Source organism: Numida meleagris, chromosome 1 (assembly GCF_002078875.1).
Source record: "Numida meleagris isolate 19003 breed g44 Domestic line chromosome 1, NumMel1.0, whole genome shotgun sequence".
In the NCBI taxonomy this organism is placed as follows: domain Eukaryota; kingdom Metazoa; phylum Chordata; class Aves; order Galliformes; family Numididae; genus Numida; species Numida meleagris.
In genome coordinates, this window is record NC_034409.1 from 171386486 (window position 1) to 171458574 (window position 72089).

A 72089-nucleotide genomic window follows, 5' to 3' on the forward strand; every position below is an offset into this window, starting at 1 on the left:
CCCGTCTATAATGCAAATCCTTAGAATGTCACAAGCTGATCCTCTGTAGGATGAATGGATATATGCCACTCTATGAAATTACTACCACTTTTTTTTTTTTCCAAAAATCTCAGATAACTTCAACCAAATTCTCAAAACTGTTTGCCTAAGCAAAGCATACTGCTTCTTATAACAGACTGAGATCGTTGATCAAAGGCTGAAATTCTGCATAAAGACACTTCTTACTTCATATTTTAAATTACATTAGAATGATGAACACAGTTGTAAATTTTGTAAATTACTAAAACCAAACCCTGTGTTCTCAGGCTGCTCTTCCCACTTGAAGAATCACATCATTAACAATTAACAGTTTAAGCCACGTGCCTTGGCACATCCCTGCTTGTTCATCAGCACAATAATGAAGTTGTTTACAGTGAAGAAGAAAAGAAAAATATCACGTGTGGGAAAATCAGTAACGCAAACATGGGAGGTCTACACATTGTCGTCTTTCTTTAGCAAATCTGAGCGAGAGAAGTTCCAGTGATGCTGCAAAGGGAGCAGATAAAAGCAAAATAAATATGTCCCTAAAAGCAAAATTTTAATTGTTTGTAGCATGCAATTACTGGGTACCTCAGAGAGCCGTACGTCTGCCTGTTCTTTTCAATTAAAGAATGCAGAGGAAAAAGAAACCATTGAAGAGACTTTCACCGGCTGACTTGCACCATGCTTTTTATCATCAGCAAAGTAGTGGAGGAATCTCTTCTCCCATAAGAGAGCCAATACTAAATGATTCAATTAGGGATTTCCAGGGTGGCATATGTGTTGGTAACTCACATGGGAGAAGTCAACCCTGACAGAAGCATGTTCAGTCTCATGATAGAATGTAAGCATTTTTCTGTGTGAAGGCAAAAGTCCATTTGACTGATGCTGAGGAGGCCAAAATTTTCAGACTGAAGCTGCATAGGGTCTGATCTATGTGTTCTGTTCCCTGACCTCATCTCTACTGTGAGCTGGAAGGATATCTCTTGTAAATCGTTCTCCTGGGCGTGGATCTGATTCTGTGCATGGAAGCATGATTGTGCAAAGTCAAGCAGTAGGGTATCCCTGCTTGTGAACTTCATTAAGGATTATTTGTACAAAGGGAGAAAAAAGCCAAATACCTATTCTGCAGTTAATAGCAGAGAAAGTTTGAACTGTGGAATAAAAACACATCTTGTACCCGCTTACTCTCTTTACATAGAGTTAAAGGCAGAGTTCATTGACAGGTCACTGAAGAAAAGTTATCTTAGTACTCAGGCTATCTCCATTCAGATGACGATGCAGATATAAATTAAGTATATTGTGGCAACAGTAGCACTTCCATTTCTTTATCCTTTATGACTACAGATCAGCATGGTTTTGGAAGAATGTGGGGAGTGCAAGTAATTACTATATACCAAGGCATAGACAAAACAAATACAAGTATTTGGATAATCCTTTTTAGACAAAGTCACAGTTTTGAATGCATTTACTCATACAGTTTCTGCCTATAAGGCTCTAACTAAATTACCTATAATTCCATAGGAAATAATTTGTATCTACATTTTGCATGCTGAGCTCAAGCACTGATATATCTATGAAAAAACATGACGTATGCAATGAATATAACACAGAAAATACATTCACAGACTCATAGTATTTTAGAATGGTTTGGGTTGCGCCCTTTAAGATCATCTAGTTCCAGCCTCTCTGCTATAGGCAGGGACACCTCCCTCTAGACCAGGTTCATCAAAGCCCCATCCAGCCTGGCCTTGAATGCCTCCAGGAATGGGGCATCCACAACCTCACTCGGCAACCTGTTCCAGTGTCTCACCACCCTCACGATAAAGAATTTCTCATATCTAGTCTAAATCTACCCTCTTCCAGTTAAAGTCCTTTCCCTTGTCCTGTCACTACATGCTTTTCTAAAAAGTCCCTCCTCAGCTTTCGTGTAGGCCCACTTATGGTACTGGAAGTCTGCTATAAGGTCCCCTTAGAGCCTTCTCTTCTCTAGGCTGAAGAGCCCCAGCTCTCAGCCTGTTCTCACAGGTGAGGTGCTCCAGCCCTCTGATCATCTTCATGGCCCTCCTCTGGACCCACTCCAACAGCTCCATGTCCTTCTTCTGTCGGAGGCCTCAGAATTGAATGCAGTACTCCAGGTAGGATCTCACAAGAGCAGAATAGAGAGGCAGAATCACCTCCCTTGACCGGCTGGTCACGCTTCCCTTGATGCAAACCAGGATACGGTTGGCCTTCTGGGCTACAAGTGCACATTGCTGGCTCATGTTGAGTCTTTCATCAGCCAACACCCCCAAATCCTTCTCCTCAGGGCTGGTCTCAAGCCATTCTCCACCCAAACTGTATCTGTGCTTGGGATTGCCCCAACCCAGGTGCAGAACCTTGCACTTTGCCTTGTTGAACTTCATGAGGTTGGCATGGGCCCACCTCTCAAGCCTGTCCAGGTCCCTCTGGATGGCATCTCTTCCCTCTAGTGTGTCAGCTGCACCACTCAGCTTGGTGCCATTTGCGAACTTGCTGAGGGTGTGCTTGATTTCATTGTTCATGTTGCCTACAAAGATGTTAAATAGCACTGGTCCCAGCACCGATTCCTGAGGAGCACCACTTGTCACTGGTCTCTCCCTGAACCCTGCCTTTGATTCAAGATGCAAACAACTGTGAGATGCTGGTCTGTTCTGTGTATTAATGCAAAACATTGTGCTCTTCCACTTTCATAGCAGTTCTTGTAATTTAATTGGAGAATAAATTAAAAGTATTTTTTCACAAGAAACAACAGAGATGAGTCACCCATAGATTATGCATCTAGAATTCAGATCTAAGCACTTTTATTATCAGCAGAGAGAGAAAAATAATTTTGTCTTGTGATCAGAGTTCAACAAGGGGTACATTAACCCCCTGATAGTGCATATTTTCTTCTCTGGATCATCAAGTATCCTACAGGCGTTAGGTCATTCTTGACATCTGTCAGATATTTTAATCCAATATGGCTCCCACTCAACAAGTCCTACCTTAAGTGTTTTGAGGAGTATGGCTGTTGGTAAGAAAACATGATTTAAAACCTTAGTAAAACTACTAGTCTTCTTTTGTATACCTGCCTGATTTTACACTTCTTGACAATTTTGATGCTTTTCCTTCCTTTATTTAGCTTTAAATTGAATTATAGATTCATATTTCAAACTGATTCAAGACCTTATAAACTACTTATTTACTACTTTACTGAAAAATCATTTGCATCCCTTCTTTATAAATATCAAAAACAAATCAATAAAATACTGAAAGCAACTCTATGTTAACACTTCAGTTACTGAAAAATCATCCATATTTTGTAACAATTTTATGTTATGAACACTTCCTTGAATTTCCCATTATCACTATTAATAATCTGAACGTGTCATCTTGGAAGTATTTATCTGGCTTCTGTGCTAGAGAAACATACCGTAATATTTTTCTGGTCAGTTATCAAATGTATCAAAGATAGTATCATTCCAATATTTTGCTTTCTATTCTGTACATCTATAAAAAACTACAGGCATACGTCAAGTTCTTAGTCACCTGTGTAGCTGTAGAAATAACACAGCATCAATCAATCTTGGAAATTGAGTTAAAGTTGGCAATTTTATTTTTCTGCACAGTCATTAAATATTTAATAATTCCTCTTGTCCTTCAGGGAATAAATTTAAGACAAATTACTTCCCCTCTAAATGGTCTCAATTCTACTGAATGCCCCGAGTAAGCCTTTCCTATGATAAATTATGCTTGGTTCCATACAGCTACTACCTGTTCTGCTTGGAGACCCGAATCAAGCTTGTCCAGATGTTTTTGTCTCTGTCCATTCTAGGTAAGAATTCTTTGTGAGGCATTTCCAAATAGACCAGTTGCATCCACGTGTGTATAGAAATGCTGAAAGAATGGTGTCTTTTTGAAATCAAATATTTAAACTGGAGTATGTGTGGTTATTTCCTTAAATTGTTTAAAGTCCCAAACTAAATACGGAATTGAAAATCACTGAGAAAAAAAAAACACATTTTAGAGTGTTTTTTATATATTAGTACACACTAGTAATTTACATTTCAGTATGTATTAATCTAGTGAACAGATAATGACTGTCCTTCTAAACTTTCTCATGATATACATTTTATAATGCATTTATATTCTGTTTTGAGTAAGAATAATATATTTTTGTTAAACACTAGTATTCTGAAACTGAGTGATTACTGAAAAAAATTCAGTAACATTTCAAATACTTCTGAATATAATTAAATTTTTGCTAATTGTCATCTATTTTAATTAGCTATTCTGTAACTAGGGAAGCAGGTTCAAGCTGTGCTCATGTGAAAGCCCATATAAAAAATTTGTTGTCAAGGTAAACTTAATTACAAAACTGAAAATGTTCTGAGACTATTGGATCTTCCAGTAACCTGAATGGAATTTTAGTGAGAAATATAAATCTACAATACTAAACAGTTAACAAATCTCAGAATTACATTCACAGTCTCATAAAATAGTTTTATTTTTGTGAGAATTACTACAGTTATAAATAGCAATGGCAATCCCTTTGGCCTGTGGATTCTAGGTGCCGTTTTAGCAAATGGTGGTGAGCTCTGAGTCAGGCACCTGTTCAAAGCATGGGAGAAAGAGGGGATTGGTGCCTGAGGATATGCTTAACACTGTTTATCGAAATGCAAACAACATAGAAAAAAGTAGGAAACTGCTCCTCTATGTATCTTTTTCAGTTCTTCCTGTAATGTGAGACCTAAGGCAACTTAGACACAGGGAATTTATGATCCATGGCGTTAGAAAGCAACTCAGGATATGTTCAAAGGGTTCAGGGGGAGCCACGAGTATCAGATCCACAGATAATGCAGCTTGTTGGATTACAATAAGGCAGGGTTGCTGCCTTTGCCAAAATTGCTATTCTCACACATTTATTCTACAGAGAGGACAGAAATCTTACCAGACAACCCCCGGACAACAGGATCAGAAGTACTGATGCACACACATAAGAAAAAAGAAAGAATAAGTAAAAGGTTTGGTGGTCGGTCTTTTTCAGAGCACTCACAGCCTTTGAAATTTTCTAAGTATGTTCTTTCTAAAAGGTGTTTTTATACCAAAATAGAACGCATTATCCAGTCAGTCTCCATGGTAACTTTGTTTCTTATTAAATGGAAGAGGAAAAAAGCCTAATTAACTCATCTGACCTTTTATTTGTTGAAGTGTTAAAGCTATACCTTTAGTGAGCATGTCTGCTGAATATTGAAAGGCTCCGTTTCCCTTTGGCTGTTTTTCTCTTTTAAGAATTACAGCGCCTTCACATTAAATTTAGATCATCATGTGCAAACAGCAAATGGTGTATCAAGGGGGAGAATGACGCCTCTCTGCCTCTTGAAGCTTCTCTTAAGTTTCAGATATAAAGCTACTTCACCTTGGCTCTGCAGGAATACTCATTATGATCCTCATTCCCTCCATAAGATCCGTAGTGACAGGCTTCCAACAACGTCTGAACTGAGTCAAGAGTGTTTCCTTAAACAATTAGTTTAACTCTTTAATTCAAGCCGTTCAAAAGCATACTAGAACAACAGCAATAAAAAGGAAAGATAAAATTGGGCATATAAGATAAAATAAAGGCATAGCTGAAAGAAAAAGGTCAAGAAAATCCACGAGTCTGGTTATAGTTTACACTGTGGCCTCTTTACGTTATCTCTGAGTGTAATAAGCACAACTCTATTTATATATTAAAACAACACTAGGAAATAATTCAGACAAAGAATACTGGAGTCAGCATTAAAAAAATAATTCAGAAATTCTTCAAAATGTTACTATTTCTGCAAAATTACATTTACAACAGAGAGAAAAAAATCACTAAAGAATTGAACTTTGAGTTTATTTTCTGAATTTTTCACAAGTAGTCTGGATTTGTGAGTCTGTACCCAAATCTCCCTGACATTCAAGGAAGAATTGCTCATAAGTTTGACACTGGCAAACAGCACCTGAGTTGGGGAATCCTGGCAGAGATAAAAAGTATTATACAAAGTTGCTATGTGACTCTTGGCTGTGCTTAGCCCAGTCTTGACTGGGGAAAACATCATTATGAGTGAGAAGAAGGAAGGGAAGGAAGACACCCAGGCTTACTAACTACGGACACTCCAAGGGAATTACTAAAACTATACACATATCTGTGGATGTCTCTTCTCCCCACAGCATCCAGAAGGGTACTTGCTATTTGCTAGACACATACCATTAATCAAGCAACAACGAACAGAAGGCAGCAGAATGATGTTGCTCATCCAGGGCATGGTGCTAAACTTGCTGGGCTGCAGGCCTGGTCAGTAGCTACAGAAAAGCTCTTGTGCATCTGTTGGAGTAGGGCTCCTGTGGCTCCCCTCTTGGGGTTCTGTCCTCATCACAGTCAAAGACACACCCGTTCTGTGCACCTGGGAGACCTCACATGCCCTCGTGGCCAAGAAGGCCAATGGGATCCTGGGGTGCATCACAAAGAGCATGGCCAGCAGGTTGAGGGAAGTGATCTTCCCCCTCTACTCTGCCCTGGTGAGGCCACATCTGGAGTACTTTGTCCAGTTCTGGGCTCGTCCTTTCAAAAAAGACAGGGAACTCCTAGAAAGAGTCCAGTGGAGGGTCACAAAGATGATAAAGGGCCTGGAGCATCTCCCTTATGAAGAAAGGCTGAGAGACCTGCGGCTGTTCAGCCTGGAGAAGGCTGAAAGGGGATCATGTCACTGTTTGTAAACATCTAAAGTATGGGAGTCAAGTCGATGGGGGCACACTCTTTTTAGTGGTGAGCAACAATAGAACAAGGGGCATTGGGCAGAACCTGGAACACAGGAACTTCCACACTAACGCAAGGAAGGACTTCTTTACTGTCAGAGTGACGGAGCACTCGAACAGGCTGCCCACAGAAGTTGTGGTGTCTCTTTCTCTGTAGATGTTCAAGACCTGTCCAGACAGCTACCTGTGTGACCTGTTGTAGGGAACCTGCTTTAGCAGAGGGTTGTACTCGATGACCTCCAGAGATCCCTTCCAATCCCTACAATTCTGTGATTACTACAGCACTGCCATGTAGCTGATTCCTGAACACCAGAAGAAACTCTGTTTCTCAGAGAATATTGTGTTCTTGTCCCTTTTCTTTCTTTAAAAAACCTGCTGTCACTGGTATTTAATTTGTATATGTATTCTAAAGGGGCAGTATGAGATTCCTGGTGACTCTAGTAAATAAAGATATTTGAAATGTCACTGCTCTGTGACAGCATTTGGCCTAATTGAAGCTGGCTCAAGTAAACAACTGGTCTAAGAAAAAAAACACAACAGTGTTTTAGAACCATGGATTCTAAGTAATGCACAGTGTTCTCAGTAGAAATTTGAGCCTCTCCTTATGTATTACAAGAGTCCCCTTTGCTTGTTATGCTGGCTCTGGAATGCACCTATTCTTCATATATATTCACTATGTGCACTCATGTATCCTTCTATGCAGTATAGTGCTCTTAGATGTGGGCTGGTTTTCAGGGTTGCCCCTTTCATTGCTCTGTTTATCTGTAGACTTAAGGTATTTTTGCAGTGAGTAGAAAAAAGAATTTTCATGCTTAGTATGTGTTGCTTCTGTTGACACAATGCCCTCTGCGATTAAGTGAGCCATACCCCACATACCTTGTTCTGTGGACCATCCTTGGAAGGGCGGGCCCATTACAAAGGCTAAGGCAGACTAGTGACTTCTCATAGAGAAGAGAGCGCTCCTAAGTCTTACATTTAAAATAAAATTAGAGTGAGAATATAGAGTATGGCACTGGGATCTGGCCACTTGACAGAAGATCCAAGGAATGGAAAATAGATGAAAAATAGCCTTGGGATTTGCAGGAGAAGCTTCCTGCTTCTCCTGTAGGTTATGGTCAAAGTCCAAGGCAGCAAATAATCATAGAATCATAGAATAAATATCTTTTCAAATAACAATCTTTAAACAGCAGAGAAAGAGCTGAGAAATTTACCATGCATGAGCTGCTTCAGTCAGTCTGTTAGAGTATTGTGATGCTATTATTATGGCAACAGTGCAATGATGGGGAAAAGAGTAGGAGAAAGTCCTCTGAAGCCTGTAGAGGAGTCTTGGAAAGAACAGAAGTGGCTTCTCAAGGCCTGGCAAAAGTTGGCTGGTTCAGGTATTTAAGGCTACTGTACTATGTAAATGCAATGATGTGTAGATGGGATAAGACTGCAGAGTGTGTGCACCAGTGTATAATGTTTAGTCCCCGATACAGAGTGACTGTTTTCACTCAAGACAATTTCCCTCTATGTCAAACATCTTGTAACCTGCATAGATTCTGCTCTTCTTGGTTGTTCAGCCATCAGTCATGATCTATGGTCATACAAAAGATTGATTGATTGATTGATTGATTGATTGATTGATTGATTGATTGATTGATGTGAAATTGCTTGGTTTCCAGAATCTGTAATTATTTGAGGGATGCATTTCAGGCTATCATAGTGTTACGGTTTAGCCTAGCAGGCAACTAAAAACCAAACAGCCATTTTCTCCCTCCCTCTCAGTGGGATGGATGGGAGAATCAAATAAATTAACAGTGTGAGAACTCATGGATTGAGACTTCCATTGAGACCTTTCTTGTGCTGTGGGCCCCAGGCCTGGACATGGTACTCCAGATGAGGCCTCATGAGGGCAGAGCAGAGGGGGATAAACCTCTCCCTCTCCCTGCTGGCCATCCCTCTGTTGATGCAGCCCAAGATACAGTAAGAAATTAATTTTATGCCAGTAGTGTCAACGGTTTACGGGCAGGTTCGGCCTGGTTCCTTGATGAATGGGGTGGGGGACCCATGGACGCACACCCTGGGAAACGGAAAAGGGAAAAAAAGGGTAGGGAGATGGGCCTGAGAAAAAAACAACGGCAACAATCTGAGGAGAAACAAACTAATGTACTAAGTAAGATAGCGGAATGCAAAATAACACAGTGTAATACAATGTAATTACAATTTAAGCTGATAAATCCAATACAATGAGAGTGTCCAAAGTTAAAGTAGGCCCTACTCTAATACCGATGGTGAGACGGCTGGGGAGCGAGATGCTGCTAGGACGAGAGGCAGAAAGAGGGGAAGGTCTTTTGATCTTCAAGTTTTTATCTTTCCCTCTGACTGGAAAATGGTAACGGGAACAGGGGAGCAAAGTACCGTGGGGAATGTAGTAGTCCTTCTCTTCTGAGAACCAGGTACATACACTACATGATGTTATGATGTGGAATACCAATAACTGAAAATCATAAAACCAGGACACAGTAGAAACCAAGGCAGATACATAACTGATGATTTATATCTTGAAAGTATATGTCTTATGTTGCATACCCTAGAGCATGACCTGTTGACAGGAATACAGATGTGAAGGTTTTGGAGGTACACAAAATAATAGGAGACAAATCTGTCGCATTTTTTTTTATTGTTGCTTTTTGATAGCTCTCTCAAATGATCTCTCAACAGGACCATTACAAGGTTTACCTTCAGAGGAAACTAGTCCTCCAGACAAGAGAGTGCAGGAATATACCACATCTGCAGCTGGAGGACCAGGACTGTGAGTGATCTGGTGACTTATCTACTCATGAGCTTTCCAGCCTCCCAGATATGAAAAAAAAATTTGTATTACTGGGAGAAGGGACAATACAGAGCAAAGTAGCACATGATACCAACTTCAGTTTGATGTAGGCTTTGCTCATAGCTTTGAATGCCTGAAAAAGCATCCGACAGACACATAAGAAGAAAGGAGGATGAGGCTGAATATTCCCAGTGTGCTTGGGACTATCACAAACTGCACTATCACAAACAGGGTAAGTATTGCTTCCAGAAACTTAGTTGGGTATCCTCATGCTATAGATTCAGCATGTCTGATAAGCAGAAGACATGCATTTTCTCATACAAGACAACTCTAGAGTTCTGAAAATGATGCTATCCTTCTACTGGATTCGGATGGAATCATGGAAGCATTTGTGCTGCTCTCCAGAACATAGTAAAGAGCTATAAGGCTGATTTATCATATTCTGAATTTAATTGTATGCTTTTGATCATTCCATTCTGAAGAATGACATAATCACACCTGGGTACAAAGTGATGCACTAGCACTGTGATGCTGCAGCAAATTTGCTCTCTCTGTTACTGTTTCTCAAAGTGGTGAGTCATAGATTGCATCAGTGTGCTGCAGAGCAGGATTGGTGTAGATCCTGAGTCACTGTGGAAAGCAGTTTCCTTGGGGAGGAAAGCATTAAAAATGCATACAAACTGAAGACAAGCTAGGATGTGATCTAAGATCTGGAATGGCCTTGACAAATATACCACAAGGTCCTACAGGGTATCTGTCATTCCCAGAGACTCCCCAGATAACCTTCAGTGTATGAATATGAATGGGAAAGTGGAAGGTTCTGCATGAGTTTGAAATTTAATCATAGAATCATAGAAGTGCTCAGGTTGGAAAAGACCTTCAAGATCATCAAGTCCAACCACAACCTAACCATACTACTCTAGCTCTAACAACCCACTGCTAAATCATATCCCTGAAACACGTTCAGGGATGTTGACTCAACCACCTCCCTGGGGAGCCTGTTCCAGTGCTTAACAACCCTTTCTGTAGAGAAGTTTTTCCCAGTATCCAACCCAAACCTCCCCTGGCACAACTTGAGGCCATTTCCCCTTGTCCTGTCACCTGTCACCAGTGAGAAGAGACCAACCCCGCTCTCACTGCAATCACCTTTCAGGTACTTAAAGAGAGCAATGTCTCTCCTCAGCCTCCTCTTCTCCAGACTCAACAGCCCCAGTTCCTTTAGTCTCTCCTCATAGGGCATATTCTCCAAGCCCTTCACCAGCCTTGTTGCCCTTCTTTGTACATGCTCCAGCACCTCAGTGTCCTTTGTGTACTGAGGTGCCCAAAACTGAACAGAGTACTCGAGGTGGGCCCTCACCAGTGCCGAGTACAGAGGCAGTATTACTTCCCTAGTCCTACTCACCACACCATTCCTGATACATGACAGGATGTCATTGGCCTTCTTGGCCACCTGGGCAAAGTGCTGGCTCATATTACATAATTTCCTACAGAAAACCTGAGGAGGGACTTTTTATAAGAGCAGGTAGTGACAGGGTGAGGGGAAATGACTTTAAACTGGAAAAGGGTAGATTTAGACTAGAGATTAGGACAAAATTTTTTACTGTGAGGGTGATGAGACACTGGAACAGGTTGCCCAGAGAGGTTGTGGATGGCCCCTCCCTGGTAGCATTCAAGACCAGGCTGGATGGGGCTTTGAGCAACCTGATCTAGAGGGAGGTGTCTCTGCCTATAGCAGGGGGGTTGGAACTAAATGATCTTAAAGGTCCTTTCCAACCCAAACCACTCTATGATTCTGTGATTCTATGAAATAAATGAGGAAGGTCAAGCTTTGCCTTCCTTGCTCACGTGTCCTTTGGGAGTAATAAAACTGAAGGTAGCAAAGACATAGGATGGGAAAGCATTTTCTGATGGGAATCTGTAGTCTGTTATTAGTTATCCACACAGGAGACACATCTGGCCCCAGACTGTTCAGGACCAAGGAATTAAAGTTGCTGGACTTGTAGTATGTGTGAAATGTTGTAGCCTTTTGCAAGACAGTAGAAGCTCAGGGAAATACATGGAGAATCATTTGCACAATACTTCAGATATGTGATGTGGTTACTGAATACCAAGGATGCTTAGACCAGAAGAATACTTCTATACCTTGCAGATGAGCTGGATGGGAAGTCACTCTCCCTAAACAACCATCCTCAGAAAGCTCACAACACTGATTTGAAAATTCTGTACCTGTAGCAAACTCCACCAACGCAAGAAACATTTTGAGTATTAGAACACTCATTTCCCTGCAGAGTGTAATGAATAGTTCTGGGATCATCTAGACAATTCCATTGCCTTTCTGCCATTATGCATTCTGTATCCATTTTAAACAGTAATTACAGAATATGATTCAGGTCAGGCGTGGCTCTGTGGAGGAGTGATGTTACAATGAATGCTCATGTAATAGCATTTTGTAATGTTACAATAGTTTTGTTACTGTTGTTTTTACAATAGAAATGTATGTATATAGTCTATGCACAACGATAAGTAATTCCACCAGCAGTAAATTTTCAAATATTTCACAGTAATATTTTGTAAACGTTAGGAAGACAATCATGGTGTGATGTCCAACAACCTCATCCTGGAATCTCTGCAGAGTTTTTGCTAGTCTTTGTTACCTCCTTTAAGCCAGAACTTGTTCCACGAGATTGTAAAGGAATCCCTGAGTCATCAGCTACAACAGATTCTTCTCCTGTTGTGCAGAAATTAATCTCTTTCTAGAACTGAAAAGCTGAGAAATCTTAAGGTGTTGTGCCTCCAAACAACCTGTTTAGCACTTCACAGGACTCTTAGAAGTAATCTAATCTTCAGTAAAAGCGTTCATGGACCATTCATGCATATGCCAAAACACGTAATTCATCCACAGTTTCTAACTATAACTAGCTATAACATCTATAACTATAACTAACTTCCAGATTAAATAAAATCTTGGAGCTGTCTCTGTCTACATGGTGCTACGCTTTGTACTATTAACCTGCTCATTGCTTACTCTCTATTCTTCCTGGCCATTATGTTTTTCTAGATCCTGTTAGATCTTGGTCTATACAGCTAAATCTGTGCTCCATCTTGCCAGCAAATTAGTATATCCTGTGGGGTTCTTTTTAACATCATTATCTTCCTTTTCATTTTGAAAGTGCTTCTGAGTGCTCAGAGTATTTTTCAGTCTCAACCTTTTATTTTTATTCAGCGATGTTAAGATTCTCTGTTACCTTTTCATAATGGTTGTCACTTTATTGTGTGATTATTCCTACTGATCACATCTAAGTAATTTGCAGTGAGACATCACTTACAAAGAATGCCTCTATATTTCACCTGAAACGCAAAAAGTACCATCTACTTCTGGTTTATAGGCTAAGTAAGAACTTACCAAGTACATGCATTTTGGATCAAGATCATTCTTTCAGTGATAAACTTTGTTTATAAAACAATCTTTGACCAGAAATTGTAGATTCTTCTCTATAAATGCACAGAAAGAATAAGGTGGCTGATTGTATTTCTTTATAAGCAAAGTTTAAATTAATCATAGAATCATAGAATGGCCTGGGTTGAAAAAGACCTCAGACGTCATCTAGTTTCAACCCCCCTGCTGAGTGCAGGGTCACCAATGGTTAGAGCAGGCTGTCCAGAGCCATGTCCAGCCTGACCTTGAATGCATCCAGGGAGATGGGGCATCCACAACCTCCTTGGGCAACCTGTTCCAGTGCATCACCACCCTCTGAGTGAAGAACTTCCTCCTAATATCTAACATACATCGCCCCTGTCTCAGTTTAAAACCATTCCCCCCTGTCCTATCGCTGTCCACCCTCGTGAACAATTGTTCCCCCTCCTGTTTATACGCTCCCTTCAAGTACTAGAAGGCCACAATGAGGTCTCCCCGGAGCCTTCTCTTCTCCAAGCTAAACAAGCCCATTTCCTTCAACTTTTCTTAATAGAAGAGGTGCTCCAGTCCTCTGATCATCTTGGTGGCCCTCCTCTGGACTCTGCATCTTTCCTGTGCTGGGGCCCCAGGCCTGGATGCAGAACTCCAGATGGGGCCTCACAAGAGCTGAGTAGAGGGGGACCACCACCTCCCTCTCCCTGCTGGCCACTCCTTTTAATGCAGCCCAGAATTAAATGTTACTGGAAGAAGGTTCAGTCACTTCTACATTTTTTTTATTTTTCAGTAGAGGATTAATGATGTGTATAATTGTTGGAAGTTGATCTAAATTAATTTAACCTAAGGCTTCTAACAATAATGTAGTTGAAATAATTTTTATTATTATCATTCTTATTGGAGACAGTCAAATATTTTTTTCATTAAAATCTGTGGCTTGTTAAATGAGCTAAGACATATTTTAAAACAAAATGGCATTAAGAGTGAACATGCCATCCATTACATGGAGAGGGAGCATAGATTATATTTACATTTTCTTGACATAGTGCTATAAATCAGGTTCAAATTCCGATTTAAGCCAGGATCATGTGCTTCATGATTGTCATAGTTTGCACACTGTAGTTTAAGAGGAAGGCATGTAGTATCTTAGGATACCCTTCAAAATAAAGAATTATCCATTATTCACAGTGCAGAAAGTCCTGTCTTTTGGTTACCTACATGGGTACATGTTAAGACACAGGCATGGCCATGACACCACTGTGATGTTGCTCTGGCAGCAACTCAAGGTGCAAACTTCAGCTTAAAACCAACTTTTTGATGAGGAGGTGGATTCGTCTCTGGGGCTTCCTATCAGACCTCAGGGGAGGCCCCATTGAGGCATTTAAGCAGAGCTTTAACCAACAGCTCTCCTGTACTCCAGACACTTGTCTCATTATCTCTTGGCCCTAAGCCTAGGTAGGCAAATCCCCAGGAGTGATGTGCCCAGAGGCCTGAAATTCCATATCACATTGGCTATGATGGAAGAAATGATATAGTTCAGTGTGAAAAAGTGCCCTCGGATGGCAAATAAACCAGTGGTACACTTACGCTATTCAATGAAATTAGCTGAATGAGATTGTTGTCTACTGCTGAGTCAAAGAAGATTAGCTGGTTCCTGACAGGATATTTTCCTCTTTGAAATAGGCCCAGAGAAGAAACAGTCAATAGAAATCATATAATCGTAGAATAACCAAGGTTGGAAAAGACCTCCAAGATCATCCAGTCCAACCGTCCACCTATCACCAATATTTCTGCACTAAACCAAGTCCCTTAGTACAACAACTAAATGTTTCTTGAACATCTAGAGGGACAGTGACTCCATCACCTCCCTGGGCAGCCCATTCCAGCGCCTGACCACTCTTTTGGAGAAGAAGCTTTTCATAACGTCCAACCTGAATCTCCCCTGGCACAGCTTGAGGCCATTCCCTCTCGTCCTGTCACTAGTTACAAGAGAGAAGAGGCCGACCCCCGGCTCACTACAACCTCCCTTCAGGTAGTTATAGAGAGCAATAAGGTCACTCCTGAGCCTCCGCTTCTTCAGACTGAACAATCCCAGCTCCCTCAGCTGCTCCTCATAAGGCCTATGCTCCAGACCCCTCATCAGCTTTGTTGCCCTTCTCTGGATACACTCCAGGGCCTCAGTGCTTTTCCTTGTAGTGAGGGGCCCAAAACTGGACACAGTACTTGAGGTGCGGCCTCACCAGGGCTGAGTACAGAGGGATGATCACTTCCTTGCTCCTGGTGGCAACCCTACTGCTGATACAAGCCAGGATGCTGTTGGCCTTCCTGGCCACCTGGGCACACTGCTGGCTCGTGTTCAGCTGAGCACTGACCAACACCCCCATGTCCATTTCTTCTACACAGTCTTCCAGCCATTCTGCCCCAAGCCTGTAGCACTGCCTGGGATTGTTGTGGCCAAAGCACAGGACCCGGCACTTGGTCTTGTTGAACTTCATCCCATTGGCCTCAGCCCAGCTATCCCACCTGTCCAGATCCCTCTGTACAGCCTTCCAACCCTCAGCAGACTGACACATCCTGCCAACTTGGTGTCATCTGCAAACTTACTGACGGTGAACTCAATGCCCTTATCTAGATCATCAATAAAGATAATGAACAGGACAGGCCCCAGTACTGACCTTTGGGGAACACCACTCATGACCGATTGCCAGCTGGATTTAATTCCATTCACCACCGCTTTCTAGGCCCATCCATCCAACCAGTTCTTTACTTAGCAAAGAGTATATCTGTTCAAGCCATGGGCTGCCAGCATCTCCTGAAGAATACTGTGGGAGACAATGTCCAGGTGATTCACTTGATCATAGAAGGAGATCGAGTTAATCAAGCAGGACCTGCCTTTCATGAACCCATGCTGGCTGGGCCTGATCCCCCAGTTGTCCCGCACATGCCGAGTGATCTCACTCAAAATGATCTGCTCCATAACCTTCCCTGGCGCCGTGGTCATGCTGACAGACCTGTAGTTCCCCGGATCCTCCTTATGACCCTTCTTGTAGATGGGAGTCACATTGGCAAGCCTCCAGTCCTCTGGGACCTCTCTGGTTTGCAATTGCAAATGCTGTAATTTAGCAAACTTTGGACATTTAATTTTAAATTTATTTATTTTAGTTATTAATTTGTTATGAAATCTTTTCCTAGGTTTACAATAACGTGAATATCTTAATGCTGACTTTATTCTTGTTGTTTCACATTTTCCCAAACATTGCAAAGCAGCAAAGGAGGTGAAGGGACCGATGTGATAAATTGATGAGAATTTCTAAAAACACCACAGTGCACCATAAAGAAAACAACAAGGAAGACAAGATACAAGTAGAGAAGTACTCTTACGTTTTCTCAGACTTGTTCTGTGAGAGAAAGCTCTTTATTAAAAAGTGGTGATCTGAGAAAGGTGTTGAAATTGCAAGCAAGAAAACTGCCTCTGGCTTTTCATTGTTGCTATGTTGAGAGAAAAATGACTTTGTCCTCACTTTTTGTAAATAAAAAGGACAGTATCAAAGGTACCTGGCTCCACCCACTCCTTCTCTTGACAGAAATAAGCCGCAGGACCCCAGACATTTTGTAAATGCAGGAATCAACAAGGGCAGCAATATTTATGCCTCCTCCCTTGGTATCTGTTTGCATTACTGATAACTTTTTCTACATTCTGTCCTTGAAAGAAATGTTAATGTCTTAAAACAAAGAATGTTAGATCATCCAGCTGCTGATATTTAAACTGGGATTATTTTGTATCATAAAAAGCCAGTTCCTTCACAACACTTCTCTTGTCTTGTGTTTGCATCTCCAAGAAGACGGAATGTCTTGGTAAGGACTCCTATGAAAAGCTCAAGTATGTTTTGCTTTTAAAATTTAAGACTCCTCCCAAATATTCAAGGGGAAGAAATATGGCTGCAGAAACACCTAAATGACAGAATTACAAATTAACAGAGTAATGTGGGGTTAGAACTGTTATAAAATACTGTCAATGTTTTCTCAACTACTAGTCAGATAAAGAGCAAAATATTTTGAAAAAGAAATAAAAGCATTCTGCTGCAAGCTTAAAAAGGAGAGGCACAACTTTAGTAAAAAAGTGTCAATTTCTATTATTATAGAATTGTATATGGAAAGATTTATAATTCCTAATAATGTCATTAAATCCTATTAATAGATTATTAACTGCAACAAATAATGTGTAGAATATACATCATTCCTATGAGAACACTCTTTTGTTAGAATATGTGTCACATTACTTTGAGACTACCTTGAAGGAGTTTCCAAATTTCCCTTAGTTTTCTGGAGATGAGTTGGCATCTTTACAAAGCATTTCTGGTCTCCATCATTGTTTTTTTACTCCTTGATCTAATTTGGTTGGGGTATTGATTTGTAGCTGGGTGGTAGCTATTCAGATTTTGAATTGCCAACCAGACATGATCCAAGCATATAAAGTATCATGTGTTATCCTGCCTCACACTGCATTATTCTGGTCTAATGAATGGCTTTGTTGAAATCTACTATAATGTGGATACTAGGACATATACTGCTGCCCATGTATTTGGTGAGATGTTCTTCACTTCCACTAGTATTAATCCAAAGCATGTGTATTAGGGAAGAATACACCTTTGCCTTATTCAAGCTTTAATTTGGAATTTGTAATTGAAAAGTACTTAGTCATTAAATACAAAATTCCTCAGTTTATGAAGCATTGTTATTCTTATTTAGAGGGGGAAAAAAAAGGAACGTAAGATGTACTTGTTCTATGATTGGACTCCTTTTCTAGTATTTATTTTTCTGAGACACTTTTGTTTTCCTTGACTTCTTGTTCTGTTATCAAAAGTGTATGATAATCTCACTTTGCTCTCCTACTGCTTCTGTTTTCAAGTGGCTGCTGTTGTAAGCAGCCTGCCTGCTGAGACATAGTTTATTTAACATCTGAAGCTATCTTAGGGACTCAACTTCTCTACTGAATACAAACAATTGTGGATAGGCCAATGGATATGGATGAATTAAACCCAATGCAAACCTTCAGATGAAAAAGAGTGTGCTTTTTTGTTTGTTTGCTTGCTTGCTTTTTAGAGTATGGAAAATAATAATCACCAAAAGTGTTTCTAGGCTTTGTGTAACCTTGGGAAATGTCTTAGGAGATTCTTCTGATTGCTCACACAATCAAAGTATGCATTCACTAATAAGGCATGTTTTACAGCACTTGATTTCTGTGAACTGTCTCATTGCACTACTGAAATCAGAATTGCCAGTGTTAACATTTCAAAACCTGTAAATGAAGCTCTAATTATCATCAGCTCAATTTAAAAGTAATGATGCTATAAAGATTTTCATTCCTTTATTTGTTGTCTGATTACTAAACTGTCTAGATAAATTTGAACGTGTATTCAAACTTTTCTCCATATTTACAAAGCATAGAAGTTTTCCATCTTTGAAATGAAAGCCTGAATTCTGGAATATTCAGATAAATTTGGGAGGCATGACTACATGACTACAAGGCATGACTACATTACAAAGAAATAGAGAATGATAGACATTGGTCCTCATCCATTCCACTTTCTGGGACACCACCTGACCTAGAGTTGTCACAAGCACAAAGAAAGCACAAGAATGGCTTTTGTTTCTTACTGGAAAATGGAGGCATACAGAGGAAAAATTCATTCACATATTTAGACACATTTAAATTCTGAATTTCAACTCAATTAAACAAAATTCATAGAAGTTTGATTTTTTACTTTGTTCTTATTACCCATTGCTTTCACTAATACTACACAAGAACCTGAATTTAAGCACATTGCAGCTTTTCTCTGAAGTGGAATACATCCCCCAAGATTCAGGGCACCTAAGTTTAGACAACTAAAGTCCTGCTATAGAAATTCTCTTTTGCTCTATGGTGAGAGAAAGCAGTGGTATGTGGGTCACACTGAAAGTAATACCTCCTATTTATTTCCATGGAAACTACAACAGATACAAAGAGCTGTTTGATAGAGCAAATTGTCAGCTACAAAAATATTTTTCAAAATAGCCACCACCACTAGCTATGCATTTTTGCCACTGATGAACAACAGCCTGCATGCCAGGCACCAGAGGAGGTAACCCACTGTTTCACAGCTGCTATGACAACATCACTGCTAGGAAAATGTTGCCCATGCAGCCCATCTTTCATCAGCCCAAGGCGTCAAATCCAGACTATACTGTGGGTGTAGTAGGACAGTCCACCCCAGATTGGCAATCTGCTCCATGGTCTTCAAACTGGCGTGGGGCTTGACATTATCATGTACCAAGAGAAAGGTTGCCTTCTTCTCTGATCTGACTCTGAAAGTTCAAGACTTCGATGTAGTCAGAGTTGTGACACAGCAGTCAGAGTTGATGGTTTGTCCAGAAAATTCAGAAGAAGCACCCCTTTCCTATCCCAAAAGAGAGAGCACATCACTTCAACAACTGAGGGCTGCATCTTGAACTTTTTCTTCAGTGGAGAATTCACATGTCGCTGCTCCATGGACTGCTGCTTGTCTTTAATGTCACTGTCATAACTGCTGAAACAACCGCCCATTGACTCACTGTGCTCACATCCACTGTTTAGTCTCCAAACATTGATGCCTTTTTTTTTTCTACATGGAGAAATTCAGTTGCACACCTTTGCTTCTTATGCATTTCCACGTCAGACGCCATTCTGTCAGACTGCCCTTCTGCGGCCATCTGTCACACAACAATAAATGCAATGGAATATTGGTGGGAATATTCCACCAACATCTGTCTCTGATGTTGTGGGCCAACACTGTAAAATAGGAGGCAGTATTTTTGGAAAGCCTTTGCAGATGTGTCTGAGTGTTATGTATGGTAAAATGTTGCAGTTTGTATGATAAATACAATCTGCCATCACATATGCATTATGGGACTGTTTGAAGATATCATTTCAGCAGCTTAATCACAGGATTGTCTTTTTCTGCTCTCTTTCTAGACATGACCAGTTCGCAGGACTGAGGAGGCAGCAGCTTTTCTTGGTGCAGGACATGAGAGGGGGACAATAGGGAAAGGAAATGTCAATATAGGGAACCCAAGGTATAAAGCCTCAGCTGGTGTAGCTGTAGGATCAAACTCTCCCAAGGAAGAGGCCCTAGAAAGTGTTCTAATACTTCTTCCAATGTAAAACATATTCTTTATTCAGATTTTCAGTTGTGAAAATCAATATGGAGTACTGCTATTGTATTGTGTTCCTGTAGGTGCAATAACAGTTGTAAAAGAGAAATGGTTTAGAAATACCCTGAAAATTTTTTGGTGTATCTGAAAATGCTGAGGGGTGCTTATCCTCCAAAATATTCCATTTAGATCTCTCAGGTCTGAGTAGCTATCAGACTCAGAATGACCATAAACCTTTGGTAGGCACTCAAATACCATATTATTTTATTTCACATGCTTTCTATACACCATATGTAATCAACTGTTTTTAATAAATATATTTTTAAATGTCAGTGAATGTTCAAGAAGAAACCACTGATTGTGTAAAAATAGCTGTGTTTCTAAGACTGACTGTACACACATACAACAGGGAAATAGATTTAAAGTGGAATAATCTAAAACCTGGTATAACTTCCAAAATAATATCTTGAATAATTCATGTATTTTCAGATTTACTTAAAAATGGACTGTGCACTGTTTGAGATTTTCAAGTTTAAAAGCCTTATGACTTAAGGTTGCTACCTATGGCTGTGACTACCCCTTTCAGATAGAAAAATGCACAAGGACAAGATGAGTCATCTTTATACCAGTATGGAAAGTGCTACTGAAAAAAAAATGGAAGAATTGTAAGATGTAAAGATGAGACAGGAATGCGATAGGGAGAGGGAATCACAGTAAAACAGCAAACATGGGTGGATTGTGTTTGTTAAAAGGTATATGTTCTGCAGGGAAAAAATATAAAAAAGAAAAATTAAGCTACTGGGTTAGCCCTAAAAATGATAATGAATTGAGAAATTATTGTACAGACTAAATAGAATCTGCTTAAGTCAGAAATTGTTTGCAGAAGAATTTTCAAAAACATTCCAAGGATTATAGGTCTTATGTGGTATCTGAGGATTTGATGTGAACTGAAACAGAAATACATGAAATATCACTAGAAAGAGATAACTGGGAATTGTGTAATGGTAGGAGATTTCAACTCCTCAAATAAAAGTGGACAACAGATAGAATGAAAATGAATGATAAGCTCAAGGTATTTCTAGAAATGTTGGCTCAAATATTTATTCACAGAAAAACTACATGAATAAGAAATGGTGTTAAGACTGGGTTCTTAAAATGTGAGAGAATGTTATTCTATAAGGCAGGTTTTAGAATATAATCTCAGGTTCAGCAACCAAATATTTGCATTTTTTTTTCATTCAAATTTACAGAGAAAAAACTTTTTTTTTTTTGTCTAAGATGATCAATTTCAAAAGAGTAAGCCTGAAAGATTTAAATTGTACTGGATAGTGTCTCCACTATGTTGTTGGTTTAGAATTTTCTTAAGCCAAAGGTGCAAAACATCTTCAGAATGTGCATCTCAAGTAAAGAAGAAACATTCAGGTGAGGGTTCTAGGTCTAATATCTCTGAAAATGCACCAGGAATATTTTTTTTCCAAATTGCTTAAATGAGAAGAGGATCTCAATGCTACGTCTTGAAATATTGAAGGTATGAGGGAAATATGATCAAAACTTACATGTTACTGCTTTTACCTTAGTGAATGCACAGCTTATTCTTGGAAGGATTATATTGAACAAGGAGGACTTCTGGTCTGGCCCAGTATATTTTCCCTATGTTTTTATGCAAGGAAATGAGAAGGGAATTTCTATACAGCAAGCATGATATTGAGGTTAAATAAGATTTAGTTTTTAATTCCTCCCATCTTCCACAGATGCTTCAGTTAAATAACTGCTGTGGTATTGACTGAGGAAGTGAAGGCAGAGCAAGGTGGGCAAAAAAACCCCAACTACCTCACACAGAATAGAAGCCTCACTCAGGAAGTACAATATGCTCTCATCAGACCATCGGCATCTAAGAATCTAGAAAGAGTTGTCATATGAAATCACAGGTCTTGACATCAGGTTTCAAAGATTAGTCTGTCAGTGGTGGGCAGTGCTTCATGGCTGGAGAGTTTCATATTTCAAAAAGGAAAAATGCGGAGCAACCTTATCCACAACAAATGAATCTCAGTAGTAAGAAAAGCTTTAAAATAAATTTGGAAGAAATACTATTTAACAGCATGGAAATAAATCAATCAATGTGTTTTTACCAAGGAGAGATACAGACTAACACAATACCTTTGTTTGATAAGTGAACTGATATTTCTAGACAGGGAACTAATGTGTCTGACGTTCACTAAAGTATATGTTATGATGCCATATGAGACAGCTGGTAAGACTGAAGGAGAAAGGTTCAAAAGTATAAGGAAGGTAAGGAGGAGAAGAAAACTGGTCGTATCGAAAAAGTAAGCATTAACTTAAGAAATGCTTGCTAACAATGTCCCTAAAACTGAGATCTGATAATCTACTAATGATGTAGGCAGAAATTCTATGGCTGTACCAGTTAAACTAAGAATAGCACAGTTTGGGCATAAAACAAAACAGATAAGCATACATTTGCCATCAGCATATTTAGTCTGGAAAGTAGAGAAAAGCTTGCAAAGATGGAGAGTATTGAGGTTTTGTACAGTCTTTTAGTAGGAACAAGAAAGACCACTGATAATTTTAAGACAGAGGTGATTTTTCAAAGACAGATTACATAAAGTGATTGTCTGCAATACCAGCCTATTGTTCTTGATGATTGCAGTGCCCTCTAAGCCTCATGTTTCTAGACTTAAAGCTAAAAATCAATACCAGTCTCAGGAGACCCTTGATAGTCAGACTCCCATTCAAGGAATCTCTTTCAAGCCAGTAGAATTTTCAGAATGGGGAAAAAAACAACAGAAATCCTCTCCAAGATTGTTAGTGCCTTACTAACTCTTGGTAATTAATTGCAAGAAGCTGCGGTCTCTTGTAGTGAAATTCGCCCATGAGACCCCAAATGCAGACAGCTGCTTTGCCTCCCACTCAGAGATCCAGAGATTAGCCAACGTAACTCACCACAAACTGTCCTAGGAGTTGGTCTAGTCACCAACTCATCAGTGGCTGCTCTACTGCAGAAGCCAGCAGTGTGGATGTAGATGTCTAAACTGAGGCTTATCAAACCTTCGTGAAAGTTGTGGTACTTAGAGACTGAAAAGTAAAACAGGCATAACACTGCAGAGAATCTGCTGTGTGAATTCTCAGAGGTAGCTGTTTTCCTTTTTACTTCTATGTTTTTTAGATTATTTTCATGCTTCCCACATTTCATAATTGAAATGTTCCAAGTAATTGTTTTACAAAACTATTTAAGCTCTGCTGTCATCAACTACACCTCATACAAGATGAGGTTTATCTCAAATCACTGAAATTTATTCTTTAGCTTAAGCTATCTCAGCTCCTGTGTACAGCAAAAGGAGGTGTGTGCCTTATCCTGAGACTAGTGTCTAAGATAGGTGGAATAAATTGCATTCAGTAGACACCTGTCTAACAGCCATTTAGAGAGTCCTGATGTTGAAGGTGCCTAACCCTCACATTGTAAACACTAGGAGAAATGGTAAGCACCATCTGACTGTTATTTACAAGGGTTTACTGGGGGTGAGGGAGGCTAAGATTTCTGTTGTTCTTAAAGCAACAATCCTAACTTTACCACCACTTAGCTGCTCATTTTTAGTGATGCACATCTCTGCCTACTTGATAGTCAGGACTGCATCCCACCCTACTCGCTGACAGTGGCAGCTAAAGTAGATCCATCAGCCTTTTTTTCTTTTCACAATGCATTTGCGCTGACATATTTAATTTGGAAAGTAATGTTAGGGGCAACAAGGGCAGACTGCTTTGTAGGAGAAGCTAGGCTGACAGCTAGAGAGGCAGGCAGAGCCTCACCAGCCAGGGCTGTTCCACCACCCACAACTGGGACCCAGACCATCAGGCACCTCCATAGGAATGAGGATGTCAAGCCTGTGTGTGGGACTCAGGTCCATAGGGTCTGTGGCCAAGCACAGGCACAGCTGTGACACAGTGATAAAAGTCCCTCTGTAAAGAAGCTCCTGGGGATGGATGTGGTGCTCTGGGTCTTCTTCCAGCTCTTTCTCCTAGAGCACCGACATAGATGGAGGTGTCTTGAAGATCTCTCATTATCGGTGAACTGGACTTGCTGGAAACTGAAATATGACCTCCAACTCTCTGCTCACAATGAAAAAAAGTCAAAATAAGTTCCCAAAATTTAAAAATAACGTTTCATAATCTGGTAAGTGTTGCAAGCTTCTTTTTCATTTAAAGAAGGGCAAGTGGGATACATTATGTGCCTGTTGGGTGGATTTCAGCAGCACTGGCTCAGTATGCTTTGACTCTCCCTTGCTATAAAAGAAAGGGAGCTATGTTTCTCCAAATGTAAATCTGGGATATCATTCATGGTCTGATAACTATGTTGACATTCAAGCTTTTACAAAATTATGAATGGTTATCATTATTTGCCATGGGGATAGTATTCCTCTACTGTTCCTCCTCTCAAAAATAATTAGATTACTTAAACTTTGAAAACAAACATTAAAAAAACAAATAAATTACTGTAGAACAGTAGAGATATCTGAAAAAATAATAGACGATATCTTCTGAAAGTTGTTAATGACTGGAATTAGGCAGGTTGGATAGAAACTTGCACAGCAGTAACTAGGGTTTTTAGTCCCACTTGTTCTACAATTGGAATATTATTCTCCAGATGATTCAGCACTGCACTTACATAAATCATGAGCATACACCTGTATTAGCATATTCTTTTTCTGCTTAATCAATTCATTGTTTTCCTGCTACTCACAATGCTTGTCTCCTATTGGAGGTGTCAGGAGACAGCTCCCTTTCGCAAAACATGCTAACCACATTGTGGGATGAAATAAAGACAAAGAAGCTGTCCTAGTTTTGAGTAGAACCCAAATATCTTGGTAAGCTGCTTTCCATACTACAGCCAAATGCTGGTCCAAGCATAATTAACCCCTCTAAAAACACCATCCTCTGCAACTTTTAATAAAAATAAATGTTACATTTCTTTTTGCATCTGTCAGAAGTAGCACATTCCCAACATTTTTCCTTACCAGATGTCCTTGGAGATCGCCAGTGCCTTCAAGCAGAACCTCATAATCTACGCTTTGCAATGCATATTATGGGTTCATAGATTAACTGTAGATGGGATTTACAGCATGCAGTGCTGAAAAAAAAACTATGTTTTGGCTACTCTGCAATAATTTGGGTTTTAGATTTCCCATGTTTGCATCAAGAGGCTGAGCTGTGGTTTAAATTTGCCTCAGGAGGGGGCATAATTGAGAATCAAACAGGCAGCAGTGTCGAGAGTGGAGCCATAAGGAGATTCAGCTGAAGTACCTGCTCCACAAGTGGTAATATAACTATAGCCATCCTGTAAAGCTACTTCATATTTTTAAACTTTATGGTAGCTTTTTAGTAGGTGGAGACTCATCAGTCTCAGTTTTCCAATCTTTTTATGATAAAAAGAGACATAATAGCTGTTAGAGATTTGATAAAGAAAGAGAGGTTTCAGGTAAAGTATATACTCAAAATATTCCAATTTTTTATGTGGTGTAAGCTGTAAAAGCAAGAGAATATTTTTATATCCTGTTTTGAGAGACAGAGGAAATTGAGCAGCTGATGAATAGAAATGCGTCAGGAAATGCATGTTTTTTCTTTCTTAAAATAGCTATTCAATTAGTATGTTCCTCAGTATAATTATTTTTTAACAACTGCTATTTTATATTTGTGTGAGCTACTACAGATTTTTTAACTGGTTCTATTAAAAAAAACATATCACTGTTGTCACACTGATCTGCACTCTTCTCATTTTCCTCATACAATTCTTTGGACTTGGATTTTTCTCTTTGACAAAGAAATGAGGTTTGGGGCTAAAGACACCTAGCAAGATTTCCTCACTGATTTAAAACACTGAATTAGATTTCTAGTTCTGGCTCATGTTGAGGCTGTGTTTTGCAGCTTGGCATCAATACAGGGAAAAGAAAAATGATGATAGTTCCAAAGAAGTAGCTGGATACTTGAGCTTGTCCCTAGCTCTGAGACCACCCAAAAAGTATCGGATAGAAAACAGGGGGACCAACACAGTTTTCCACATCTATGCCATGTTTCTCTCTTCTCTCTTTCATTTCCATTTGTTGAAATTTTGCTCTGAATCAGCTGTAATGTCATAAATCAATGAAGTTTTACTCTTGTTATCTTGTCAGGGGTTCCAGGCTACAGAAGGTGAATAAAATAATGAAGAGTTTTTACATAGCTGGGCAAAGAAAGCTGTGTTGAAGGGAGTTTAAAAACTATGAAATCACCGAATTTCAATGATTACAGTACCCCAAATGGCTAGTTAGTGAGATGCAGCTAATGAACATGTCAAGTACGTAGTCTATGGCATCGTGGAACTGAGAAAATAAATCCAGATTCCTGACCAGAAATTGTTTCAAGCCTTGCAGCTGTTCATTTCGACATGCAGCACTATACTGGAACTAATCCAATAAAAACTCTGAGAGTTCACCTTCATCCTCCTTTTCCCGCAAGGATTTCTCTTTTGGCAGAATCTACTGTGTTCACACTCTGTTTTGTCACAGTTGTTCCCTTCTTTCTGATCCTTTGCTAAATTGGAAAGTGTTTTTCCTTCAGAACTGCAAAAATATTTGTAGCTAAAATTCCATCCAGACCCTGCATTTGGGAAAAAAAAAAAAAAAAAAAAAGGTATTTCATTGGTGTTTACCATGTAGAACCAAACATTCAGGTTTTCACTTACATTAAGGGCTACCCTGTTTTTATTCCATCTTTTGATTGTACGCACTTTGGGGAGACCCACTTTGCAGAGGCCATATGTCTCAGTAGCACCTTCGACTGTCTTCCTGTATCACAGAAGTATCTTGTATTCCTCTGCATGCTTGGCATAGATATATCTCAGCATAATTAAAGGACTGAGGAACTTGCTCTTCTCCCTGGGATTATTCTGCCATCAAACTTTCATGGTCTAAGGCTATATTATCTTTTTTCTGTTTTTCTCTTGTTACATTACAGAAAACCACACTGAGAAAGTCTGCTGAGCAGGCTGTGAGGTGCAGAACTGGGTACTCCATGGAGGCAAAGAGTTTCTTCTGTTGTGTCTATCGACACACTGCTGAGCAGTCCCAACTCCAGCCTAGCAGCCCCCATCATGTGGAGGAAGGAGAAAGAGAAAGGGAAAGAAAGCCTCACTCTGTGACTTTCAAGTCTCAAACTGGAGACTCACGGAGGCTTTCAGATTCTTAAGGAATTGTGAAAATTTCTGGAAATGAAGATTTCTTTGAAGGATTTTTATCTTAAAGTGGAACAAGGCTGTTTTCACTTAAAGGTAAAAAAATATATGGGAAAATCTAAATTAGTGGTCTGGGGAAGGAGTGGGGATGGAAAGCCAGCAGATGCAGAAAGAGAATAGAGTTCAAGGTGATGAATTGTGTACCCTCAGGTAAAGAAGAGGGAAGTGTCAAAATGAAAATTGTAATTGATGAGAGACAATCTCTCTAAATAGATTTTCAGTTACTGCACTGAAAAGTAAAAAAATAAAAATTGTATAAAAATGCCAGAAGTCTAAGAAATAATAATAAGAAAATCAGTGTCTCTTGTTTGAAACTAGCATACTGATCTATAACATGCGAAAAAAAACAATGGGAGGAAGATAAATAGAGGAAAAGTAATAGGAAAGCAAAGACTACATGAGAACTATAGCATAGACGCATGCAATTACAGCGTAATGTAATTGGTAATATCCAACTAGGATAACAGTGTTTTCAATGACCTTCTCAGAGCAATCATCAAAGCAGAAGACCAAGAAACAGAAATAAAACAGAGAAGGTTTGGTCAAAAGAATACATATCATAACTGGGGATGATGTGATGCTGAAACTGAATTTTTAGACAAGAGCAGTTTCAGTTCTGTGGAACAAGTAGTCAGAGAACAGGTAAAAAGAAATGCAACTTGTGACTTACTTAGCAATACTCAAAAAATATTATTGAAATTATTTATAAAATACTTAAATATAGGGTTTTTGTAGTCCCATGTGTCATTCACCCCCCTCTCATCCTCCAACCCCCTAGATCCTGGATAATATACTATTTAATGTCAAAAAGAAGGCAGCATAATTATGAAGAAATGTTGTTTCTGTTAAAAAGAAGAAACTAGGGACAAACACAGAGTAAAATGTTTTCATTTGACATTTAAAATGCATTAAATAGTTAAAAAACACATAGAACTTTCAAAAAAATGCATATTATGAAGATGTTAGAAAGACTAAGAAAGCACTTAAGCCAGAAATAAGAAGGCATTTTCAAAGAGTTCTGTTAACAAAAGGAAACATAGACTACGTGGATTTCATTCGTAAGCCCTCACTAAACACTTTTAGAGAAATAGCTCACACTACTTAAGGGGGACAATTCTAGCATGTTTAGATATAGAAAACCAGGGCAATAATAAATGGCTAGTTTTCCAGTACGGTGATGTTCTCAGCTACTGCTCCCTGTTGGAACTGGAGGTTCCCACTGAGACTGTTCAACATTTTCACAGATGACCTGGAAACCAGAGGAGGTGGTTGAGGTGTCAGGGTTTACTGACATTGCTGCGTTTTAAGGGGATGTATGAATAGGAGAACTGGTTGAGGAAAAAAAACTGGAAATGGCTGTAGATAGTGAATCACAGTGTCATAAAATTATAAATAAAATCCAAAGGAATAAAATGTGGTTATTTATGAATAAAAACATTCCTAAATTAAGGTGTCAGGTGTTGATATCTTGACTAGCTACTTTTCAGGAAAGATAACTTGGAGTTATTTTAGTTGCATGAATGTGCCAGCTCAATGCTTAGCAGCATTTTAAAACATATACAAATTTTATTAGGAAAATACTAGGAATAATAAAAAAAACAAAACATCATGACTTAGTACGTTCAGTGTTTTCCATTCTGTTTGCAGCTCAGCTGCTTTCATTCAGAAACTCAGAAATTATTTGGTAGAGCTGGAAAAGATACAAGAATGATTAAAGGTGCTTGGTGATGAAGGAGTGGGAAGACTTGGACTTTCCACTCTGGAAAAGGATTGACTAAGATGAGCTTTCATGAAAGTCCACAAAGTCCTGGATGACATTGAAAAAGTCAGTAGAATCGCCACTTTTATTACAAGACCTGTGGAGCAGCAAATGAAAACAGCCAGCGGCAATTTAAAAAAAAAAATGAAAGGAGTTTCTTCTTGATACAACATATGTTTAGGAAGTAGACCACTTTGCTACAGAATATTGTGGTTGCTCTAACTTTATTTAGACTTTAAATGCAATTCAGCATATTGCACTGAAGACAAGTTATCTATACAAAGTACAAAGATTTCTTCAAGAAGTCTATCTATAGAGTTACATATCTGATGAGTCAAGGAGATTTCAGGAAGGTGTCACCTACTGAACCACTTTCATATTCTTCTATAAGTATCTGCTCCTCTCAGAGGTGGGGTATCAGACTAGATATTCTTTTGGTCTGATGTGGTAACACCTATGCTGGCAAATGAAGCATAGCCTGAGAGCGCAGACTTGCTCGGACAAGGCAGTAGTGATCTGTAGGTTACTGCCGTCTTTGTTTCCATGTACTATAATGTGATTTTGGTCTACGAGAACTAGTACATCCCAGACAATGCCCAGTTCAAAAGAGAGTGGTGGTCAAGAAGGAGGTGGGAAGAAGAAATTTGGGCATGAAAATGTAAACTCTTCTATGTCAACTGATGTTAGAGAGGGCTTTGGCCTATTTCGTTTTTTATTTTGTGGCCTAGACAGACTCTGGGAAAACTGAGCTGCCTGAACTCAATCTAGTTTGGTGTTAACGAAGACTTATAACAGCTGACCCTAATGAACATTTTTTAATTCAATTGCATGGTTGTTTCTGTTTTGACTTGCTTTTGTGTTTTTGTTTTTTGTGGAGAGGAATGCTGGGGGTGGGGGAAAGACTAAGACATTCTAAGACTTAAGACTGCTCTTCTTATGGAAAATTGGGAAATAAACTCTATGAAATAAAAACAAATTATTTGACATAAACACAGTATCATCATGCAGAAGAGAACAAAGTCAGCTTGGTTGCCAGCATGTCCTTGCTTGGCTAGGTTCCAGTCCTTGCAGCAGGAAATAGATTAAGTAAGAAACTCAAGATTTACCTATAAGTACTGGATATAATTGAATTCAAAAGTCGGTATGGGTTCATCCACTGTACTTAAGTTTTCAAGCTACATGCTCAAAATATTAAAGCAATTTTCCAAGTTTTTACAATGTTTGTTTCTGTGTCAGATTTTACATCTGAGACCAATAATTTTGTTTAATCTCTGTCCTGTCCAGGCTGGTCTCTTTTAAAATTCTACTACAAAATCTGACCTGATGATTATTTCTGAGATTTGGGCAGAGTATGGAGTATTTTTTTCCTGAAGCCATTGTCTAAATGCCCCATGAATTCACATTTTCTTTTTCATCTTCTACAGCTGCATCTTTAAAGTTTAGAAGTGACTCTAAGTGCATGCAAGCTCATTTGTTAGACTGGGTACAACGCCGTCCTTATGTTCATAAGATAAATAAAAAATATTCTTTATTTTGGAAAAGCAAATTCATAACATTACTTTAGTGTTATTTATAAATCTTGACATTCTTTAAGTTGTAAATATTCAGTAAATGAGCACTTATGTAGAAAATGGAAGCATAAAGACTGTTTGCAGAAAGAAATGGAGGAGTAATATATATCAGAGATTTTCCTAAAACCATTTAGGATATTTTTAATATATCTACACTGATTCAAATAGTTTGCTACAATTCTTAAATAATTAAAACTATTTGTAAGAACATTATAATGCAATCTACCACAGAAGGGCAGTCAGATGGTGTAAATACATAGGGGGAACTATTTGCAAAAAGCACAAATTTATTTCACCACAGAAACTGCTCCAGAAGCTATAAAACATACCATTTATACAGATGATTCAGAGACTTATCAATTATGTTCTACCTTAGTATCTTGCAAATTTGTCAGTATCTTGTTCTATAACTGAGCTAATATTTCACAGTAAATACACTTGATAATTTGTTGAGAAAAACACTTAATTAAGGATGCATAAGCTCCTAGATCTGTACCTAGCACTCTTTGCCTTTCTTCATTTGAGACCAGTATGAGAGGACAGTGATTTTGCTGGGAGACAGTAGCAGCTAAATTCTTCCTGTTGTTGATCTAAAACTATTCCACTGCTGCCCTGAAAAGGCTAAAATAAATAAAACCACACGATCCCATTCAAGAGCCTAAGCCGTTCACACAGACTGGCCAGACTTCAGTGGAGCTGTAGCTGTGCAACTGGCAATAGACACTGGCTTGTGGAGCTCTTGTTCTATCTGCCCTTTCAGTTGAGTGAACATGCACACATGTCAATAGAAATGAGGTCATTTCTAACAGTGATTATGTTGTGCCATAATCTTCACATTGCACAGCGTAAAGAACCTCTCATTATTTACCTTTCTTAGAAAAATCTTCTTTCTCATTTTAAATTTGCATTAAAAGAGTGCATGGCCCTTTTAAAGATTCTTCCACCCCCAGTGTCATGCCTGTCTAAAGTCTCTGTATACTAAACTTAATCCTGATTCCCACAACAAAAAAATGTGACAAGTAAAAGAGAAGGTAAATTCATATCCATGAGCCATACTCAGATAACAGCAATGATTTGTGCTCTCAGCCTCATGTGTCTGTGTCACCCTGCTGAGGCAGCCAAGGGGCTTAGCAGAACAAGCATTTAAATCCAGTCTGAAAATACCAAGCTGCAGTAATTGGTTAGAGGCTTACGTGCCTGCAGTATCTCTTTGGCCATCTCATATAGCACAAGTCCTTTTATAAAAAGTTAGTCAGCTTTTATTTTGTGGATGCCTCGTCACTGGAGGCATCCAAGGCCAGGTTGGATGGGGTCCTGGGCATCCATGAGAGGCAGCTATGCAGACTGTTGGAACTAGATAGGCTTTAAGGTCCCTTCCAACCTAAGCTATTCTGTGGTTCTATGGTTGTATTACTCTTTCATCATTATGGAGAAAGCTTCTTGCAAAGGTATAGTTTAGTGGTAACAACCCCAATCTCTGTTTAGGTTAGTGAACCTCCATTGTAGGTTCACCTGTCCCAAAAGTGTTCAACATTTCTGAACTTGGGAGACATTTCTCAGATTAGTTGCAAGAGGTGATATATTTCCTTAAGGAAAAACACAAATGAAACAGTAATATATACATATAGACTAAACTCCAGTTTGATTTAGTTAGATTGTCCATATCCTACAACAACAGAGATGATGATTCAAAGTATCATGTGATCAATGGATACTAAGTTTGTGTGTCTATGTTGATTATTTTAAAGTTGTTCCTTGTGTGATAAAATATTCAACTGGTTAATTTACGTCATACTGAATGGTGTACTGTTAGAAAATGTAATTAAGTGGTATTTATGTGAAAATGGCCACATCGTGGCTTCTTCTCAGAGAGCTCTATTAAACTTTGACACTCTGGATAGCCTGATAGACATACTATTTACTGTCACTGCTACTTAATGGGAGCTTCTGAGTAGTTTGTCTGGAACGGAGGTCACTGATTTATATTCTTTTTGCTTATGCCAATAACTGCTTTAATTTGTGCATCTACTAATGGATACAGTTACGGATCCAGTTTCCAATCAGACCAAAAATGAAGACCAGTAGTAATAGTTTACTAGTGGTAAATTTCTTTTCAGGGCAGGTGCCAGAGCACTGACACAAGTTGCCCAGAGAGTTTGTGGAGTGCTTTTCCCTGGAGATATTCAAGAGCTGTTTGGATTCAGCCCTGGGTAATATGCTCTCTGTGGCCCTGCTCAAGCATCTGGGGTTGGGCCAGATGATCTCCAGAGGTCCCTTTCAACCTCAGCCATTCTGTGATTCTGTGACTAGGGCAATATTTCATTCTTGAATTAATACTCTTTTCTTAGATGTGCTGTTATTGTGTTTCTTTACTTTCTATGCACTTCTGTTACAAGATTTAGGCTCTGATAAATAGTTTTATAGGTCTATTATTATGCAAACCATTCTGAGGTCATTTGAAGGTGTTTTATGGGAAAACTTTGAGATGTAGTTTAATCTTTTATTTTTCATTACATAAATGCTGATTTCTAAGACAGCTTCATTGTATCTTTATATTTCCTACAACATTCATAACTGTACATAAATTCCAAAAATTAGACTACAGCTATATGAAATAAGTGAGCTGCTACAATGCCTGCTATTAAAGATTGACTTTTAAAACTGAACACTTCTGTGTCTTTGAAATTTTTGAAATCTCATTCCTTTAAGTCATTTATTGTGGAATACATTAGATTGCTTCTTTTTCTTAGGACATTTGGCAGTGCTAAAATATTAGCTCATTTTTGCAGTGCAAAAGTCAACAAACTGTTTCTGTGTAAGTATGTAAGTCATCTGTGTTATTATCATGTGTTTCAGTTCTGTTATGATTGATGTCATTGCAATAAATACATGAACAATCCCTAGATCTTTGTTTTAATGAATTACTGGAATTTTTGTGAATTAGCATTTCCTAATCTTGGTTCTAAAATACAGTTTTCTGACCAGATCAATATCACATCCCTGTGGTAATTAATCATTTCCACAATGTTTCCCTTAAAGGAGAAATATAATCCTTTTACATCCACCATAAAATATACTCTCTGGGACAGGATTTGGAGCCCAGCCAAGCTGTGCACACAGTACGGAGGGAACTGTTTGTTATGGATGCTAAGGCACTCTTCTTAGAGCTTCACTATACATACATCTAGTGCACAGTTTAAGTTGCCTGGATTTCTTAATGCACATTTTTGTTTATTCAAATGTTCAAATTAAGAAAATAATTACCGTGAATTTGAATACTTTTTCTGAAGCAAGCCATAAAAAGATAACTAAAATTTTCTATTTTATTTGTTTTTACTTTGAAGTACATACATACATATACATATATTTAACCTTGAGTTTAACATGCAGGTTTAAAAAGTTTATTTTTCTGCCAGCAACATACTGAGTTTTAAAATGTCCACAGGGTAATAGGAAATGTATAGTGGTGATAAGGAGTAATTTCACAGTTAACTGATCGTGATGTTACAAGATGCAGTGCATCCTCCTAATCTTTCCTAACCCTTTCTCTCTCTTTCTTTCTTTTTTTTTTTTTAAGGTCTAATTAGAATTGCCTGGTGGTTTTATACAAACTAATGAACTGAAGAAATAAAAAATGTGGCAGTGAAAATGCCTGGCCCGTCTGTGGTCAGCTACTCTCTATAATCGCAAGGATCAGAGGACATACCCTTCTGAACTGAATCTTACTCATCTCCAACACCTTGCATGTCAGGAACAGCACCTGTCTAAAGCTCTTGAGATGCAGGGTGATAAACTTCCATGGCCTGAGGGAACATTAAGGTTAAATGTTTCATTTCACTTCTGTAATTTCCTAGGACTGTGGGTACTGTCAGTTACTACAGCACAGTTGATGAGAGATTACTTGTTACGCCACTATAACATTACGATTTGCTTTCGTCTATATATGTCAAAAATCTCTGAAAGAGCTGAACTGAATCTCTATATATCTGGATTCCTTGTCTTACTTTAAGTGAAGAGAAAAAAAGTGTATTTTCATTTCTGAGAGCAAATAGGTGTATGTGTGATGAAATTCAGAATGTGCTGGTATCCTTTTGAAACTTAGACCAGCAAGTTCCCATCTTTGACAACAAGAACTTGGGGTAGGTAAATGTTGACTCCAGTTGACTGAAATAAGTTCCTCAAATCAATTTAATAAGCCTTTGACTGCACGCCAATTTAAGAAGCTAGGGTAATATTTTCTTATTGCAAGAGAAAATATAGAGCATTTCATGATGAAGGAAAGTATAGAACAGGTTAAAACCTGTAGACCTTCCTTTTTAGTCCATGTATAGCTGAACATCCTCTTAACTGTCCATATGTCACAGAAATCTCTAAATTAGCTTTGCATAGATCTTCATATTGCAATGTTCTCAGCAAAACAGGAAAGTACAAAAAACAACAACAACAAAAACCACAACAGAAATCCTCCCTGATTAGTTAGATAGCATGAGGATTTCCTTGGTAAATCTGAAAAAATATTTTGTTACTATTACTGCTGAAAGCAAAAAAATATTTTTTTCTGGGTGTGTTTTCATTAGTTTTGTTGGTTTTAATTTCAAACATATACTGATCTTTCAGTAACTGCTTTAGGAGAAAAAGCCATTAATAAGGACAAAAATACTATCCTGAGAAGCACCTTGAGTTTTACACAAAAACGTCCTGATCTTAAATCCACATTCCTGTTAATATCTTCTCTGTGCTCAGAATCTGGTGATTGTAATGGAATTAATTCATCTTAGTAAAGTGGATGAGTTTTAAAACCAAAGAATATATGTCAGAAAGAGAAGAACTGTCTCAAATTGAAATTTGCCTGATTTGTGGTGGTCTTGAGAGAGAAAATATCTTTTCTGGCTCAGAGCATAACCTGGGTCTGGATTTTACCCTGATCAGATTACTAATGCAACTACAAAAATGCTTATAGCCCCTACACATTAAACAAAGAAAAGGATCTGTTTTCAGTCCCAAAAAAGGCCTTTTAAAACAATTTTCTTCCCAGCAAATTTTGCTAGCTTTAAATTTCATTCCCATGCAGTAAGAAATCATTAAGCAGCTGGGTCGTTCTGCAGTTAACTCTGTATTACACTGCACAGGTTGCATCACTCAGAAATAGATATCTGTGGACATGAATTTTGCCAAAAATATAAAACATTTTTCTATGTAGCTAGAAAACTTAGAAGGAGGAAATCAGGGATGATGTTGATAAAATAGATCACTCTGACAGTAATGCCTCATACTTATTTGCATGGGAACTGCAACAAAGAGCACAATAACACTATTTAAACTACCAAACACTATTTTTTAACATAGTCACCACCATTAGCTATGCATTTTTGTCAGTGGTGAACAAGAGCTGCATGCTGTGCTCATAACAACCTGCACCACCGGAGGTGACCACTGTCACTTTTGCCACTGCTGAAATGCAGAATCCACCGCTGTGCTTACATCCACTGTTTGATCTCCATAAATGTTCAGCAAGTGGTGATGAATGCCAGTGGGTGCCATTTTTTCTGCATGGAGGAATTCAGTTCCACCCCTTTGCTTCATATGCATTTCCTTGTCAGATGCCATTCTGTCAGACTGTCCCTCTGCTGCCATCTTTCACACAGTGACAAAATGTAATGGAATGTTGGTGGGAAAGTTCACCCTTTACCGCACTACCACCAATATCTGCCTCTGACATCATAAACCAACATCATAAAATAGGAGGCATTACTTTCAGAGCAGCCCTCATATATCACTTTGGAAGGTGCTTTTGCATACCAGCTTTTAAAAATATCTTTATATAAAGAGGTATGTTTTTATATTTGCATTAGTTTTGAGCAGAGTCTAACAAGAGGTAAGAAGCGGGACTGATAAGCAAGATTTGGAGGTCTGTTCAAAGTTAACAATCTAATGTGGTGGATATGAGGATAATCTATATTTGGCATAGAGAAATTAGCAAACCTCATGACCACGTCACCACTTAAACTCTTGTCCTCAAGTTGCTGTCTTCTGTGCAAGTATAGAAGAGATCGCTAAATTCATCTTACTGGCATTTGTAACAGAGGGAGATGGAGAATGTGTCATGGTGGAGAAAATATCATCATCCTTTTTTGCTGCTGCATCAGTAAGAGGCAAATACATATATGAAATGATGAACGTCTTGTACACTAAAAAATGCAATGTTGCAGGGTAATGTAGTAAATTCAAGAGACTAGAAGTAATAAGAACTTATTTTCAGTTACTTTTCTGAGAAATGTTCTTCTTCCTGCTTTTGCCTTCATGTCATGGCACTTAGTTGGTCATAGGTTCATGGTATTATTCCTGGACTTCATGGGGGATAGAAAATTTATACTTCTGGGAAATGAATCCTGACTATCTCAAATCAGTTTGGTTAAGCAAATGCTATTATTCAGGGGCAACAAAAAGGGAGGGAGGCCTGAGCCTTCATCTCCCGTGTACATGAGACTAAAATCAATGCAAAGAATAATAACATTTGCATTCATTCTGCATAGATACTAATGTGAACACCAGGTAGACAAGATCACTCGTTACCAAAAGGAACAGAGAATCAGCACGAATTCTAGTAGAGAACTTAGATGTGTACAAGATACATAGTGCCATACTTTATGTGGTACAGATTGCTCCTGGAACTGAATCTGGACCATGCTATACGTCTATTTTCCGCATGGGGAGACTTTGATACTTTGAGATGGGAAATGACTTCTCACATTGTATGCTGACATGCAGCAATGTCTTTGTGTAAAGGATCAGTCAGGGCATATGTGACATTTAGAAAGTGCCCAGTAAGCGAAATTTTTCTCATCAGCTTCATACTTATTGCACACGCCCAGAATAACTGCAATGCATGAGCTGTAAATCTAATGCCTCCAAAAAGCATTGGATCTATGGTGTTGTGCACTCTGACATTTTCAGTGCTTACACGGGTCCAGCACTCCCCACTGAGCACGCGTGCTGTCTTTGCTGGAGGGCTGTACTGTTCCTGGAGACCAGGAGCTGCACACTGCTGGACACCCAGAACAAACATCAGTTTCTTGAAGCATTAACAGATGAAAAATCTGGGTTTCAAAAGAGGCCACATCTTGGAAAATATTCATATATAATAGCCCTGCTCCTAGAGTTAGGGATTACTTGGCTGCTAAGTATTCGTTTAAGAGATTCAAGGCTCAGAAAGAAAATGTAGAAGAAAACTTTTCATTCCTCAGCTAGTAATCAGGGCATTCCCCCATGAAGTAAGTGTATGGGATGGGTACCAGCTGCTCTAAGTCATTACAAGTAGGAATTTTTCTCTGCAAAAATAGCCCCATAGATCTCAGGCACATAACTGCCCTTTTTCATCTGACTATATTTGTTCTCTCTGCTTCTATTTATAGAAATCTTCATTTATTTTTTCCCCAGACAATGTTGTAACTTCAACAGAAAGGGAGGAGGATTTCTGCACTAAATCTAGGCTACCACTGTTATCACTGAGGCCGAGAGATGGAGATCTAAACTCCTCAAGCATGCAAGAGAGCAGAAACAGGTTCCCACTCCCTGACTAACAGTTTGGCAGATGCTGAAATGAACCAGTGACCAAGTTGCTTAGGTGACACTTGAACACACATTAAAAGAAAAGTGCCGTATTAGCCACACTATCAGTAGAAAGCATGTCTTGGAGGAAGTCTGAAGAGCAGGTGTGCCGTCCTCATTCTGAACCCCCCAGCATGAGTCTCAGAGAGATGTAGAGTGGGTGTTCAGGTCAAGACATTGTCACAGAGTTGTCTTCTTTATGACTTTAAACTGGAAGATAGTAGATTTAGACTAGATATGAGAAAGAAATTCTTTACCATGAGGGTGGTGAGATACTGGAACAGGTTGCTCAGAGAGGTTGTGGATGCCCTCTCTCTGGACATGTTTGAGGCCAGACTGGATGGGGCTTTGAGCAACCTGGTCTAGCAGGAGGTGTCCCTGCCTATAGCAGGGGGGTTGGAATTAGATGATCTTAAAGGTCCCTTCCAACCCAAACCATTCTATGATTCTTCTGAGCCCAATTTCACAATTCCTCCAGGTGTTCTTATGATCACAAGCCTCAGGGAGAATGTTTTCTTTCTCTTGTATCCTGTGTCTGGCCTCTCCAACCACTACCCTGCCCAAACACACTTCTCAGCTCAAGCTCTATCCTAAGGGACCCTGAAGCCCCTGTCTATGCTTGTCTCTAATGCTGTCCCACATTTGTCCCGATCTATTTAACTGGTCCCTACCTATTTATCTCAGCCATGACTAATTTATAGCAGGTGAATCCCAGTCCAGCCTTCTAGAGAGGGCTTTGGCTTCTGAATTTTATGTGCATATTAACAACTTCCTGCAGCCTAATGGATATCTCAGTTGTGAAGAGGAATTCATACTTTTTTATACTAGAGATTTCCTAGTGGTTAGATACAAGTGTCTCCTTACTGATTTTCCTGACAACATTTTTTAGGCTTTTGAGTCTTTGATGCCAGGCTAGTGTCCAGGTGTTTGAGAATTAGTCATTAGGGCACAAAAATAGAAAGTGCTCAGAGCTTCATAGCATCTATTTATAGGTAATGAATGATGTACCTGATGTTTCAGATGACAATAATTCTGCAATGCCGGCTGTTAGAGATCAGTTGGAAATTTTTTCTACAGTTGGATGGAAGTTTAAAGACCATAAAGCAAGATTATGTCTGACCAAATTCCTAGTTTAGGTGCTTCAGCTCTTTTGTGGTTGTAGCCCACAGAGAAGGAGTTACCAGTGTTCTGAGATATACCTACAAGGATTAAGTGGCAATAATGTAAATTCTTATGGCTGCAGATGAGATCCTTTTAGCACATAACAGCTGGCTAATTTCCTGTATAGGGGCATTCAGGTACTTTAAAACCCTTAAGTTCATAAGATTAAAAATGAGTGAAGCTATAAAAAAAAATTATTAGAGTTTCTATTGAAAAAGCCTTTCAGATCTTGTATATCTTATATTTCAATGAAGCATCTAACAAGTCAACAAGAAACCAATAAATTTGATCAGCTTACTTTAGATTCATCTTTAGGATTGTGGTTCTCTATGCTTTGCTGATTTGCTTCCTTTGAAATTAATGCATATATCTCCTAGAAAAAGTCTACCTTCAGCAACCTGTAGTCCAAACTTATTTCTTAGACTCTCTTTAACCTCAGTGCAGAAACACAAGATACCTTGAAGGGTTTTTCAGCCCTTCCTAAAATTAGTTTTCCAGTGTCAGTGGAATTAGTATCTCTGTGGAGATGTCACTTTCTCCTCATGACAATTGAGAAATTCTGGAAAATTAACACAGACACCTAGCTTTTAGGTGACTGAAGTTAGGTGAAACTATACCTGCCTTATAATTTGCACTATTTTTTCCATTTTAATCCTTTTGTTTTTCACTTCCAATTTAATGTTCTTCCTGAGTCTATTCTGTCTTCTTGTTTTTTCTTCTATTCCATATGCTTTCAACCTATTTTAAGTCCATAAGAATGGAGAGCACTCAGCAACTTGCAAAGTTAGATTGAAGTCAATAAAATTGAAAACTGAGCACGAACTGCAGTGCTCGTCAGAGAAGGTTCTTTATTCATTTGACCAACACAAAAAAGCTACCAACTTCTGTTGAGCATCTTTTCAGGACCAAATCTTTGTTTCAAATTCACCTTCTATATAAGTTAAGTTCCATTTCTCTCCAAAAAAGGTCTTTTTGTAAAATAAGATTTTCTTTCACTTTTTTCTTGAATGTGGAATAAGAACATAAAAACAAAAAGGAAACAAAAATGAACAGAAAGCAAATGTTGCAGAGTTCAGATAAATCGTGTTATCGAAAAGCCAGTATAGTTCTTATGCAAATCAGTCTCTCTGCTTTTTTTTAAGCAGAAAAGAAGAAAAAGATAAAAAGCAGAAAGGTTTCCTGTATTTAGTCTGCTTGTATGTATACAAAAGGTCCTTTACCCCTTCTTCATATTAGAAAGATGATGCCCTGATGTTAGACTCTGCATATGTTTCCCATTATTGTTAGTCCGGTATAGATGGATATCAATGGTTTACAGGATGGTTTGTCCCGGTTCTCTGACTAATGGGGCAGAGGGACCCATGGACCCATGCCCTGGGAAAGGGAGAAAGGCGAAAAGAGGGAAAAGATAGGGAGATGGGCCTAAAACAAAACAGTGGCAACGATCTGAGGAGCAACAAACTAATTTACTAAATAAGATCTCAGAATACAAGATAACATCATATAATACAATATAATTGGAATTGAAGCTCATAAATCAAATAAAACGTGAGAGAGTGTCCAAAGACCAAAGGCCTTACTCTAAGCAACCTGAGGCGATACGTCTAGGAGCATCCAAAGCAGAAACGAGCTGGAAGGTCGAAAAAAAGGGGATGTCTTGTGATCCGCGAACCATCTTTATCTTTCCTTCCGAGCAGAAAAAGGTAAAAGAACAGCACAAAGTCCTCTGGGGTATGTAGTTCTTCTTCTCGTCTATCGACGATCCACGAAACTAGAGCATTAACTCTTTAACTCTCAGTACACTACATGATGTTATGATGTAGAATACTGATAAGAAAAATCATAAAACCATGACATTGGCATTACGTTAGCTCCTTTCTTTATTTACAGTGTATTATTCAGTCACTGGAGTATGTGTTGTTGCATCTTACAAGCACTCACAGGAGTCCATTGCTTGTTGCAGATGATAAAGCTTTCTTCATATTATACAGTGTATATACATGCCTTGCTCTTACAGTGTGTTGTATAAGGGGATGCTAGCACGGCCATTTAAATCTCTTGCAGGAAATTCACAGTAATATTTGTTGGATATCCTGGAGTGGCTGGCTAGCAAGGAGGTGCTACGACCTTACTTGTTAGTTTTACTGAGAAGATGCTCACATTTTTTCCTAAACATTAATATGTCAGTCCTCGAGGCCTAGATGCTGTCAGATGTTGAATGTAGAACAGCTGTCTTGATGTAGTCAGGAAATGCTCAGTAGCACTTAGCCTTTGGAGAGCCAGTAAATACTCTTTCGTTACCTTTAGAGGGCCAGTTATTCACAGTCACTAAAACAGCTCTGACTTGTTTCTAGGTACATCTTTAATAGATATGTATATGGTAATAAGAGAATGGAAAACATCTTTATTTTTTCCACTAGCCACAAAAGAAAGGGTCATACTCTCAGAGAGTCAAGTAACCTGTCAATTTATGACTAACTAAACCTCACTGTAACAAAGTTCAGACTGATCACAGATACAGAAGAAACTTCAGGTGGTGCTGAGGGAAATAGGTTCCTTGCTAACAGATGCTGTGAGAATAATCTGTGATAAGAATCCACCAGAAGAAATGTATTAAAACAGTCCTTTTAAATTTTGTAATAAGTGGACATAAACTCTTCACAGATGCACAGCTATTCTGAATAATCTGTTAAATTTGCCATTTTTTGCATCATGTCTTTCAATAAATAAGAGAGTATTATCAAAACAAAAAATAATAATTCTTTTGAGTAGTCATTCATACTACCACAATAGAGTTTGGTCTCACTTGTCAAAACAATCAAGGCAGACAGTGAAAAGCTTAATGCAGAATTGGGAGAACTTTAAAACTGCTTAGAGTCAAAGCAAAAGAGAAAAAGAGAGACTGATGTAACGGCTGTCATGGAGAAACAGTGATTGATGTTTTGTGCAATGGAACACAAACTTCATACTAAGTAATAAGAACTCAGCCATCATACCACTAATTACTCAAACTTGATCGTAAAGAGCATCAGGGCCTCAATTAAATACTGTATATTACCTGTCATTCTAATTACATAAACTTTTAGTTGCACTGCAAAAGCAGTACATAATTTAATTATTTCTATTTAATGTATTTTAAAACAACATCTAAAACCTCACCCAACAACCTAGAGGTTTTAACAAATCATTAAAACCACTATTCATGTGTACAACAGTGCTGTAGCCACAAAATCCTGGCATACATTTCAACACTGTTTATAAAAATCAAACTTGGAAACCTACTGTCTTAAAAGGTCCTGAATTTGGCTGCCAGAGCTTTAATGAGGTTTCACAGATCCAAGCCAGCCTTAGTTGTATTCCTGAAGCGTAAAAAATACACCAGGAGCAAATCCTGGCCTCTTTCCTCAAGAGTTTTCAGGAAAAACAACTTCCTTGGAGAGCTCCACTGGGGCAACTGACAGATACTATTATGGTTGCTAGGACTTCCTCTGGAGAAAGCAGAGTGCAGGGGTTGCAAGGCCTTATTGCTACAAATATAGGCCTAAAATAACTTTATTGTCCACAAAATGCAAAGGCTGTCAATAGGACAGACAACTGGGAGGTAGATACAGCTGGTTTTGTTCACAGCCATTACCTCAAAGAGCACAGAAACACAACAGTATGTGGCACTCAGCAGTGTATCCCATGCTGTCTGTCCCACTGACATAAGTGGTTTCGTAAACAAGGTGATAGATTCAGATATAAGCTCTTTGGATAAGGCAAGAAGAGAAAAAAATGTAATAGCCCATACTCTTTGTTTATGATGCAGCACAGAAATCGAGGGAATGCTGCTAATATAAACATGTCTTACCTAAGGGAAAAAGATATTGAAGGACTTTAATCCTGGAGAGTTTTCTACAAATTTCACTGGAGTTGCAAAAACTGTTTTGGTTTTGATTTGGGTTTTTGTGCTTTTTTTTTTTTTCTTTTTTTTCCAGCTATTCCAAACTGAGGTCTTCAATTCCTGCAGCATGACTATCTGTCTTGACCTTCAAAGATAGGAAGGACAGTCTAAAAGAGGCTAAAAGAAGTAGACAATACATTTAGTAAAACTAAGGTTATTTAGTGGTGTCATCTTTTTTATACTACTTGCTTTCATTAGCTGTGACCATATGGAGCTCACAGATGGCAAATAAAACAGTGACGTCCTGTTCAAATAAGAAGGGGGTAAGGAAAGCAGATAAATTGCTGGCAAAATCAAGATGAATGATGAATATGATATATGTGATATATGTCAGACAGCACACAAAATGTCATGTAAAACTACTATGGCACACTTGAGCGTGGAATGATTTTCAATCTGAAAATCAGGAGCTATTAGACTGACATCAGACAACAACCTTAGAGATCAATCTTGGGGAAGGGAGAATAACCCTTTAGAGCCTTGAACATGTAAGAATGAAGGCTTCTTTCCACTCATTAATTCTATTTTCGCATTGGTCCATCCATACTGGATTTCCTCTTTTCTTCCTTCCCTGAAGACACTGTCAGGGTTATTGTCTTTCTCTGGTCCTTTCTCTTTCCCCTCTTTTAAGGAAGGATTTTGTTCTGCATTTGGTGTTGCGTCTAGCTGGACAAGATGACATTTTGTAAGCAACATGATCCGTTGTTTCTCTCTAAACCCAGAGTTACAGTGAAATACTGGCTCTATGCTACCTGCTGCACCAATTCACCATGAATTCAACAGAGGGAGTAGGAGCTAAGGACCATGAAGTTGAAGTACCATTCTTACTGAGTGTAACTTAATTTTTTTAAACTTTTCTCCAGTGTACCAAGTTTTGGTAAAATTTGCTTATTAAGGTGCATACAAAGTTCACAGAATCATGGAATTGTAGGGGTTGGAAGGTACCTCTTGACATCATCTAGTCCAACCCCCTTGCTAAAAAGGTTTCCTAGAGTAAGTTATACAGGAGAGTGTCCAGGCTTTTGAATATCTCCAGAGAAAGAGACTCCACAACCTTTCTGGGCAGCCTGTTCCAGTGCTCTGTCACAGTAAAGAAGGTCTTCCTCATGTTTGTATGGAACTACCTATACTCCAGTTTATGCCCATTGCCCCTTTTCTGTCACTTGGCACTGCTAAGAAGAGCTTGGTCCCATCAGTTTGACTCCTGACCATAAATATTTACAGGCATTGATAAGATACCCCCCTCAGTCATCTCTTCTCCAGGCTGAACAGTCCCAGGTCTCTCAGCCTTTTCTCATAAGGGAGATGCTCCAGGCCCCAGTCATCATTGTGGCCCTCCACTGAGCTCCATCTAGAAGATCCCCATCTTTCTTGCACCAGAGAGTCTAGAACAGGACGCAGTACTCCAGATGTGGTCTCACCAGGGCAAAGTAGGAGAGGATCACCTCCCTCAGCCTGCCGGCCACACCCTTTTTAAGGTACCATAGGATGCCATTGACCTTTTTGGCCACAAGGGCACACTGCTGGTTCATGGCCAACCTGCTGTCCACAGGGACATCCAGGTCCTTCTCCGCAGAGCTTATTTCCAGCACATCATCCCCTAACCTGTACTGACACATGCATTTCCTCCTCAGATAAAGGACTCTAGACCTGCACCTCATGAGGTTCCTCTCTGCCCAACTTTCTGGCCTGACCAGGTCTCCTTGAATGGTAGCACAGCCTTCTGGTGTGTCAGCCACTTCTCCCAGCTTTGTATCATCATCAAACTTGCTGAGGGTGGACTCTATCCTTTCATCCAGGTCATTGATGAAGATGTTGAACAAGACCAGACCCAGTACCAATCCCTGGTGAACACCACTAGCTACAGGCCTCCAACTAGACTCTGCACTGCTGCTCACAACCCTCTGAGCTCTACAAGTCAGCCAGTTCTCAGTACACCTCAGTGCCAACTCATCTAACCCACACTTCCAAAGCTTACCTGCAAGGATGTTTTGGGAAACAGTGTCAAGAGCCTTGCTGAGGTCAACGTATGTAACATTCACTGCTATACCATCATCTACCCAAGTTATAAGAATGCTACCAGGTTGGTCAAGCATGATTTCCAAGTTACTGAAGATTGTTCTGGCAAGCAAACTTGGCATATTAAGATGGTCTGTGGTGATATGCTAGCATACCTCAACGAATGAATATTTTCGGCACACAACTTCTGCCAGCTGAAAGGTCCTTCTGTTGTTCTCCAGTACTTCGCTGAAATTATTAACCATCATTCCTTTTAATGCAAAGTCAAGCAGGGGAGATTGTAGCATAATTATTTACAGGTGCAGGAAGTTTATACTCACTTGTTTGATTTGAACAGGTGCAGAGAATAAGCAACCCCACAGAACAGGAGGTAGTAACACTGGGGAGGTGGCAATGAACAGCAGTACTTCTGCAAGAATCCAGATCTATTGCCTTGTACCTGAAATGTGTACCTGAGTAACCACAACAACTGACGTTCAGAAGGCTTACATCAAACCCTGAGCTGAACAACAAATATAAAAATCCCTTTTGATAAACATCTAACTGGTTGATGGTGGTGCTTTATAAAGAAGGAGAGTTTACACACAAGCCTTATAAAAACAGAACGTGAAATATTGAGGAATTGGTGCTGTCTGAGACCCCTGAGGAGATACCAGATATTCTAGGAAGCTAACAGAGTGCTCAGAGCAAGTCAGTTGCATCTTTTTTCCTCTTTTAACTCAAAAATATTCACCTCAGCCTACCATTAAGCAAATAAGGTAGGTCTAAATGTGATAGCTCGTTGTTTATCCTTTTTATTTTCACTGATGCTTGGATAGGCTAATTTTGTTTTATATGCAAAACATTAAGTTTTGAAAAATATTGTTTCAATAATGTTCATTGAAATTTTTCAATTCCATGAAAATAATATTTGTTCATTAGATGTTTTTTTTCTAATTGAAGGGTAAGAATGGAAGAATGAAAACCTTCATTCTAGACAGGTAAGAGGTAACACTTCAGAGATATGATTCAGAAAGAGAGACAACTAGTAGCTTTCTCTTTCTATAGAACTATGCACACTAAAAATTCTGAGCTGACATGTTCATAGGTCCTATGATAATAAATGCAATTACAGTAATGATGCTTTCAACTTCAAAATGCATTCTGATAGAATATTGGGTAGACAAACTTAGTAAGACTAAGTATACAAACTGTAGGACTAAATAATGGAGGAATGTGAAATATATGTTATACTTAACTAAATGTTACTAGTAGTAATTTCAGATTATTTTTTCTGACAAGTGAAAGATTTACATTTTCTTAAAAATATTTAAATGCAAACAGGGCTTATCAAGTGTATCAAACCTATGTGATGTCAAAAATGTTTCTTTTCACTATAACCCAGTAACTCTCTTGAAGCTCGCATTATGCAAGACTTCCTTGGTATTCTGTAATATATTCAGTGTACAAATTAATTCCTCATTCAAAAGCATCAGCATGCACAATGGTGGGATACATTAACATTGTGCCATTTGCTACTGACTCAAAAATGAAAATTAAATCAGATCGGATGGAGAAAGACATAGACAATGAGATGTGACATTTAACTATAACAAGGCAAATTCAGAATAGGACTTAGGTGGTCTGAATATCCAATATACAAAGTTTCTGAGATCCTCTCTCTCATTGACTACTTCATACTGAAAGTCTCCAAATGCCTTTAATTTTATCTTCAGTTTAAGATAGAGTTAAAGAAAACCTAGCCTAATGCATCTTTGTCAACAGTTTACGGGTGTTCGGCCTGGTTCCGTGATGAAGGGGACAGGGGACGGTTATTGGTATTCCACATCATAACATCATGTAGTAGTCCTTCTCTTCTGAGAACCAAGTACATTCACTACATGACATTATGATGTGGAATACCAATAACCTAAAATCATAAAACCATGACAATCTTTCATGGCATAGGTACTGATCTACTTGGTCCTAGCACCCAGATTTCTCATTCTTTGTAATCCCTATTAGGATCTAGAAGTCTGACAGAGACACAGAAAGACAGCCTATATACCATCATGACAAATCATAATATCTCATTTCTTGTAATTTCATGAATTTTCCACTACCCTAGTGCTACTGAAGAGTACCACTTCCCACCAGTTCCATTATCTTCTATGATGGCAAATACAAACCTTCTTGCCTTCCAGGAATGTATCCAGAAAAACAAACAAGCTACGTGATGACATCTTCTACTTAACCTCTTACTGTTGTGTGAAAGTGCAGAAAAGGAAGTGACACGGAAGTAAGGAAAGCAAGTGACTGAGCAAACGACAGTGATTAGGATGTTTTGGCAGAAGCTGGGAGTCCTGGATTTTAGGAAATCTTCAGCTAATATTATACAAAGTGATGACAGTCACAAACAACAGTGGTCACACTGAATATGGTCAGCTACAACCCACAATTTCAACCTAGCTCATCAGTTGGAGCACAGTATACCTGAACCACCTCCCAAAGAATGCAGCTGTCCAGTGGTTTAAGCCAGACATACTTGAAGCTGCCATCTCCTGTGTCTTCTGACCTTTCTGGAAATATATATACATTTTCACCTGGCTGGCTTGGTTCTTAAATGATACAGATTCAGAATTTAAATACTCTTTAAAAAAAAAAAAAAAAAAAGCTTTTCAGCACTGAAAGACTTGCGTCTTGTTGAAGGGGATGGATGATTTACTGCCCCGGTTGTTAAGTTACCAGAAGACAATGAATTAGAAAAGTAGCTATAAAAACTCAACTCTATTAAGTTATTTAAGTGAAAGACTCTAATGTAAGACCCAATCTCTTAAAATGTTCCTTAATATTAAATTATTTTCAAGCATTCTTACAAAGGGAACCAGTAATTTTTTAGGAAATTTACTCTGGTAGTTCTCTAGTTCTCTTCATTTCACCAGCACTTGAGGGGAAAAAAAATAAAAGTCTTTTATAATCCTTCAGAGCTTTGCTCTTATTTAATAATCAGCATTATTTATTTATTTATTTAAATACACTCTCAAGCACGAAAAAGGGCCAATTGTCTGCTTATTCAGTGGATTTATAAGCATACACCTGCCTTTCACGGTTCAGTACACCACCTTCAATAAACAGCTGCCATGCAAAGATTCTCAGAAATAACTCCTGATTTTTTCCTCTTTGCAAAAATTTCCTACCTTAGAAATCTCTGAGGCCACATCTTGTCTTGGGATCCCTCCCAAAAAAACAGAGTGGTCTGGGAAAACTTTCAGGTATGAAGCAGCATCCTCTCTGCAGGCCTCATCAACAGCCATTAAAGTTGATGGAGAAAGCTCCCACTGATTTGAGCAGGAGTTGGTTTGAAACCTTTAATTGAGTATATAATTTAATCAGAGCAAAAAGCTGTTCCGTGGGGTCTCTTGACTAAGTGTAGATATTATTGTACTTAAATAAATAACCTTTGGCTACTTTACTCCAATTCTGCTGCTTTTTCTCAATTAAGCACAGTACCACATAATAGAAATCAATCCTGATCAAGGGAGCCCACTGACATCTAAGTTTTAATGAGAGTCTTTTTGTGTCAAAAGGCCACTGCATCTTTGCTAGCAAGGTATAAAAATAGTTTCAAACATTCCCCAGGAAAGACTTTTCATCCTGGGACTGGTTTTTGAAAGATTCACACCTCTCACTCTTTCATCAGTCCTACATGATTACTGCCTAAGTAGTAATCAGAAGTTTGGTTAATAAAGACAATAAGCTGGAATTCAGCAGCTACTTTGAAATGTTTGAAGTCTCCATCAAGCATGATGCCTCATCAGAAATCAGAGAACTAAAGCAAAAAAAAGAGTAATTGAGTAGAAACATTGAAAAAATAACAGTAATACCCAACCCCTGAAGTGAATCCATTACTGTAAGCAAGAGGGTGGAAGTGAGAGTTCATCTCAGACTTCTTGAACAAAAATACAGTGATTTCAGCTACTGAATTCTTTCTAGCCTGTAACATGACCTTTGATACATAGCTTTTACAACATGCCTGGGGAAAAAAGTAGAAATAGCTTGTTCTGAAAAAAGGTAACCATATTTTTTGTTAACTTTGTGAAGATTTTCTGCTGCTTTGATGAACTTCCAGAAGGATTTTCATTGACTGTAATATAATATGAAAGGGTGACATTTTTTTTCTGAAATATTGTGATTTATAGGTTGTTCTACCACCTCTAGGAAAAAAACAAAACAAAACAAAACAAACAAACAAAAAAACCAATCTAATATAGTATTCTGTTATTCTGTTCCGGGTTCTCTGAAAATCCTAGTGAACATATCACTTAAAAGATTTTGTGGACATTCATGTGGAGACGCCGATGCATCTCTTTGATTGTAAAATCCTTCCTCAAATTCTCCTGCTTTATTGCCCGGTGTTTTTCCAAGCTTGAACATTGGTAAGATCCACATCCCTAAAAACACAAGGATTCCGTGTGACCTAGATGAAATGGATGCGTGTGTGCACTCTTGATTACATTTCAGCTACATCAGTTTCCTGAACAGGAGTGCTGCAAGATAGCTTGTGCACCAGTGTCAGCAGGAGGGAGGAGGATATTCCTTTTTCCCAGTAGGTAGAGGATACAATTCACATGAGACATTAATCTGACATAATTGAAATGTGTGATTAAGAATTAAGTCATTGTATAAGGAGGTGGGATCTGTGGAAACACCCTCTTTTTCATGGATGGGGTATTTTGTGTTTTTTCTTTTTTTGTTTTGTTTAAATGAGTGAACTACCAGCACTCAAAGGGAAGAAGCAGGTGCATGAGCTAAGGAAGAGGTTTTGGAATGTGACTCCCATGTATAACATAAGTTCAGTAAGTTAAGCAATGTGGGAGAAACACCTCGTGCCCAACCTGATGTGCCTACCTCTATCCAAGCTGCAAGGAAACAATGGGGTTGAAACAATGGAGATGGAAAAAAAAAAAAAAAAAAGGAAGGATACATGAGAAAGTCATATACTCACAGCTCTAATACTTAGGGGCATCCCAATGAACATACTGAGGATAAGAACTTCCCTTTTCACCTCCCCAGATCTCTGGTCCTGTTTGTAGCAAGGAAAAAGACATGCTTATTTTTGTTTTGTGTCATAGCTCGAGGGATTTTTCACAAATGGCAGATCTATGAAAAAGGTCTGAAAAACACAGAAGGTAAGAAAAGCAATTCAGGTAAGTTTCCTCAGGCCTTCAGGCAGAAGCCTGTGGTCAATAGGCAGTGGGTTCCTGCAGGGAAAGGCAGTGCTTCTCAGGGAGGCTGCAAGGAAAGTGCCAGAAATCAATGTAGCAGAAGTCCTACCCACAAAGGCTGCTCTGTTTTGGACTTCTCAGGAGTGCTTAGTGCCCGCATATCAAACCCCTCACCAAATAACTGCACCAAGGAAGCCCATGAACCCTGAGGGACTTCTGATGTCTTGTTTTCTGCCAGGTCTCATTTCCCACCATCTCCTGCCTTGCCAGCTTCATCGGGATGAAATATTGTACTGTCAAGCTTCAGATAGCCTTAGTTCACGTGTAATAGCTGTTGCACAATGGACCCAATCAGTATGTTATTTTATTGATAGCTGTTTATAATGTCTTCTCTGCAGCTTTCTAGTTAGTTTTATGCTATGCTTTTATTTGGGCATTTGATTGATTTATCTTCTTGTATGAATGTGTGCATTGTATGTATGCTTCCCTTTGCAGATTGTTAATTACATAGATCTATTCTGATTGGGGAATACATTTGTTGTGCTTCAACTTGTCATGCAGTTAAACACCGCACAGCCTTGTACTCAATTCCCTCTCCCAGTGTGATAGGGGAGAGAATTTGAAAAACAAGTAGAACTCAAGGGTTGAGATAACAAATATTTACTAAGACAGAAAAGGAAGAGGGAAATAACAGTAATGATAATCATAGAATTATGGAATCCTTAGAGTTGGAAGGGACCTCTGAGGGCCATCTAGTCCAACTCCCCCGCAGTGAACAGGGACACCACAGCTAGATCAAGTTGCCCAGGGCCTGATCCAGCCTTGCCTTGAAAGTCTCCAGGAACAGAGCATCAGCCACAGTAGGTAACTTGTTCCAGTGTCTCACCATCCTCTCTGTAAAAGATTTTTTCCTTATATCTAACCTAAATCTATGTATATGATAGATGAAACATATATATGAGATATATATATTTACAGAACAAGCAATGTAGAGAACAATTTCTCACCACCCACTGACACCCAGCCAGTTCCCAAGTAGTGACTGCCCCCCAGGCAGCTCCCTTCAGTTTTGTAGATTTTTTTCACATTATGTCATATTGTACAGAATATCCCTTTGGCTAGTTTAGGTCAGCCGTCCTCATCCAATCCCCTCCCAGCTCCATGTGCCCCCCAACCCCCTCACTGGCAGGACAGAACGAGAAACTGAGAAACTTGGATGTAAGAGGGAAGCTGGATGTCAGAGGGAAGTTCTTTACAGAGAGAGTGGTGAGGTGCTGGAACAGGCTGCTCAGAGAGGTTGTGGATGCCCCATCCCTGGAGGTAGGTGTTCAAGGCCAGGTTGGATGGAGCCCTGGGCAGCCTGGACTAGTACCAGATCTGGATATTGGTGGCCCTGCCTGTGGCAGGGGGCTTGGAACTTGATGATCCTTGGGGTCCCTTCCAATCCAAGCTATTCCATGATTCTATGAACTGAAATGTCCTTGGCTCTGCACAGTGCTGTTCAAGAAGAACTAAAACATCCATGTGTTATTGACAATGTTTTTCTCCTAAACCCAAAACATAGTATCATGCCAGACACTATGAAGAAAATCAACTCTGTTCCAGCTGAAACCAGGACAACATTTAACACCTGCAATTCCATTGCCTAAGTGTTTTGACCTGGTGCTGATATCCCAACAGTTACCCACAGGCTCTGCTCAGGCAAGGTTTCAGCTACTCTCCTCGTGCATTACACACTGTTGCATTTGCAGGAAACATGCAGACAGACTGTGAGTGCCTGTGCTAAAGCCATGCTACTCCTCTCTAGAGCTGAGGAGATCGTGGTGAGTTCCCATCTGTGTATTCACACCCATGCAAACACAGGTGGTAGCTGCCAAGTTACTGTGCGTACATCCTGCATTTCCCCATAGCATAGTTTAGGACATGGGAGTGAGGGTGATGGGGAATGTGTGGGTGTTTCTCTGAGCTGGTGGCCCCATGGCCTGCTCGTGTTGGAGAGTCCCTGTAATACATGGACTTCTTTCTTGCTTGAGGCCAGAGCCTGGCTTTGCCTGGGGCTTTTGCTTAGGGGTGAAAGGTATTATGGTCTATGAGTTGATAGGGAAGAAAAAGAGGTAAATTAATAATGAAGTAGACTGAATTTTAACAGCACTTCTGCTCTGTTCCTCTCTCAGAGGATTAGAAAGGTGGTACTGAGACAGTTTGTTAAACAAATCTGTTCAGCTCCTGACCTTCACTGCTGCTGAACAATTTTCTTCTGGCATAACCACCTCTCTCATTTGCAGAGAGATAAATAAAAATGCGTGCAGTAAGATATAAAAAAGGATGCATTGTTTGAAGGAGACACGTGCACTCTGTGTCACTCGCAGCTGACCTTGAAGCTTATGATACAGGACGAATGTAGCTGCAGGCAAGCTCACAGCTCCATCACTGTCAGCAAGAGGCATGTTGGAAAGCCTTCCAAGGCACTTGTTTGGCTTGAAATAGCTTCACATTTCAGAATTGCTTTGAATTTTCCTTTTTTCGTTTTAGACTTTGGTTGATTTTCCAAAGCATAACACTGTATTAAAAGGATTTTCTCTCTGCTGCACCCCATGCTTTCTTCCTCTTCCCTTCCTCACCAGCTATTCTCTTTTCCTCTTTTGGTTTGTTGCAGTACTAGGATATATTCTTTAAAAAAAAAGCTAGCAGCTTGCTCAGCGAAGCTCTGATTTTTCCATTATTAGCATGTTTAAAGTTGCAATCAGCCATAACAGAATGGTAGGGGAGGAGGTTATCTCATGGTCCTTTTGTGCAGCCTGAGATAATAAATTCAAAACCTGTAGATAGCAGCTCCCATGGAGGGTTACACAAATAATAAAAAGACTTGGGAATTCTAAATGAATAGTCAAAAAGGTCAAAATGTGAATATGATGGAAAATATCTGAGCAAACCCCAGATTTTTGCCACATTTATTTTCTAGAAATACCAAATTTATTCCTTTAGAAATAAAAAGTTTTAACTTTAAAGCCAATTCATTTTAAAGATTTCTAGTAAATACATAGATCTTCAGGAACCCCAAACCAGAATACTTTTAATATAAATTCTGCAATCTTTTGAAAATCATGATGACCAGGAATTAATGTTCCATCGCAACCAGAATCATAGAATGACTTGGGTTGGAAGGGACCCCAAAGATCATCGGGTTCCAATCCCACTGCCACAGGCAGGGCCAAGAAGGGATGTATCTGTCCCTGCACCTCATTTAACATCACCCAGATGTCTGTATTCCCAGCCAAAGGAGGGAGAAATATCCCAGACTCCATCTCAGGAGAGCTGGGTCCATTTTATAAAAAATATGCATGCATGCTATAGACAATGATAATTCAGTAACACTTATAAAAGCAACTATATGCATTTGCACTAAATTCTCATATTGTATCTTGAAAATTACTGTCCTTCCTGTAGCTTGCTCCCCACTCTCTTCATAATGTCCTCATTACTTACCAGTGCATTATCCAGGTCCCAATCCTGCCAAGAGAAGCTTGTATGCTTGACTTCATGCTTGGACCTTGTGAGGTCCTGTCTACAAATGGGCAATCTCAGAGATGTGTGGTTTTGATACAGGGACTTTCATGGACTTCTTCCAACATCAGTGAACACTGCATAATAGCAAATAAAAGATCCCCAAGGGATGTGTGTAGAAAACAGCCCTCCTCTTTCGCGCAACGAGCTGTTTCTGGGGATACCCTCAGTGCTATCCTGTGCTTTCCCAACATCTGGACTACGTTTCAGGTGTTGCCGAAGCTGTAGGTTTTTAAAAGTGTAAATTCAGTTATAGAGTTTCAGTCCCTAGATCCAAAATGTTGGTTTCACATGGTGCACAGCAGTGGATTAGTACAAGCTCACTCTGCCACTTCAAACTCTCACAAAATTTTTGAAGTGGAAGCTTTGTTCCATCAGTTTTTTTGCTGGAACAGGTATCTTTATTTATGTAGATGATATAAGGCCAGTTAAACACTGTATAGTGTGTTCTGGCTATTCAAAGGGAAATACAGTTCCGTCCTCAGCTCTAACTATCATTACTATTCCAAAGAAGTCAACAAGGCTTGTGAAGGTCTTGGAGAATATGCCCTATGAGGAGCGACTAAAGGAACTGGGGCTGTTTAGTCTGGAGAAGAGGAGGCTGAGGAAACACCTTATTGCTCTCTTTAAGTACCTGAAAGGTGATTGCAGTGAGAGTGGGGTTGGTCTCTTCTCACTGGTGACAGGTGACAGGACAAGGGGAAATGGCCTCAAGTTGTGCCAGGGGAGATTTGGGTTGGATATTGGGAAAAACTTCTCTACAGAAAGGGTTTTTAAGCACTGGAACAGGCTCCCCAGGGAGGTGGTTGAGTCAACATCCCTGAATGTGTTTAAAAACCGTTTGGATGTGGTGCTCTGGGATATGGTTTAGCCCTGGGTTGTTAGAGTTAGGGTAGTATGGTTAGGTTGTGGTTGGATTGATGATCTTGAAGGTCTTTTCCAACCTGAGCAATTCTATGATTCTATGATTCTATTGTACTGTAAGCTGATCTAGTAGCAAAGTAATGTGGTATTAATGGAGAAGAAGCTGAGAGTGAAATAACATTAAAAAAATTGGTTGTTTTTTCAGAAGATGGGACAAAAAGCTTGGTCTGTTTTAGAAGCTGAGGTGAAGGCCTCCTTTCTCACGCTGACTGAGGACGAGGTGCCTTACGCTGTTATTTAACGACTCCTGATAGAGCTCCTGGCCGTCCTTCCAGGCTGGCCCTGAAGCCACCTCAGGCCATGGCACTGACAATGCTATGATAGGATGGGGTCCCAAGCAGAGGACAGTTCTCACTAAGCACAGAAAAGTGGGCTGCAAGAAAGCCTTCCAGTCAATAAAATAAAGAGGTAGTAAACATAAAACTATGAAGATGCTCTCACAATTAAAATTGGTAAAATTAAAGATTACAAAGAGAATGTTACAATCCAGTTGTGTAATTGAGCTCAATTAGAGAGTTAAATATTTTAGTCTAGACATAAATATCAGAACAACTAAAACCTTTTCAAAGTCTGTATTTGTACCACTTCATTAGAAAACTTGAAAATGGCTCTTTTGCTACACCTCTAAGCACTTTTCCAGCAAACGTCTATTATATTAAACTGACTGTGATCTCCACTGACTGACAAGCTCTTCTAGATTTTAGTTGAAATTTATTTTGTTCTTAAATAACAGCCTGGTTAATTAAGATTTTGCAGTGAGTTCAGTTTATGTGAGGCAATTAATTCTGTTGCTAGGGAGCACCAATAACAGTTTTGAAGTATAATATGCTAAAGTGTGTTTAAATTGTTTTACAGAAGGCCTGGAAGAGTTTGAATTACATTCACGATGCTTCAGGTATTGCTATTTTAATGGTCTTGCACTTAACAAGTTTTTCAGGAAAGTCCAAGAGTGCTTTGGATTACCTTTTGTTTTTTCACTGCAAAATCTGTAAAAATTAGAAATGTTGAGGGGCATGACCTTGATGGTGGAGTCATCATTTCTTTTTTCCTTTCTATTGTCTATGACTGTCTTTTCAAGAGTGAAACAGCATTCTCTTCTCAGTCCTTTCCCTGAATCTACCCTCCCCAGGTTGGTGTTACTTCAGCACTTAAAGACCTCCTCCTTTTAATTGAAAAAAAAATCACTGTAGGAGACCTCCTCTTCTAGAAGAGAAAAGTCTTGAACTCATATGTAGGACCCCTTATATAGAAAGTAGCAAATATGTGCATGTAAATAGGAGACAAAGAGACCATTGAGCCAAATTCTGATCACCATAAGAAATTAAAATACTTAAATTTGTCCAAGTGACATCATACATTATGTTGAGTGAGAATTTAGAGATATATCTTTATTAGAAATATCTTTAGCATCAAAGAAATCACATCAGCTACCATTGTATTATGTACTAGCTTTGTAGTCTCAGAATGACAGGCATATTTTTTAATTACAGAGAAATGCAGCATATATTTGGAACTTGTTTCAAAGGCCATTCAAAGAATGGCAAGATACTTTGGCTTCCATGGACTTTGGACTGTATGCTCTGCTGTTTTTACCAAATCCCACCAGGAATATCAGAGCAAATCTGTCACAGATGTGCTAGTTGGCTTAATGTCCATAAAAGAGCACCAAATAAGAGAAGATGAAGTTAAGAATTAGAATAAAATGTTGCACTGAAAGTAAAAAGGTAATGGAATTGTCCAGACAGCTTAAATGCTGCAAAATTATTTGTGGCAATAAACAGGCAGCTGACAGATGGATACGCGTTTTTTGAAAAACTGAACTTAAGATAAAATAAAAATTCCAGAGACACATAATCACAAGTTGGAGTAGCACTCACCAGCATCAAATCCTACCATTTTTTTGTAATGAGTCAAAGTTGCTGATTTCTGTCAGTGTTGTGCATTTAATGTAACATACAAAAGTAAAAACTCCGTAATAACTACCATATTTCCAAACTAGATTTTGAAGTAAGGTCTCTGAAGTGTTTTCTGAAATTTCTAAATTTCTTTGTTAGATAAGAGCCTCAGTTTTCTCTGGCTGGTGAATAAAACAGTGTTTGATTACCAAAGGTCAAATTAAAAGCCACTAGGGGAAAAACACTGTAATGTACTTAAGTACAGTACCTAATATTTTATTCTAGGGACAGCTTGACGCTTCTCCATGAGAAAAGAAGGGTAAACTGAAGTTTTAGAAGTAACAATCACTCTTGCTCACAACACAAGCCTTTTACTTCAGAGTTATCCGTAAGGATTTTAGAAGCACTGTGCTTCATATAAGTATTTTTAGTTTTCTTACTTCACGCTCTATTTGTACTTAAAAATGTCTGTGCACTATATGTAAAATGACATTCTGTTTCTTGATTCTGAGTAGGGCCTATGCCTTTTCCTTTAATCTTTAGGATATCTAGAACAACCTCTCTTTGTCATTTATTATCCATGGCTCTCTTGGAGACGTATTTCTGTAGTTAGCTAATAGGAAGGGGACTATTTCTCACAGTGAGTGTGCTTTATATTGCTCTGCTCTGCCAGAAGACTCCCTCCACAACCAACTGGGATAGTTCTGATTTTTTTTTCAATGATAATCTTTTTGTAATTACCAGTGAAAAAAAAATCACACATTGGGCTCATGACTTCATATGCCTTTGGGGAAAGAAGGAAAGAGTAGAACAGAGAAGTAAGTTTTAACTGTATCTTTTATTACTGTGTCCCTTAAATAATGAGAGTTCTTCCATAACTTGTTTCATCAGACAAACACTGCATTTCTGTAAGCCAGAACTTTCTCTCCCATCCCTCATTTTCTTAATGCTCTGTTTCACCTGGGCCTTTTTCTCATATTATTTTGATCCAGTACTGGAACAAGGTGAAGTATGTGCCTGATAGGCAATAAGGCTGATAAGGCTGTTACTCCATTAAGGACTTTTGACAGCAAGAAATAGAGAGTTCTACCAGTTTAAAGCAGTTGGAATATTTCACTTAGCTTGAATTGTTGTCTGTTTTTCACTGACATCCAGAAGCTTGGCAGTTTTATTCTGAGAGCTATTTACAGTCCCCAAAGTGTAAAAGAGATTATTTTATTGTATACTTTAATATCGTTTTCTTATTATGTACTCCCTGAAATTACTTTTCTGTAATGACATACTGAAGAGTAATAAGAAGGCAAGTATCATTTTTATATTGCAATTTTCTGACGATTTTTGTATAACTGTTTTTTGCTGACATAAATAGCATGTTAATAATAAGGACATGATGTTTCACAGTATTACAATGCTCTGCATATAAAAAGACCTCGTACTGTCCCATTTCAAAATAATTCATGGTCTCTGGCCTTCATTATCAAATGATTGTCTAGAGTTTTATCAAAGAAGATCACTTTTTTTTGGACTTAAATATCACTCACTATCCTCTCCCAATTACTTTTGCCAGCTGGTGAATTTTGAACCCTCTGTGATGAAGGTCCAGTTTCCTCTGTGTCAGCCAGGCATTCAGCATGATGTCCATGGTTTGCAGGGAGTGCTGAGAGCAGGACAAAGAGCTTCCTTTTAAATTCCATTTATGATAGCCGCTGCCAGTGCAACATGTTTTTCCTTGTCAGGGGGTGAATTTTTCAGCTTCTCTTGCTGAATATTCAAAATTACTTAATGAGGTAATTGTTTGGAGAATCGTTACTTAGTTGATATGATGAGCAGCCCGTGCAGAAAAGAAATCACTGATTCTTTGAAGATGAAGATACCTGCTGTTGAATGACAGTGACAAATACCTTCTCTGGTTTTCATGGCATGTCTTACAAAGGACTATACAGATGCCTTACACGTTCCTTCTGAATGCCATTTTCAGTTGCCTGTACCTGTGACAATATGTAACTGTTAAGACTGACTGTTTTATGCAGTCTCTCACTCAATTCTGAAGTGTCAACAAAAGCAGACTGACCATTATAGAAAATATTAAGCTGGTGAATAATGACTAGAGAGCTTAATTTATTGGACTTGTTCTCAACCTGACAGTTTCAGTTGGTGGTGAGTGGATCTGATATTATGAGAAAAAAATGAATAATAATTCCTTAGTCATCGCTTTCACATCTTTTTTATATTATGTATTTAATATTTTATATTTGTAGTTTTGTATTATGTTATTTTAACATTTTCAATATTATCTCCTGCCTCAGTCTTCTCTTTTCAACTTTTGGTGATCCTAGTCTATTTTTTTGGCATCCATTTCAGCCATGTGGCTGGTGTTTCCTTTCTTCAAAGTTTTTCTAGTTCTAGATTATCATAGGCGCTACCAGCTGCAGATGTACTCACACCTGTTTTAAACAACAATTCACAATGACTCCATGTCTACAGAATAGTTGGTGACAACTAGCAATTGTTGGTCTAGAAATGTCCAAGTAGATTTACTTTTTTCTTGTATTTATGTTAATGGCACTAATGCCATCATGGAGAGAATGGTAGTGGGGCAGGCCAGCAGCTGTGAGCCTGGCTGACAGCTCTGGCCTTTGCCGGGTTTGGCTTTCTGAAACAGAGGTAAGTAAAGGTCTGTAATACTAGGGGCACAGGAGGCCGCATCTTTTTAGGCGGTCTGTCCCAAGGAATAAGAGGCTCTATTCAGATATTTCCAGACTGACACTTGCTATTGTTTCTGTGGAAACACCTTGATCCTTGTGTGATGTTCATCATACTGCATCCTGTGTTGAATATAGTTGGTACTGAGCAGGGTTATCTTCATGGTAGTGCTGGTAAAAGATAGTCTTGCTCTTCTAAAGTGGTTATCCAAGATTCTCATTTTGTGTTTTTTTTTCACAGTGTCTTGGCATCCATTTTTTGACCAGGCAATCCATTCCCCTTCCCCTTCATTGTCTCTTGACAGCAACATCTGTTGCCTGGAGGAGACACAGGATTGAAGTAGAAAAAAAAAAGTCCTTCATAACTCATGGCAGTGGCCTGGTCCACGTGACAGTTTTACCATCCCTTGCACGAAATGGCATGTGTTCAGCCTGTTATGGTCTCATCACAGCGTGCTGCTGAACTGTTCTTAGAGGTTTTGCAGATGGATGCATCCTGCCAGTATCCCTGTGAAGAAACAGGATCCAACTAGATTGTGATGCATGCTTCGAAGTATCAGAGCAGTCCATTTGAGAGCATTCTGGGCTGCTGGCTGAAGACTGTTGCTGTTTGCGAAATGCTTAGCTGCAAGCAGGAGTGTCCAAAGTTTTCACTTGGGTGCTCTACTCACCCTCCTTCTTTTCTCCCCATGCTTTTCATTCTTTGCTTCCACTGCATTTCATGCCTAGGGACAAAAAGTACAAAATGCCAGAGGAATACCAAAGTCCTTCACTGCTGGTTGATGACAATGTACTTCACATGGACAGCATGAAGACAGTAAGTAAGCTGGAGGATGGATGTGACAGGACCACTATAAAGGCACTGTTAAGGCCTTAACTGCAAACACTGATGGGTGTGCTGGCACTCAGTGCATATGAATCCAGCTGGGTAAAATCTCAGTACTCACTTGCAACAGCCATGGTAATGCAGATATAATAACTTCAGTGGGGGCTGGATCAGACTCATGTTTTGTGCAAGTGTAAAGCGAAACTTTTAAAAATGGTTACAAATAATGTTTGAGAGCATAAATAAGTAATGGAGTGCATCAGCAATCCTATAGCAAATTAAGGCATTTAGTTTTGCACAAAATTAAACCCCAGGTTTGCTTGTATGCATACAATTGTGCACACAAGCTGTTGCTGAAAGACTGGACACTGGCAGTTAAATCTATTCACATATTACATTTTCGGGTGCAATTCAGCACAAATCTGCTCAGGTTTTCATGGATTCCATTATCCTGTCAGCAAGGGATCAGAGAGTCATCTGTGTAAATTGCCATAAGTCAGTGCTGGTGTCAGTCAGACTTCAAGAATGTAACTGAGATTTAAACTATGCTCATAATAATAATGTGCATGGCTTTGTGTAGGCTGTCTGCAGGGAAGAGGAGTCCAGGCTAACTTTTATCTTTGCTGGAACATAATCATTCCTCATGTCTCATGTTTATTGAAATGCTAGCCAAAATGAAGCACATGGTTAACAGCACCAAGTATAGCTCACTGGGGTTAGAAGGAACAGAGGCTTACTGAAAACCAAAAGCAAATCTAAGAACAACACAAAGCATCATTAGACAATGTCTGAGATAATGCTATGTAGTATCCTTTTAGCTCTGGTTTATTATGCAAGCCTGCTGAACGCTTCAGCCTGAAGGCAAAGATGCAGCTTTCATTCACCCCTCCTACACTGTGTGGGACTGTCAGCCCTTGAAAGTAGTCAGTATTATGATATGACAAAAGATTTTTAAAAAGGGAAAGCAGCCAATAACCATGTGTTCAAGTTGACATTTGTGCTCTTTTCTTCTGAGTGTTTCCTCCTTTATGACAAATAAACAATCCTTGAATTAAAGAACACTGTAATATGCAAATTTTAAGCACAAAAAAATTTTGAATGAACTCTTTTCCCACTTGATGGAAAACTGGAATTTGTTGGTGTAAATGTCTAGGATAAAAAAACAAAATTTGTACCCATTCACAATTCTGATTACTTAACACCCGCATTTAATAAATATATCCTTTATATAATGGCAGGCTTTATGTTTTTTAAAATATATATTTGAGTACAGTTTGAATTCAGGCAATAGAAAATCCTTTTTAAATTTTTTTTAGAATAAATGTCAGGTTTTCTGTTTGGAAAAAAATGTGCAAAAATGAAGTTTTCTGAAAGATGGAAAAGATTTTAGCATTTTTTATGCAACTAAGGATTGACAACTCTGGATCTAAGATCCTTTCCAAAGTGTATTTATTATCTTTCTGTATTCAATATTTGCTTTAAACTTAAAGATTTTTAGTCTCCAAATATTTCCTAAAAAGTTCTGCTTTGGAATATTAGTCCATTTGAGCCAATCAATACTCAGGAGGTAGTCAGTAAACTTCACTGAGTAGAATACAGAGAATTTATCCCCCACTGAACATTTGTCATCTATATCCTAGTTCAGAGTTGGACTTTCCAAGCTATTTACTGTAACTAAAGTCCCACTTTATCTTCAGTAAAGTTCTTGACAATTATTTGTATTTTAAATGCTTGCATTGCAGTTGCTAACACCACTGGGACATAGGACATAGGCTTGTGCTCTGAAATTTTGCTAAATAAAGACACAGTAAGTGACATAATTTTTTCTTATACATTTCTCATCAGCTGCATATGATTTCAGTTATTTTAGCTCAATTTTGGTGTATTTTCTTCTATATGGATGATAAAATACTAGAGTACAACCAATATGAAGAGTGATAATATATCTCTTTGTTCTCAGATGCCAGTGACACTTAGAACACACTCCTCGTTCAAGTTGTTTTAAAATCACCAAACTTGGGGGCAAAATTTCCAGATTTCTACATAAGTCCTTCTGGGCCAGGTGTAGGACTCCCTAAGTGCCTTGTATCACACTCTAATGCAGTTCTGCATCCCCATTTTTCTTGAAGACTGTTTCGAGGCTGTGCCTCCAGAAGGAGGTCAGTGTGTCATGTATGCTGTGTCCTCTACATCTGCCTAACAGTGTATGGCAGCTAAACTAACATCCTTGGGAGATGACCCACTGAGCACCAGAAGGAGCTACTTGCAGCGTCTGTACCCTAAAGAAGTCCTGCATCCCTGCTCTTTCTTCCTTAGCTCAATGGTAATAAAAGCAGCTTGGGCAAATTTGTAAAATTCAAAATTTCCTCTGAGTTCAACACTCCTCTGTACCTACTTGCTATGCACATGTGATTTGGGTTTGTATATAGATATAGAGCTGTACTGGATCACTACAGATAGACCAGAACTGCATGATCTCTAAAATTCATAAGGATCTGAATGGGGTTTTTTGAGGAAAATCAGTCTGTAGGAAATCTAACAACAGTTTTAATTCTACTGTATTAACAGTAAAATGGTTTGCTAACCTAATATTTTTCTTCTTATACTTCACTGCTTCATAAATGTTATCATAAGGGGAAGAGTTCTGATTTGTGTGTGGAAGATCTATCTCACCTTTAAAAGGAAAAATACATTTAGAGTCTCTTTCTTCTTTATCTGTACTGTAAGTACCAGATAAGTTTCTAAGTATCTTGCTTATCTTCCCCCTGTTTTGCCATAAAGTTATTTCAATATAACCGCAGTACTTATGACTGACTTTGTTTTTGTGGAAAAAGATGTCATTAAAAAATTGTAACTATTTAGCAAAATTTTTCATTCTGTACCTCCTGTGCAGGTGGCTAGAGATTTCATTCTGTATGGTTGAAAAGGGAGTTGTGCTGATTTATTATTATATTTAATTTACCTGATGATACTTTAGATAACCAGGTGCTTCACAAAGAGCAAAAAGAATATGTTCCTTTTCAAGAAACTCATAGTTTAGGCTGAGTGTCAGCAGTCTGCCCAACCAATGATCTGAGGCTGGGTCAGTTCTTTAATTTCCTGTCCTGGAAGAAGAGCACAGAGCAGTTTTAAGTTTGCCAAGGATTAAAAACAAGACAAGAGCACTTAAATTTCACGTTTCACATTTTGAAATTTTCCTATCTAAGGCTTCTGTTAAATGTGTTTTTATATTTGGATGCCCCATCCCTGGAGGCATTCAAGGCCAGGTTGGGTGGGGCTCTGGACAGCCTGACCTGGTGGGTGGCAATCCTGCCCACAGTGGGGGGTTGGACCTGGATGGGCCTTAGGGTCCTACCCAATCTAAGCCATTCTGTGATTCTGTAATGTAATGGAACTCTGCACAAACAAGGCATATGTGTAACTTGTCAAATATTTGTAACTTCGTCAGATGTTTCTATTTGTTTATTTATTCATTAATTCATTATTTCCTCTCTTTGCTTGTATGTAAGTATTCCCTCCTGTGTGAAAAGTGGCGATAGACTGAGAGGTAAAAAGGCTGAATTCCTCCCTTTGACTCTTTTAGGGGCATGATGCAAGAAGTGGATATCTTTCCACTATCAAGCCTTTGTGCCACACGTCAGATCTAAGAAGTTAAGTGTTCAAGGTCAGAGGGTCTGCTTCCACATAGGCAAGTGTAATTCCACTGATTTTGTATAATCAGCCACACTTGAATTTTGGATCTAAGAATACTAGCACTAGTTCTAAATTAGATGATGTGGGAATTGAGATGTGGACAGCCATCACCAGAAATCTGACTCGATATTACTCATTTTATGAAGGCAATTGAACTCAAATAGGGACTTCCAGGCATCTTGAGATAAGCCTCATTTGAACGAGTGAGTAGGAAATCAAAAACAGCCTGGAAATAACCGCCAAGGACACCGCCTGCTGAGGAGAGGCCAAGGCCTGCTCCTTTGCAGGGGAAGGGGTCTGGGAGCTTGCCACCAGCTAGGGACGTCCCACCACACTGAGAAGAGACATGTGGAGCAGGCCCATGATAGTACCCAGCATCAGACCAGCATTCACCCAGCAAACCCACAGCGAGGAGAGAGCTTCAGCTCAAAAGTGACTTCCAAGAGAAGGAAGGGGAGTCTCCTCTGAGGCTTTTTCCAGCAAAAAATGCCAAGCCTGTGGATGACATTTAGCTTGACCTACTAAAGTTGCTTTTCCTTGGGAAGAAGGGAAGAAGAAAAATCTCAAAACGTCAGGTATGAAATAAGAGATTATAGAGGGAAACAACTTGTAGCATTTACTCCCAAAGACTAGAAGGCCAGAAGAAGCCATTAAAATGATATATTATGACCTCTCATGTAGCTCAGGCAAATTTTTTGTACTATTTTGTATTTGAGTAAAAACATAAAAATGTCTGTTTTAGTGAAACTGCCAGTGTAAGTTTAAACATTTCCAGTGAGCTGGAATTCAGAGCAGCCTTTAAGAGTTAAAAATGTGTGCCTTATCTGTGAGAAAAAGAGCCCTCCATTGTTGGTGTTTTCTTTTTTATTATAAGCTGATTTATCCATCCTTGAACCATCTCTTTGATAAGCAAAATAGAGTGAGTTATGAGGCAGAGCTTCCAACCCTTCAGTCTTTGTCATGGCTCCTCCCTGAACTCCCATTTTTCAAGTCTTCTGAATACCTTGAGTAGGGTTTCATGACAGATGAAGGCTTGCTCCTGTCACCTAAAAACATAATTTTCTATCCTCATATTGGAAACTTCCTTTGTTTATGTATCCTGGAATATTTTTTATGTTCATATTGTCCTCTGTGATCCTCAAACTCTTTTCAGACTGCAACTAGTCTAGGCTCCCTCCACTTGTACATGTAATCTGCATTTTATAATCTTGGGTATGAGTTTATATTTATGCCTCTTGCTCCACATTTTGCCCATCTGAGCACTGTTTAACACGAGAGGCCAGAGCCTCTTCTCTTTTTCCCATCCCACACTCTGTGATATGTAAATCTTATCTGCAAGGATTCTATATTTCCTTCCAGGTCACTGAGAATAGTGTTATACACCACAGGATGAAACCCAGATGCCTGGAGGGGCTCATAAGAAACATAAACGCTCAAACATTATTCATTTACAGTTATCCTTTATGATCTATCACCTCACTAATTTGTAATCCATTTATCAAGTTTTCTGAAATTCTAGTTACTTAATCAAAGTGTATGGCATCAAGTCAAATATTTTCTTCTCTACTGAAGTTAGATCAATGCTGTTATCTTTATTGACCAGCCTTTCCTATTATAAAGAAACTCTAATTTAGCTGAACAAGCTTCAGTTTTTGTGAACTCAGTGGATAGGCACTAATAAATTTAACTTCTCTTAGAGGCAGTGGTAAGGACACTCCATAGCAGAGGGAATATCTTAATATCTCTGTTGATTTTCAGCCACTTAAAGAAGTTTGTGTACCTTAACTTCTTTTGTTAGAGAGGGTGTGAAAGTGCCATACCTCTCTGGATGGAGGAGGGCAGAAGGGCTACCCCATGTCAGTGGAAGAAAACTCCCATAACTCTGAATCTCTGCTTTCCAGTGGGCTACATATTCCATGACACACAATTTTTATGACTTATTCATGCCTTCACAGCCTGTAAAGCAGCCAGAGGCACACATTGTCACCTAAAACTTTCCAGTACAGAGGATAGTTAACAGGTAGAGGAGAAGGATTAAGCAAGTATAAAGAGCCCAAGATCTGATAAGTAGAATTAATATGTCAGCTTCAACAGATAGACCAAAGGACATTTTGGTTGTGTAGAGACTGTGGGATAATGATAATTTAAATATGCAACCCAGGTGCCTTAAGCAGCATGAGTCACAGGCTGTGAATGAGCAAAAACTTGCTTTGACCTTGAGCACCACAGAAATCAGTTCTGGACTATAAATCAACCTTTATTAAAGGCTCGTTGTTGTAAGGTGCTGTGTATCCTGGCTTAAAGCCTAAATTGTTTAAGGACCTGTTCAACTCTAAGCATATGAGTAGTGCCAGTGCTGTCAGGGGGATTTTATCTGTCATCTACACATGAGTGGTCTGCTGGAGCAATGGGAAAATGTTTGGCTTCCTGTAGGATCAAATGCTATGACAGTGCATGGCTCCACAGTGAATTGTAAGTTTAATCACTCTGCAAAATATTTCTCTTCTCTTTCAGGACAGCTATTGATTTCATATCTTTCAATAGGTTTTTGTACTGTAATTATGACCTTACTTTCATATTCATCTGAACAGAACATGAAGTAGATATCTGCCAGAACAAGCATCAGAAGATGTAAGAGATCATCATTACTTTGTCAATAAATTATCTTGTATTATTATGTGGAAACTGTATTCAGCTAGAAGTATCTTATAATGCCATGATTTGCTACTGTTTTATTAGCCACATAACATTTTTTGGTTTAAAAAATTGATTGTACATGCCTGCACACTGCACACTGTTTTTCAGTTGCCTACAAATGATTGCCCCCCCCCCCAGCAAGTGAACACACTGCGCTCATTTATTTGTCAGTAATCTCTTCCTTTTGAGATCTCCAGCACTGTAATCCCTTACTTTCTACATTCTATGGATTAAGTCTTCTTTTCCAGCATGACAGACTTTAAATAACTTAATGACTAGGTGTCTGCAAAAATCCCTTTCCTATATTACAAATAACAATACATGGTCCTCAGTGAATACTGAGAATGTAAATCAGCATTACTCTTGCTGTTTATAACATCAAAAAAACCTCACAATTGAATTATAGTCTTATGTTCAGCCATGAACCATGAAATTAGCAGGTAATAGCAATGTACTGAAACTCACACTGTATAAAAAAGATCAAGACTAAAAATGATCAAAAACCATGTTTTATGAAACTGCCCTTCACAAGCAACCTAATTCACTGCTGTCTCAAACAGAAGAGAGAAAGGTGAAAAGTTGAATCTACATTTGATGTCAGCTGGTTCTAAGGTAAAGACTACACCTGGTCTTTAAACGGTAAATAACTTTAAAAAACTACTGGGCAATCTTGTATTAGACTTTTTTATTTCTTATAGTGACTTTTATGTGTATGTTATTGACAGTTACTTCTATGTCATTGATAAAAAGTGCCTGCAGGGAGGGGTGAGGACTAAATCAGATTAGTTCAGCAGGTGTAAATCTCAGATAGCAAGTGACGTTCCAGAAATACGTAAGTACAACCTCATGCAGAAATGCCCATCTCTATGCATCTTGTACAGCCCTGAACTCTTGCAGGGTCAACAATGGCCACGTTTCATTGTGCAGTAGCCTTGCTGCTGAGATGGAGCTGCAAGGTGCCCACAAATGCAAAAGCCATAGTAGGGTGGAAAGACAGCGTCAACCTCAGCACTGCTGGGCAAGGCTGACTGGCAGTCATGTTGGTGCTCACTCATAAAAGGCTGTGTGCCAGCCTAAAGTAGATTATGAGATCCTGGTCTGAAAGGAGCAGGACTTCTGTTGTTCTCATAAGCTCTGTGATTTTGACAGCACAGCACTCTCCTACAGGGAAGAATGCTGCTGCAGATGAAGTGCATAAAGTGGCTCCTTGCTGAGGCTAGACACCCACTTTGTAGGTACAGTTTTTTTCTCATGTCAAAGCTGATTGCATTTTAACTTTGGCTTCAGCCTTGCTTTACTTCTAGAAATATTCCCCCCTTAATGTTTTTAATCACATGAATAAGATCGGGATCTATATGCAGCTTGGTTGTCTTTGATTAGCACATCCCACTAGAATCCAGGATGGTTTTTCTTACTCTCCCTCATCCTTTTGAACTTGGTTCATTTTCTTAATTTTGCATTGGCCTAATTTACAGTACCTGAGGCCATTGTCATCCTTTCTGTACATATAGTAGGCAGTATTTAATGAGTTGCTATAAAATCCTGTCCTCCTTTTATCTTTGGAACTTCTGTTAGTAACTTTAAACAAGCAATATTTATCCCTACAGCAGATATATTCTCTGTGTTTTTTTGGTGGCTTTTTTGTAGGTCACTGTTATTCCAAAGCTTAATTCTGTAGCTATTATTCTGCTTACAAACCAATGCCTAAAAAAGTGTAGCCTTAACTAGGGTTTTATTTTAACCTGCTAACATGAAGAAATCAAACATCATTCCTAAATATTTGTGGGAAGAAAATATTAAACTGCTTTTAAAAACAATCTCCAAGCTCTGCCGGGGGCATGGATTCACCAAACAGGGACCAGACATACAAAGAAAATGTAAATTAAAAGGATTAGTGAAGCAGAGCTAGGTTTGATGGAAACCATAAAATTCAATGTGCACACATCTAAGCCAAACTCCTGACTATATCCTGAGAAGGCAGCATTAAAATTCTAAGATTAAAAATAACACTATATATTTGGTACTTCTATCACTCTTTTATCCATGGCTCTGAAAGCACTTTGTGAATAATGATGTTTGATATGTTGAAGGAGTAGATTTTTTCCTCCTGATAAACTGAGGCACTGAGGGGTGACTTGTCCAATTTCAAGGGGTGTGAGGTAGCAAAGGAAGAGATTGACAGGTGATCCTACAGGCTGAAATCCTGTACTATGTCTGTCTAGGATGGAGTGAATTTGGCTGTTGCTGAGCAGTGTTTATAAAGTGTCAGGTCCCTCGCTCTTTTCTGTACTACATCCCTATTGAGTAGGCCAGGGATGGGCAAGAAACTGGGAGGAAATACAGCCAGGACAGTTGGCCCAAGCTGACTAAATGGGTGCTCTGTGCCATATGATGTTGTGCTCAGCAATAAATGCTCAGGGGAAGAAGAAGGAAGGGAAATGGTCATGGTTATAGCATTTGTCTTTCCAGGTGATCACTATGGGTACCAAGGTCTGCCTTCTGGGACATGCCTGCACCTCTGCCAAGCACAGGAAAGTATTGAATAACATTTGCATTTTGCTTTCCCTGTGCACACAGCTTTTATTTTCCTATTAGGCTTTTATAACAGTCAATGATTCTTCCAGCCTTTCTTCTATTTTCTTTGCAAGAGAAGGGAGTGAGTGAGTTGCAGTGTGGGTGTTTGGCTGTTGTCTGGGGTCACAGAATCGTAGAATCCTCTGAGTTGGAAGGGACACTTAATGGTCATCTAGTTCAACTCACCTGCAATGAACAGGGACATCCACAGCTAGATTAGGTTGCTGAGATCCCCGTCCAGCCTGGCCTTGAATGTCGCCAGGGATGGGACATGCACCATCTCTCTGGGATACCTCTTCCTCATTGCCTCACCCTCCCTTATATTAAAAAACTGCTTCCTTATATCCCATATAAATCTACCCTCTTTTAGTTTGAAACCATTTCCCCTTGTCCCATCACAGCAGACCCTGCTGAAGAGTCTCTCCCCTCCTTTCTTATAGCTCCCCTTCAAATAGTGAAAGGCCACTCTCAGGTCTTCCTGGAGCCTTCTCTTCTCCAGACAGAACAGCCCCAACTCTCTCAGCCTGATCTCATAGGGAGGTGCTCCATCCCTTGAATCATCCTTGTGACCCTCCTCTGAATGTGCTCCCACAGGTCCACATCTCTCCTGAACTGAGAACTCCACATCTGGATGTAGTACTCCAGGTGAGGCCTCACCAGCACAGAGTAGAAGGGCAGGATCATCTCCCTCATCCTGCTGGCCACGCGTCTTTGGATGCAGCCCAGGATACAGTTGGCTTTCTGGGCTGTGTGAGCACATTGCTGGCTCATGCTCATCTTCCCATCCACGAGTACCCCCAGGTTGACTGAGACAGGGCTGGCCTCAATCCTTTCACCCCCTAGCTTGTATTGGTAGTGGATGTTGCCTCAGCCTAGGTACAAGACCTTGCACTTGGCTTTGTTGAACCTCATGAGGTTCTCCCAGGCCTACTGCTTGAGACTGTCTAGATCCTTCTAGATGGCATCCCATCCCTCTGGTATATCAACTGCACCACACACCTTTGCGTTATCTGCAAACTTGCTGAGAGTGCACTCAATCACACTGTTAGTGTCATTGATGAAGATACTAAAAAGCACTGGTGCCAGGACTGATCCCTGAGGAACACAACTTGCTACTGATCTCCGTCCAGACACTGAGCCATTGACCACCACTTTGAGTACAATCTCGCAACCAGTTCCTCATCCATCAAACAGTCCACCTGTCAAATCCATATCTTTCTGATTTTGTGTGTCAACCCAACTCAAGCCCTCAGGACCAGTGCATGTATTCAGTGCTTGAACAAAGACTTATTCATCTAGATGTAAACCCTAGAGGTAAACCTCAAGTCGGCACCTGGGAATTCATTTGAAAAAAAACCCCACAGATTTTCAAAAACTCTTAGATGAAAAGAAAGCTGATATTTTGCTATGTAAACCATGAAACATGGGCTAAAATTTTAGGTGAAATAAGTTTAGCGGTATCAACTTAAGTGGCCCATCAAACCACAGCACGCAGTAATCAGCAGTCTTACCACCTTCTGTTAAGATCTCAATAGAGGAACTTTAGCATAACAAAGTGTTCCCTAGATCAGCAATCAAACAATACCACACAGGTATGATTCGTGTGTTTGGAAGAGAGTAGTATTTCCTCTGTTTTTTCAAAGCACGTAAAATAACAAGTAAAATCTATAGTAAGGCAGTGTTACTGATCTAGTTTTTACCCATAAACTCACAACAACACTGAAGAAAAAAACAAGAGCACAAAGCAAACTGTCAGCCATACTACTTTTTCATGACAAAGCCAGTATAAGCGTTCCTGACATTCACAGCTTCCTTAAAATTCGTCTCATTCTTCTTAGCCATGAGAGAATGTGCATAATTCATTTTTAGATTAGAATGTTAAAGGGATATTCCTAGCCTAATAAAAGCAAACAAACCAAAACAGTCCTCTTTGAAAGTATTCCAACTTTATCATTATCGTTTGCTGTAACTGAAGGAGACTCAAAATATTATTTACAGATTTTCTTCATATTATTATTTTGGCATTTAATTGTTCCCCTTGTCTGCATATGTCTTTCAAAATCTATTGTAGAATTAATAGGTGGCAAAAAGAAAATCAATCAAATCCCTTGTCCCCATCAAGTTTTATTTCAACAATAAAATCCATAAATATAGCAGGAGGACTGTCGGGTAGAGGTAAAATTTCATTTTAACTATTTTTGATTCACTGCGTTTCAAACTGACAGCGCTTATACCTGGTTATTATTGTTTGACAGAAATAGTTCTCATTTTGAGACAACTTAGGTGAAAATTATTTCTATTTGAAATACTGCAGCACCATGCTGAACAAATGCACTCATTATAAAGCACTGCATCACAGATTGGGTTAAGATTTAATGTATAAAATTGCTAATAAATTACAAAGCTATATTTTAATAACTGTTTCATTAAGTGACAGGAGTACAATAGGTCACAGTTTTCATAGTTTATAATGCCCTC

General features: G+C 39.0%; 3 long non-coding RNA genes across 5 annotated transcripts; 2 read left to right on the top strand and 1 right to left on the bottom strand.

The window, feature by feature from the left end:
* LOC110388536 lies at positions 2824-6430 on the bottom strand. Of its 2 annotated transcripts, XR_002432900.1 has the most exons (5): positions 6251-6430; positions 5438-5582; positions 4970-5001; positions 3793-3915; positions 2824-3046 (listed from the first exon to the last, which is right to left on the bottom strand). It is a non-coding gene; the product is annotated as an uncharacterized LOC110388536 (long non-coding RNA). The 2 variants fall into 2 exon arrangements; XR_002432901.1 differs by lacking the exon at positions 4970-5001.
* Positions 3791-18119, top strand: LOC110388545. 2 transcript variants are annotated; one of them, XR_002432902.1, is made up of 3 exons: positions 3791-3853; positions 9502-9845; positions 16290-18119. It is a non-coding gene; the product is annotated as an uncharacterized LOC110388545 (long non-coding RNA). The 2 variants fall into 2 exon arrangements; XR_002432903.1 differs by lacking the exon at positions 3791-3853 and adding an exon at positions 4950-5042.
* On the top strand, positions 45862-48970 carry LOC110393395. Its single transcript, XR_002434991.1, has 3 exons — positions 45862-46290; positions 46475-46512; positions 47716-48970. It is a non-coding gene; the product is annotated as an uncharacterized LOC110393395 (long non-coding RNA).